The sequence below is a fragment of the Leuciscus leuciscus genome, assembly GCF_965113295.1.
Source record: "Leuciscus leuciscus genome assembly, chromosome: 1".
Lineage (NCBI taxonomy): Eukaryota > Metazoa > Chordata > Actinopteri > Cypriniformes > Leuciscidae > Leuciscus > Leuciscus leuciscus.
This window is the reverse complement of record NC_138725.1, coordinates 21,765,063-21,837,151: the sequence shown is the minus strand read 5'-3', so window position 1 is coordinate 21,837,151 and position 72,089 is coordinate 21,765,063. Positions and strand designations below refer to the sequence as shown.

Here is a 72,089-nt window from a genome sequence, read left to right as displayed (position 1 = left end):
CCTGGTTCCTGATGTGGGCATTCTTCTTTCAGAGTTTGTCCTTGTTTGCTACAGTTTTTAAATAGTTTATATAAAAAGCTAACTTTTTTCTGATGCTTTTCTTTGTCATATATGACAATAACTTGCATATCATTGTATAATACTGTTGGTAATTTGCAGATTAATAATTTTTTTTAAATAACAAACTTCTTTTACGCTTACCTTATATGGGAGTTCACTTTTATTTCCTTTAACAATTTAAATGTTTGTCATTAACTGTTGGAAATTAATTAGTTTAATTTCAGTAAGGCAACTGAGTTGAAAGAGTTGCATGTACAAAAACTGGGAAAACTATACGCATGCAAATAGTGTAGAGGTGGCTCATGGAGGCGGACAGGTGTTTCCAGTGAATACAATGGACCGCTGAGGGAGAAAAGGGAGGAGCTAAGGGGAAGAAAGGAGGAAAAGTGGAATCTCTTAGTAAAATGGATCCCTGTGAAAACCACATTCTCTCCGTGTTGGCGAGCCTATGTTCATTGCTCTCGGTCCCCTTGTCAACAAGTCAAAAGCCTTGGTGTCATTCTGGACAGTTCCCTCTCATTCGAATCCCAGATTAAAGCAATTACCCGGACCTCGTTCTTTCACTTCCGCAATATTTCCAGGCTTAGACCCTCATTGTCACAATCCAGCACTGAAACACTAGTTCATGCCCGTGTCACGTCACGTCTGGATTACTGCAACTCCCTTCTCACCGGTCTCTCTTCTAAGCTTGTTAGACTCCAATTTGTTCAGAACTCTGCTGCTCGAATCCTCACAGGTACCAGAACTTCTGAACACATCACACCTATCCTTATCATTCTACCCTATGCACTACCGTATTGAATTTAAGACCCTAGTCATCACCTACAAAGCACTCCATAATCTCGCACCCAGTTACATTTCTGACCTCTTATCAGGTTATGTCCCTGCACGCTCCCTCCGCTCTTGCTCGACTGGCCACCTTGTCACCCCCACATTCCGCCACTCCACCATGGGGGCCAGGGCCTTCAGTTGCACTGCACCAAGACTTTGGAATGCCCTCCCCTCCCGCATTCGACAGGCAGACACAGTCAATTAATTAAAAAAAATGTTAAAGACCTATCTTTTTAAGAAAGCTTTTAATCTTTAAAACCTCTTAGTACTACATCGCCAAAGTAACCCTCCAGACACACTTTTTTTACTGCTCTCTGACATCTTAGCACATTTTTCAGATTTGTCTCATTTGTAAAATGTATTTCTATGAAGTTAAATGTATTTTAAAGTATTTCCTTCTTTTATGTCCTCCGAAATATGTAAGATGTCCTTGTGTATCTAGAAAGGCGTCCGCCAAATAAAATGTAATATTATTATTACTATTACCGTGATCTCAGACTGTGTTTAAGTGGTTTCTCCACTGCATGGGTCTTCATGTGTCGCTTCAGGTGACTTTTAAAAGAAAAACTCGCACTGATCACGCGTGTGTGGCTTCTCTCTGCTGTGGATCCTCTTGTGTGTTTTCAGAGATGATGATCGACTGAATCTCTTGTCACAGTGTGAACAATTGTAAGGTTTCTCTCCAGTGTGGATCTTAATGTGTTGATCCAGGTTGCGTTTAATAGCAAAACTGATCCCGCATTGATCACACGTGTGCGGCTTCTCTCCAGTGTGGATTCTCCCGTGTGTTTTCAGAGATGATGAGTGACTGAATCTCTTGTCACAGTGTGAACACTTGTAAGGTTTTTCTCCAGTGTGGATCCTCTTGTGTCTTTTCATAGATGATGAGTGACTGAATCTCTTGTCACAGTGTGAACACATGTAAGGTTTTTCTCCAGTGTGGATCCTCATGTGTAGCTTTAGTTGAACTTTACCAGAGAAACTCTTTCCACACTGATCACACGTGTGCGGCTTCTCTCCGCTGTGGATCATCACATGTTTTTTCAGTGTTGATGACTGACTGAATCTCTTATCACAGAGTGAACACTTGTAAGGTTTTTCTCCAGTGTGAACTCTCTGGTGCAGTTTTAAAAAGGCCAATGAAATAAAAGACTTCCCACACCCAAAGCACACATGATCTCTTACACCAGAATGAATTTTTCTCATGTCTATGTAAATATGGCAGCTGTGAAAAACTCTTCCCACATACAGAACATGAATGTGGCTTCTCCTTCGTATGAACTATCAGGTGTCTCTTCAGGGCTAATGCCCAAATAAACGTTTTCCCGCACTGATCACATGTGAACAGCTTCTCTCCGGTGTGGATATTCCTGTGCCCTTTAAGTTGTGCCAATTGTCTGAAACTCTTCCCGCATTGATCACATGTGAACGGTCTTTCTCCAGTGTGGATCCTCATGTGAACTTTAAGATTTTCTCTGTGTGAGAAACTCTTCCCACACTGAGTGCATGAGAACAGTTTCTCTCCAGTACGAACTCTCAGGTGAACCTTTAGTTGTCGTTTGCTTGAGAATCTCTTTTCACAGCAATTACAAGTGAACGGCTTCTCTCCAGTGTGTCTCCTCATGTGAACATTAAGACTTTCTCTGTATGGAAACCTCTTCCCACACTGATCACATGTGAACGGCTTCTCTCCAGTATGAACTCTCATGTGTTTCTTAAGTAGAGATGATCGCAAGAAACTCTTCTCGCATTGATGGCATGCATGTGGCTTCTCTCCAGGATGAACACTCATGTGAAGCTCAAGACTTTGTTTGTATGGGAAACTCTTCCCACACTGATCGCATGAGAACGGCTTCTCTCCGGTGTGGATTCTCATGTGAATCACAAGACTTTGTTTATATACAAAGCTCTTTCCACACTGAGTGCAGGTTGTAGATTTCTTATCTCTTTTCTTTAAAAATGTCTTTTTAGTCTTGATTTTAGCATCAAGTTTAGCATTTTCCTCCTCCACTTCACTCAGTTCTTCACTCTCCTCCTTCACTTCCATCAGGTCTGAAATGAAAGGGGGAAAAAAGTAAATTTTCGGTAAATCTTTCAGTTATTGAACATTATAGGCACACTAGAACTACAATTTTATTTGAACAACGACACAATTACCTAATGTAATATTAACATTAAAGAATAGAGAATACTGCCATAATTATGGCACCAAATTTTAGATTGCCATTTAATTTATTTTACTAAACTTCTTAATTCATTAAAGGCTGGTCACACTTGACTTTTTCTACCATTGACTTCCATTTATGCCTCGTTTCCACTGAGCGGTACGGTACGGTAGGCTACGCAATTATTTGCGTTTCCACTGTCAAAAGTAGTGAATGGTACTAAAGGGTGGAGCTAGACTCACTGCAGAACGTTGACTGGTTGACAGAGAATCATCACTTGCTCGTGCTACAAGGGGAATGACAACATTAGCACCATTTTTAAATATACAGTTGAAATATAATACTACTGTTAGTTGAAATATAATACTACTGTTATTGTGACACGAAATGTAATTTTAAGAGTTTTTAATGGTGAGAATGTAGATGTTTAAAGCTCAAATTTGTGGTTTATCTATAAAGATTTATGAACATTTTATGGACTGCATTTATATAGAACAGCCTTTCCTCGGCTAGTCATTCTGACGTTTGCCGCTGACTCTGACATCTCTGTAGTGGTTAAACATATATACACATTGTCTTGTGTAGACCTAATGGGCAATCTTTGGTCTTGTGAATCTATAATTCGTTCCCTGGCCAATCGAATTGCAGTAATCCAGCCTTGAAAGAAATAAATGCATGGATTACTTTTCGAAATTTTTTAAAGAAAGAAATGTCTTTACTTTTGATAGCAAATAATAACTAATAAATGTATCTGCCTATCAAATTTAGATTCATCAAACACCACGCCCAAATTTCTCACCCAGGGCTTTACACAAGAGAACAAACCACAAAAATTTAGTTTAGGAGCGATAGAGGAATTGGAGGGTACAAATTAGGGGTGTCACGATTCTCCAAATCCTCGATTCGATTAAATTTTCGATTCTAAGGTCACGGTTCCTCGATTTTTACATTTATTTTTTTAACAAGAGGTTGCTATGCCATTTGTAGACCATACTTGCATAATATCTGACCTTTGTTCGCAATGTACCACACTACACTGTCAAACAAACAAACAGTTGTTGGTTTAACAGATAAATGATGTGTCGCGCAGCGCCATGTCTTTAAAATTCGAACACATTATTCTCTATGAGTGTACACACACCAGGCACGACTCAGGACCTTGTTCAAAATCCTGCCGTGCCACAGAGCGTCATTACATAGTTTTAAATTAAATTTACATTTATTTGTCTCAAATCGTCGTTATGACTTCACCCTGTGCTGCAATATAGGCTACATTTAGTTTTTTACAGAAATTTACACAATTTACAGAAATCAGCTGGTTGAATGAAAATTGCTGATGTTATCGGATTTTCAGGTGATATTCTCAATTCATTCAGTTAACGGACGCTCTAAGATAAAGTGAATTCAGACTACAGACTAAGCAACGCATTTAATTGTAGAGTAGCCTTCAATAATAACATAGTACAGACATGATCTTAATTCCATAATGTCCTTAAACATAACAATATTGCAGGCCATAAACTGAGAAAGTGCGCCTCCGGTGTGCGATACCTCGAGTTGTCATAGACGCGGTGCAGTGATGCGCTTCTCATCCGGTGTGCGGCCCCCTTTAGAGGAGGTTGACTCGCAACACTTCAACACGCGTGTTTTTTTCCGCTTGACAAGCCGACCAAACGTGACATGGGGGCGTGGCAGCATCGACGATTCCATTTGCAAGGTGGTGTTAGGTGCATGTATCAGGAAGAAAAACATAAAAGGCATTATCTGCTCCCACAGAGAATTTAGCTTATCCATTGCACAAGAACAAACTCTGTGTATTGCTAAGTTAAATTAACAGAACAAACAATTGCACACTCGAATGTCCTGTCTCACAGACAAGGTGGGCCATAACAAGGCCTCAACCAAATGTGACTCTGAAGACCAACAGTCAGATGAAAGCTATCCTGATTTACAAGCTTTCTTTGAAACAGATGTAGCCATCCAATCATTAACTGATTAGCCTGTAGATTCAGTAAAGGTATGTGGCGCTAGGAGAAGATCTCAGGGAATTGAGGGAACTGAAAGTGTTCCTCCCTACTCTTCTGTTGTCCAAATACAAACTGTTGCCAAAGCGCTAGGACCTAAAAATATAGAGAGACTATCCCAGAGCTTACCCTCAGCACGCACACATTTTTCTGAATTTAGAACAGCATTGATAAGCAAAATGCGTCTCTACGACATGTCGTTGACAGAAGTCACACAGCTGATGTCACAAATTCTAACTGAATCCGAATTCAACAGTTTTGAGTCTGCTGTTACTTCTGAACTACAACATGCCAGTAAAGGTGATTTGAGAGAAGGTGTTTTGAAAGTGTTAAAGAACATTGTTGGACCAAAAGTGGAGTGGTCAAAGATCACTAGTTGTGTACAGAAGGATGAAACTGTTAGAGAGTACACTGAAAGATTTTGTCAGTCAGCTGCAGCATACAGTAGGATAGCTGACACTTCAGAGAAGGTGCTAGATGATAATGGCCCCCTAGTTCGCACATGGTTTGATGGTCTTTTGTCAGAACATAGAAAGGCATTGCCTTTCTTTGACTTCACATGGTCCACTAGAACCCTACAAAACAACTTGGAGAGTTTAGCTACTTGGGAAAGAGACTCTGATGTCAAGGCAAGAGTAAAAATTGCAGCAGCATCCTTTAAGGTCAACACAGAGAATCAACAGAAACGCAAATGTCCTGAGAGAGTGCAGTTATTGTTACTATGGTAAGCATGGACATTGGAGAAAAGAGTGTAGGAAAAACAAAAATAACTTTAGAGAAGTTAACAATGTTACTCAGCTTCTACTCAGTCTGCTTGCTACTCTGAAGCAGCTCCTCCCCTCGTCATTATACTCGTGGGGCAGCTTGTTAAGGTGTTAACCATTTGGGCTGTGAGTGCTTAAAGCTCCAATATGTAATATTTTTTCACCACAAGAGGGCGCAGTTTCCAACAATAACAAAGGCGAAGCTTGATGACGTTATGAAGGAGGTGACGATGGGAGATGTCGTTTTTAATGCGTTTTCACCATCTAGTGATGTATCTAAACGGAATTAATGAATCATGATCACGGATGAGGTAATTTATTCATTTTTGTATTACCTGTATGTCTGATCGTATTATTTTATGTCATCATAATTAATGAACTGCAAGGAACGTGAAATGTTATGCTATATTATTACAGGCATGTGGTGTAGCCTAAATCATATCTATTAAAATCATCTTTACTGTAACTATTACGTTACTTGTACAATAAATTAAAAAAATATATTTGCTTACCTGTCTATCAATACACTCGCGAGAGCAGAGTCTCTGTCAAGTCCAAGATTGTCGCGCAGCTCTCTCCATCTCGAAAACGCCTGGCGGATATTTATCCGGGTTTTATCCCTCCGTTTGTCACACAGTCTGCGTGTATCCGAATATGGACGCTTTCGTTTTGTTGTTTCAAATTGTCAAAATTTGAATCGTATAATTTTAAAAAATCTCTCTCTCTCTCTATATATATATCTGGGGCGGCAGTGGCTCAGTGGTTCATGTAGATTGTCTACAAACCAAAAGGTTGGTGGTTCAATCCCCGGTTCCACCTGACCAAGTGTCGAGGTGTCCATGAGCAAGACACCTAACCCCAGCTGCTCCCGACGAGCTGGATGGCGCCTTGCATGGCTGACACCGCCGTCAGTGAGTGAATGGGTGAATGTGAGGCTATGTAAAGCGCTTTGGTGGCCATAGGTCTGTGAAAGCGCTATATAAATGCAGTCCATTTACCATATATATATATATATATATATATATATATATATAGATCATTTTTTGTCAGTTTTGTTACCTGACTCGATCATGTGGAAGGGAAGGCAGAGCTACTCGGTTACTTTAACCTCGGTTCCCTGAGAGATAAGGGAACGAGTATTGCGTTGCAAACGCTATGAGAAAACTCCTTTTCTCGAGAAAATAACGACCATGGTGTGTAAAGCAGAAGCAGCCTGGCCAGCGGCGGAGTATGCATGATCCGCGAGTGCTGAAGACGTTCTGCACGGCTTTGATGGGTGCGCAGGACACAAATGGGCGGCGACAGCTTCTTCCAGTGGCGGGAGCTTTTCCCTCAGCGCCGTCAACAGATCGAGCGTTAACTGTACGTACACACCGCCGCCGACTTGAGCTGCAAAGAAGCTCTGGCTGCCCTGTCAAGGACGCTTGTCAAAAAGTACGGGGAAGCTTGGCCGCTCTGAATAGTGAGTGAGTGCGAGCTCTCTCTCGCTCTCTCGCTCTGTGTGCTCGTTCTTAGAGGCAGAAGAGCGCGTGCGCGCTTAAAATTAAATTTTTGGTAAGAACATTCACCCGCCAGTGTGGTGGATAGCCTTTTGAGATTTACTCGCCAAACAGAAAATCTACCCGCATTTGGCGCTTGGTGTTAATTTCGGACCCATAACCACCACTTCCGCATTTGACCATGTGATATTCCGGTGTGGTGGAATATCACATGGTCCACACCGGAAAAAAGCGGACATTGCGTCACTGAGAGGCGACATTTCTTTTCTGGGACGCCCAGTTATTTAAAATCGGAATTTCTCTGAAATAAAAAATCTTTGGAGACTTTTGAGATATTGTAAGTACACAACTGGAGGAAATATATCACACTGTACAAGTTATTTTCTGAAATTTTATTACAAAATTGTTACATATTGGAGCTTTAATTTCCCCAGTAACTTACAACAAAGATGAAAGACTTATTTTTGTTTAATAGAACAAAAGGAAAGTGACTGTTTCAGCCTTCCTTTGGGAGACACTGGTTAAGTAGACTCATAGCCTTAAATGTCATGCTACAGCACAGGCTTCATCAGTAATGGTGTTAGGTCAGACTGTAAACGTAAAATGCCCTCATGCAGTGTCCGCACTAATGAATCAAGCAAAAGTCACTTCTGTCACCTCCTCCCGTTGGGGAAATTGGTAAACTACCATCACAGCCCCGAACATTGTTTTACAGCATGCACCAGTCACGAACCCATCCTCATGTATGATGTCAGCAATGACTGAAGTTGTGTTAGAGGATGAAAGAGAAATGACTCACGATTGTGTTATGCTTACATACACATCTACGAGTGAAGTAAAATAAACTCCCTCAAGCTCAAGTCATAGAAGGTAAGAGACGAGAAGGTTATGCAGTAACTTCCACCACTGAAGTGGTAGTTTCAGGCCGTCTTCCAGATCATTTTTCAGCTCAAGCTGCAGAACTAGTAGACTTAATTGTGAAAACCTCACAAAGGCAGTACAGAGTGCCAAAGAGAGAGTTGAGTCAGACTCCCACCAGAAGGTGGACACACAATCATCCCAGGTCAATGGGTCATGATAAAGTCATTCAGAAACAAGCCATTAGAGCCGAAGTGGCACGGACCACATCAAGTGATGTTGATTACAGCAGATGCAGTATTTTGTCAGGGAAGGAAAACCTGGACTCATGTGTCACACTCTAAAGTTGTTCCCCTACCTACAGGGATAGGATAGGACACGGACCAGTGAGGAGCCCAGGGAAGAACCGAATGCAACAGGCTACGGGGGCCAACCCTGCGGTGAAGACCCCCTCATAGGCCTTCCCCATCCACTAGTCCATCCTTACCTCACTGTTCTTTAGGTGTCACAGGAATTAAGAAATAGGGAAAGAAGGAACAACAATAGCAGACTCAGAAAAGGATATAACCCTAGTGTTTGAACAAATACTGCTCTATCCGTCTTTTGTTTTCTTTCTTACTCTGTGCAGATACCACTTGATGGCTGTCCCGAGGCCCATATGCACCAACCTCCTCACCTGCGTATGAAGCCACAACCTCAAGAAAACAACTAGACCCACTGCCAAGCCAACTATCACAAAAGAAAAAGAAAAAATACACAACGCAGAGACTCACATACGGGAACTTCAGTCATCCATCAACATGATCAAGATTGTCGTACTATTAACCATCATGGACATCGCACAAAGTGTAGACTCCAGAAACAACATATTCTTAGAGCTGATGAATATGTCGAAAAACGTCTTGTTTGCTGGAACGTTTGCATGCCACACCCGCATGCCACACCCGCCTTCAGTAGGAGCAGGAATCCCATGGGTGGCACACCCCATCTACATCAACAAAATTCAGCTTCTACCACGAACAAAGAAGATGGCTGCATTCTAGGACTCACTTGTGCACAAACATCATGGTCAAGAACTCTCTGATCATTAATCCCGTTGTAGGTTGTCATGCAGGCCCTTGATTAAGTCAGAAGCTTATCGAATTCTGTACAGAAATTGGCCAATGATACGGCTTTGGCCCTGGGTAACATCACGAACACTCTCGCTTCACACAAGATAATGATCTTACAGAACAGAGTGACCTTGGATTACATTTTTGCAACGCAAGGGGGAGCCTGCACCATTATCGGCCCTGAGTGTTGCACCGGGCTAATGGATCCAACAGAGGACTTGAACAAAATCCAAAAAGACATTCTTGATCTTTCAGCAAAATTACACCAGATGACTGAAGATAATTCTTCATGGTTCCGAAACTTGTTAGGTAAACCCTGGCTGTGGATCAAGGAAATGGCAATTCTGCTAATTTTCTTTCTCCTACTGGCGTACCATCTATGCATCCACAGTATCAAGCGTTTCATTCAACAAATGACTCGCGCCTCTCACGAGAAAATGACAGTTCCAACCAGACAAGACTATTACCCGTAAGAACTTCATGGACCCTAATTGCATGTTTGTTTCTGTGTCAGCATGCAATTACAGAAAATCAACACAGAGCATGTGCTATGTGCCTGTAACGATCACAAGTTACAAGGATGAACTTTTAAGTGTCTAAATTTGTATTTTGTGAGAGTTATTAGAACTCTCAAAGGGGGAAATTGTATTACACATTTATTAAATGTTTAATTTAGGTTCCAATACAATAGTATATAAACTGAGAAAGTTAAGTAGACTGAATTTAGCATTTGAGGCATAGATGATGATATTCAAAGAAGATTAAGTCAAGCAATCCAGGTGTCTGACACTAACCTTTTGTCTTTATGCACCTCCTGAACAGTGTCATTGTCCCAAGTTAAGCTATGATAATGTGAAGGTATGGGTGATACTGTCAGGCTGATTGGATCATTTGAATGACACTGTTATGCTGATGAGATCAGGAAATCTCTGTAAACAAGCTGACTCATGTGGGCTACTTCATGTACATGCCCCCTTTATGTAAATCCCTCCCCCTTGGAATGTATATAAACTACAATGTATACTGTTTGAGTTAGACTTGACTTGGATGACTACAGCTACGCACAGCGAGTTCTCAATAAAGAGTAACTTCTGCTTGAAAGATATCCCAACGTCTCCTGGTCTCTGCTTTGACGAAGGAAAAGTTTCCAAAACTGGCCATAAAGCCTCAGAATCTGAATTGAAAACAACGTTTACAAGCAAACACATTTACAAAAAATAATGCCCATAACAGGTTTGAATATTAAAGGCTGCCTAATATTCGTTTGAATATCTTTTTTTATTTTTTATATATATATATTCAAATTATATTAGAATAACGAAGTTCAGCGTCAAAGCCCTGATCTGAACTGACTAATTCGATATTTCTGCTGATTGAACATGAGTTAATAAATATCAATCAATCAACAAAATGTCCTGTGCTCACCACACACAGGTTATAGGTGGAGAGGAGAGATTTGGCTATAGAGTGATGTGTGGCTAACTTACACAGAAGAGACTTTAATGCTCAGCACATAAAGATGAACTACATACTGTGATCTCAGACTGTGTTGATGTGGTTTCTCCACTGTATGGATCTTCATGTGTAGCTTCAGGTGAGTATTAAAAGAGAAACTTGTCCCGCACTGATCACACGTGTGCGGCTTCTCTCTGCTGTGAATCAACTCATGTTTTTTCAAATCTGCTGACTGAGGCTGCGTTCGAAACCGCATACTTCCCTACTATTTAGTATGGGAAAAAGAGTAGGCGAGCGAAAAAGTATGTACGAATCCAAAAGAGTAGGCGAGAATTACCTGGGTGACGTATTAATTATCGCGAGATTCGGACTTAAGTGCGTTCGAATATGCCTACTTTCCTACTATATAGTAGGCGAAAACAGTACGTGAAGGAAGCAGTACGTTCGAAACATCAGTATTCATAAAAGAGTAGGCGAGAAGTTCCCGGATGGCTTACTGCTTCCACACAGATTTTTGAGTGCTGATCCGTGGATACTCTTCTATCCCAGGAGGCCACGCGAGAGGATACGTCATTATCAAACATCGCGGAGATCAGCGACGCGGGTGCTTTCAAATGTGAGTAAACACGGTTCCTTGTGTTAAAATTGCATGTGTTGAACTACTGTAGAGTAAACTGTTGAATTGTTGAAGGTGTAAAGACGTTACACAGTGTAGTATAGTTGTGATTTTGCTGTAAAAACACGTTTTATTATGTAACGTTAGCTAAAAGGGGAGCTCCAGTAAGGACACGTAAGTTACGTCTCTAAAGTGGATTTACATAAACCATATACATCTTAAAGACGCTTATTTTAAATGTCTATTTACATCTGACAGGAAAATCTTCAGTAAGTATTGCAGAAGAGCACATCACAACATGAAATAGACATCTGAGTGATGAATGTGTGCTAGAACAAATCTATAAAGTAACTAAACATAAGTTATTTATTTTATTTGTCCATTACTGTTGATAAATTGAGGAACATTTATGTTGGATAAAAAGTTAAAACAACCTCAACATGTAAATGTAGTGTTGCTCATAAATCACAGAGGTAATGTGAATCTTGTCTGAATGTTACAGGGTCAGATGAACAGGTGTGTGTTTATCCAGTGGAGAGTGGCTCATGAAGCAGAATGCTGCCATCAAAGGCCATCAAAGACATGAATAACAACAACTATTTAAATATTAAGTTGTAGTTTATTTTAATTATTGTAATTTGAAACAGAGCTATTACAGCACTTTTCTGATTCTTGATTTCTGTGCATTTGCTGCATAGCTTTTGTGGTGGAGCAGGACCTACAAGGGAAGATGATGGCGGCATTTGTGGAAAAAAAACACGTTTTTGTCTTCTAAATAATACTGAAATCAAATGACATTGTGCGGTTAAAATGACAGTTTTTTGTGTTATGTTTGTGCATTTTTGTAGGTTCTGCAATGTCAGCAGGCTGGTGTGAGCACTGAGGATGAAGAGCACAGAGCTGAATCCTGGAGATGGTGCCATGGATGAGTCCCTCCATCACTCCACCTGCTCTTATTGCCTCAGATTGTGAAGCACAACACAGCACGCAACAACCTCAGGCACGAACTAACAGCTCACCTCTGGTGGTCAGCTGATTCATCAGAATAAAGCTGCAGAATGGGAACCGCTGTGTTGAGACGGCAGAAGGATGTGGGGTTCAGCGCCTGTAGCCTACATACATGATTGTAGTTTGAATAAAGCTTTGTTTCATGTGTTGACTTGTATATGCATTTGTTTATTGTGTGATGGTGACTTTGATTCATTCTTTGACTAATTTATTAATATTTCTCATTGTTGTCAGTAAATAAAATATAAACATTTAATTAATGCTTTATTTATTGTTTGAATGAAAATGTAGACATGTTCACTATATACACATCTAGAGTGTATTCATGCATAGCTATGTCATATGACATACATTACATTTTGTTTGTTTTATAGAATTATTTTCAGTAAAAATTAATATAATTAAGTATTGGTCAGCATTTATCGTTGTTATTATTGTATGTTTTGGGGTGGGATAGCAATGCAATTCATTCTGGGGTAATATAAATTTTTAACATTAATGATACTTACATTTTTCGAGTATAAAATCAACAGTTTTCTCCAAAGGCGAATCTTCGCACAGCTGCCCTTTGTGCAGACATTACAAACGCTGGAGAAAACCGTTTTAGGTATAGGGCTGTTGAGTTACTGATGTTATGAGGTGTATATATATATATATATATATATATATATATATATAGGCCTATATATATATATACACACATATATCAATCATGGGTTTGCATACATAATATGAGATTTTATACACAGGAAAAAAGAACCTACAAGGTTGAATATCGTAATATATATTTTCTTAAATAATTAGTTATAATACACTTAAAAAATTAATTTTTTGTTATTTATAGGCCTGAGGGATGAAACGAGAGTTAAATTCATCAAGAAAAAGAGGAAAACATAAAGCAGTAAGCCATTTTTGCTTGTGGCTGAAAATGTTTGGATATAAAATAAAGAAATTAACAACATATTCAAGAGATGACAATTTTGGGATTTTGTAATAAAAATAAATAATATCGTTAAGGATAAAACGGTAGGTCACATTAGTAGGGTTAATAAGAACTTAAATCAACCCTAAATGTAGTCACAACATAAATGGGCAGCAGTTTCTTCAAAAAGACCACAAAATGAGCAAGTTTAATCAATATCAAGACATTTACAGATAGATGAATTAAACGTGTCGTTCAAATCTTTTAAGTTGTTACGCGTGTGATAACGCGTCATAGGTCACATGATAACGTCAACATGGCAGATGTCCGGTTCGCATTCATACTCAACGAGATCTGGCTATAAAGTACCTACTCTTTTAGCGCTCGTTAAGTAAGTACTTATTGAAATTAAGTACCTACTCATTGAGTATGCGGTTTCGAACGCAGCCAGAATGAATCTCTTGTCACAGTGTGAACATTTGTAAGGTTTTTCTCCAGTGTGAATCCTCTCATGAATTTTCAGATGTGCTAACTGACTGAATCTCTTGTCACAGTGTGAACACTTGTAAGGTTTTTCTCCAGAGTGAATTCCTTCATGTGCTTTAAGATTTGCAGACTGATTGAATCTCTTGTCGCAGTGTGAACACTTGTAAGGTTTTTCTCCAGTGTGAATTCTCTGGTGCAGTTTCAAACAGTTCGCTGTAGTAAAAGTCTTTTCACACTCAAAACACACATACTCTCTCACATCAGTGTGAATTTTCTGATGTGCATGTAAATACGGCAGACGTGAAAAACTCTTTCCACACACAGAACATGAATGTCGCTTCTCCTTCGTATGAACTGTCAGGTGGTTCTTCAGGACTGATGCACAGATAAATGTTTTGCCGCACTGATCACATGTGAACGGCTTCTCTCCGGTGTGGATCCTCATGTGAATCTTAAGACTTTGTTTGTATGGGAAACTCTTTTCACATTGATCACACATGAACGGCTTCTCTCCAGTGTGGATCCTCATGTGTACTTTAAGGTGGTCTGGTTGACTGAAACTCTTCCCACACTGACAGCATACATGCGGCTTCTCTCCAGTGTGAACTCTCATGTGAAGCTGTAAATGTTGCCGCAGTGAAAAACTCTTTCCACACACAGAACATGAATGTGGCTTCTCCTTTGTATGAACTGCCATGTGTGTCTTCAGCTCTGATGCCCTAAGAAAAGTGTTGCCGCACTGATCACATGAGAATGGCTTCTCTCCGGTGTGGATCCTCATGTGACGCTCAAGACTTTGTTTGTATGGGAAACTCTTTTCACACTGATCACATGAGAATGGCTTCTCTCCGTTGTGGATCCTCATGTGTAATTTAATTGTTTCTGATCGGGTGAAACTCTTCCCACATTGATGGCACACATGCGGCTTCTCTCCGGTGTGGATCATCATGTGTCGCTCAAGATTTAGTTTGTTTGTGAAACTCTTCCCACATTGATCACATGAGAACGGCTTCTCTCCGGTGTGGATTCTCATGTGACATTCTAGACTTTGTTTGGTTGTGAAACTCTTTCCACACTGAGTGCAGGTGAAAGATTTCTTGGCTCTTCTTTTCTTTAAAAATGTCTTTTTAGTCTTTGAGCGACTCAAAGGTTTTTCTCCAGGTTTGACATGATGTTCCTCCTCCACTTCACTCAGTTCTTCACTCTCCTCCTTCACTTCCATCAGCTCTGACATGAAAGAAATGTATTAAATTTAATTTTTGGTACATCGAAATAATTCAAAGAGAAATATAAAGTGAAAGGACATGAAAGTGAGCCCTGATGTAGTAGTAGAAAGTAGACAACTGTTATAAACTGTTATAAAATATTATGATAATTTGATGCCTTTTTATAAATTGATTATATGTCCTTGAAACTTTCCATGAATGAGATAAAAATAATAACTGGAAGATAAATTTAAAACATTAGACACAAATCCCATGTTTCTTTAGCAAGAAATATTAAATATATTTGATAAATGACTCAATTATCTAACATGATATTAACACTAAAATATACAATACTGCCAAATTTTGACACCAACTTTAAGATTTATATTTATTTTACTAAAAACTTTAATTATTAATAGCCGTTCTAACTAGACTTATCCTTGCACTGACTTCCATTAATGCGCATGTGAAAGTGGGACACCAGAAACACAAGCTCAAGTGAATAACCCTGTGAGAAATAACAAAAACGTTTAGCATTGAAGTGGAGTGGATTGTTTATTTTTAAAATGTTAATTATTATTATTATTTGTTATATATTAAATTTATGTTTGTAAAAAAGCTGCCACAGAATGTGACGTCATTTCACGGCCGTTGCAGTGTCTGTAGAAACACACATGCTCAAAGTGTAGAGTGTCCTCTGCGTTAACTTGGTTTAAAATAATATTTTTTAATAGCATTAACGGTGTCCTACATGTTTCACTCAACCCTGTTACTCCTGACATGATTTTCCTCCTTTTAAAAACAGAGCATTTCTTAAAACTGTGACACTCAGGAAGTGACATCATCTGGGCTCTTTCTCCAGCATTAAGTGGGGTTAAAACAGGGTGAAAAAAAAATGGGGTGAGTGCTGGAGCACATATTTTGTTGACCGTGCAAACCTATACAAAATAAAACATCATGCAAGCTTCAAGGATAAACGTGTCACATTAATTATTCCTGCACTAAGCTCCTTAGCGGTTTTTGGATTGTTTTTATGTGCCGCTACAAGTTAGTCAACAAAATTGTTTATTCGTGAACGCATCAACTTTGGAATCAAGGAAGAGGCCCTCATGATTTGACTGGACGGAAAGAAAGCGCAGCGCTGGCTGATGGAGATTCGCCCTGCTCTCGCTTGTTTAACTCTTCCGAGTCGCCGATCACGCCGGCGTGATCAAATCACATGACAGATTTAAGACGTCGAAGCATAAAAACAAAGTCACGTTGAGCGCTGCCGTCCACTTCTGTCGAAAGTGCTGGCTTGAAACTCTATTCTACTTTTTGTTTTGTGTTGATAGACCAAGTAAAAACGGAGATATGATCATTTAAACTTTATATAAAAAATAAAGTTTGTTCGTCGTTGACGCGTTCGTAAAAGAACGCAAGATGGGATGCGACAGGCGTTGCATTTATTCTAATAACTTCGTCGTTTTTTGTCATAAAACAAAACGGAGAAAAATGTGTGAATCTGCTGACTCTGCTCTTCATGCTGCACATTTTAGGGAGTGGAGGAGGAGCCAACTGTGTAAAGAAGCGAAATTGAAAGGCGCCGACGGGAGATTGACGGAATAGACAGAAAGACAGAGATATTATTGCTAGTTTTTGGTTTTGAGAGTAGTTTAGGAGTAGTGTAGATAGTTTAGGTATTTTTTGTGGAAGGAAAATGAAGCAAATGTTTTTGGTTGAACAAGCCCTCGACTTGTTCTACCAACTGGACGATGTTGTTTACAGTTCATCTGAATCAGAAAGTGGCGATGATGAGATTGACGACTCGGCTTTTGTGGTTCACAACGAGAGGTGAGACAAACTTTTAGCTTATTGTATATTATATTGTCTGTGTGTGTGTGTGTGTGTGTGTGTCTCTCTGTGTGTGTGTCTCTGTCTGTCTGTGTGTGTGTCTGTCTGTCTGTCTGTCTGTCTTTCTGTCTGTGTGTGTTTCTGTGTGTGTGTGTGTGTGTGTGTGTGTGTGTGTGTGTCTCTCTGTGTGTGTGTCTCTGTCTGTCTGTGTGTGTGTCTGTCTGTCTGTGTGTATGTTTCTGTGTGTGTGTGTCTGTCTGTCTGTCTGTCTGTCTGTCTGTGTGTGTTTCTGTGTGTGTGTCTCTGTCTGTCTGTGTATGTGTATGTGTGTGTGGTTGTGTGAACAAGAATTTCATTGCCAATCACTGCTTCACTGTAATTGTTGTGCATATGTGCCAATGAGCATCTTGAACTTTGATGTACAACCTTTAATCTTTTTACGTGTGTCTTGACATGTACAGAGATGATGAGCAGCCTGGGTCATCTACCACTTCGACAACAAGCAGACAGAGGCCTACAAAGAGATGGGGTGGAAGGAAGAGTCAAACCAGATCAAGATCTCCAGCAATGTCAGGACAGCCACACCACAGCTCTGAGCCCTGGAAAACCGAGAGTGATCCTGATAGTGATTTTGTGTTCATTTTACCTTTTGTATGGTATATTTGCACTCTTACTCAAGCTCATGAAAGCCCTGTAATGTAGCGGTCTGTGTAATTGTACATTAAGTGTTTTGTAGAGTTTCTAAGCAAAAAAAAAAAAAAAAAAAGAAAAAAAAAGCCTATTGCCACACCTGCTTTTTGCTGTATATAGTTTGATTTTATCTCAATTTTACCTTTTTTATGTTGTATTTGCACTATTTGGGAACCCTCATACTCTGGGAATGCAAGGCCTTAAATATAGCTCTCTGTATAATTGTGTGCATGAACTGTTTTAAAAAGTGGCAAAGCTAAAAAGAAAAAAAAGCCTATGGCTACACCTGCTTTTTTTTTGTAAATCATATTTTTTTTGTATATAGCTTGATTATATCTGAATTATACCTGTGTATGTTGACATTTACAACTTGTGTTAACATTTTAAACCTTTTAAAACAAATGTTGTGTTTTTTGTGTGATTTTGGGTCCAGTATGTTGATAAAGTACATCAAAGTGAAAAACTAATTGTCTGTTCATATAGGTGATGTTTTGCTGAAAACAATGATACCAAACATTGGTATGGTAAACATTTTTTTATGTCGCAAAATAAAAAAAATAAAAAGTACTCAAAAACGGCCAAAATAGCCCAAGACTCCGAAGAGTTAAATCAGAAGGATTATTGCACATTGGACTTTCAAAGCAACAAGGCTAACATCTTCGGATAGGTTTGATGCTGTTGAACCGTTAGGACATTGGTTTGTTACGTCTTCGCTTGTGTTCGCGGAATGATTTGAAATGGTTTTGCAGTTTGTTTACGATTGATGCAGCGCTGTTGGTGTGTTTAGTGAATCATTGTTTAGATTGCTGGGCTTGTGTGAATCTATTGGGAGTTGTGAGACATATCCGATGATATGCGTTGTTTTGGATTGTGTTTGCTTGTTGTGGGAAGCGTCTCCGTATTTAGACGCGATGAGGTGTGCGTGCTTCAATCATGAGTGAGATTGAAACGGGTGCGGATGTTGAACCTGAACAGGACAAATGTAGAAAAGTTCAACTCACAGCAAAGGCTTTGACTTATAAACTTGAGCAACTTCAGAAAGAACGAAAAAGAAATGTAAATGTGATTAAAAGTTCTATACCAGCCATCAAAGAACTCATGCTGAAAAATGCTGCTGTACAGTCTGAACTTGAAACTTTGGTGCAAACTTTTAAAGAGACAGTCAAGCTTCATGATTCAGTGATCCCATTATTGCCTAGTGATGAACAAATAAAACAAAATGAGTGGTTCTCAAGCATTTATAAACACAGTGATGCATTTATAAAAGAGACAAAGCAATGGATAAATGGAATTGAGATGTCAAGTGATAACCAGGATCAACAGTTCAAAACAGTTGAATGCCCTTCGAATGATTCAAAACAACAGAATATGTCTCAAATTTCCATGCATAATCAAGATGATATAAACCCAAGTGACAGTGTTTCTAATGTTGGAAGTAAAGGATCAAGTCAACGTAGCTCTGCCACAAGACGTTCAACTACATCAACAACTTCTTCGGCCCGCATGAAGGCAGAGGCTGATATTGCAGCTTTGTTGGTACATCAAAATTTAATGAAGGTAAAACATGCAATTGAAGAAAAGGAACAGAATTTAAGGAAACAGTAAGAGGATTTTGAGTTGCGAATGGAGATTGGCCAAAGTGAAAGTGCTTAAATGTTCTAGTGTGCATTGTGTTAAAAGTGATGTGACTCATCAGTCTGATGGAATAAATTCCAACTTTGAGGCAACAGAGACACTCAACGCTGATGCAAATTAATTTACTCCTAGAGCTGAGACGCAACAAATTGTTTCTTCTAAGGATGGTGGCAATGCAGGTGCCAAGGCAAACAAGAGGAATGTTTCTCAGACGATTTATTCCCAGAACATCTCAAAGTTAAGTAAAACAACTCCGAGTGGTTACGTGAATGCCGGTCCAGGAAATATCGATCAAGTTCTCCATATTATGGATTAAGGGTGTCACGATTCTCCAAATCCTTGATTCGATTACATTTTCGATTCTAAAGTCACGGTTTGATTCGATTCTCGATTAAAAAATTTTTTTTTTTGAAAGCACAAGCTATGCCATTTTTAGACTTTTATGCAATATAATAATATCTGACCTTTGTTCGCAATGTACCACACACAACATTGTCAAATTTAAAACGTTTGTTAACAACATAATGTAACAATAACTTATATCTTCAGTCAATTGGAAACTTAAACAATATAACCTATTACCTATTATAGTCCTGGGGCTCCCTGGACTCCTCAGAGCAGTCACAGGCGAATAGCACGGCGTTTTAAATTGGGTTCCCACAGCGTTTGCAACGCAGTACGAGAGAACATTCTCGTAAGGGAACGTACTTGGTTACTTGTAGGGGTCGACCGATTAATCGATTAATTGACCAATTTTTTGAATTTTTTAACATAATCGGCAAATATCCAGTATATCAAGCCGATTATTAGGCTGGCGCATCTGTGGGCAGCCTAGTGTTGTTGTTGTTGTGGAACACGTGATCGACGCACGCTGCACCTAGAGTCATTCTCCAGCAGAGTGAGCAGACCTCATCCAGTGCCTAAGGAAGGAGCTAAGTTCCTTGGAGAAAACTCCTTTATATTTAATTAAAACCTTTTGATATGTTACTGCCAACTTCGAGAAAAATATGAATAGGCGACATGACGTTCGGCTACTTTGAATATTGATAGCGTAGTTGAGGTTGCATTACCACAGCAGAAGGGTTGCTATCATGTCACAATAAGTAAGCAAGAATTTAGCAATTACAGACAGAGAATCTGAGACTTTTATTTGTTCTGTTTTGTGTGTCTTATATTTGAGAGGGTTGTCACTCAATGCAGAGAAATAAGTAATAAAAAAGTGACCAACGCACTAAAGGACAGGACTGGCTTTGCTTTGCTAGCACCGTCATTGCTAGGGTTGGGTAGCTACAGACAGACCCGGTGCTAATACGGCACTGGTGCCTTAACGACCGTTATTTACCGGACCGAATATCAATGCGTATTTCTGTGCTTCATTTCAGTGCTACTGTTATGCCTGTGCTTCTCTTGGATGCTCTGAAAACGGACGTTAGAAACGTGACGCTAGTCAGCAGTTAACTTTAGCATACCGTTAGCTAGTAGCTGGATTAAACACTGTTAAAATGCTGGCCAAACAGTGTAATGTGTGACTGTATTTCACTGTAGACTAGGGGTGGAACGGTAGATGTATTCGTATTGAACCGAAACGGTACGGGCGTCACGGTTCGGTGTATAAATGTACACAGAGAATACATAGTATAAAAATAAATACAACTCGAGTGCAAATTAATTAATGTAATGCGGAACTACTGTTAGATACGCGGGTTCTTTGGGGACACCTAATCTGTAGCTCCGCCTTAGCTCTGAAGCAGGCTGCGATGTAAAGATTGCAATGCTGGAATATGGTGTGTGGGAGAGAGAGAGGGAGAGGGAGACTCGGGAGAGGGAGAGAGGGGCGCGGGCGCGATCGAAAAGTCGCGTGTGTTTAAAGTCGCAAAGTGTTTACTTATATTTGTGTGTGTGTGAGGCGCAGATGCGATCGAACAGTGGAAACATAAAAACATACACCGTCATTTTGTTTACAAGACATCATTCAAACTGCAAAGTGTTTAAGTTATTGTTAATTAAAATTAAGGAAAACAAATATATTAACCTGAAATGTAGCAAATTAATTTTCAATTCATTCAGGTACAATTACCAAACATATCTCAAGGTCTTTTTGTCTTTTGTACAAGTGCAGATTGGTCAAGTGTTAAATGTTTTTGTTGAGAAATCTTGTCTATCTTAAGTAATTATTTGTGTTACATTTTATCTTTCAAATAGAGGCTAAAAACAAGCACATAATCGGCCAAATATCGGCCAAAATAAATCGGCAGCATTAATCGGCCATCGGCCGACCCGGATTTCAAAAGATCGGCATCGGCCTGAAAAAACCCATATCGGTCGACCTCTAGTTACTTGCGTAACCTCGGTTCCCTTAGAGATAAGGGAACGAGTACTGCATTGCCTTGCCGTGCTATTTCGCTCATATCAGGTACTTCACTTCAGTCGATTTAAACCTAAAGTCCTTTGGCGAGTTTTCTCTAAATTTATACACTTCAGCCACGTCCAAATTGGCGCGCTCGAGGTTGGCAGGGCGCCAATCGCTCCTACTCGCCATAGGTTCGTGCAGTTGCCGCAACACAGCCAATCAGCTCGCTCAGACGAGCTATGATGCTCTCGCTGTGCAGCTGCAATGCGTTTTAAAATAAAGGCTTCAATATTTTCGAGAAAAGGAGTTTTACCTATTACAGGCAAGCCGAGCTGACGTGACATATGGGGCGTGGCAGCATCGACGATTCCATTTTTTGATTCGATAATCGAGATTGAGCATTCATTTCGATCGATTTCGATTTAAAATCAAAATCGTGACACCCTTATTATGGATTCAGATTCGGATTATTTTATTTAATGCCATGTCAGCATTCAAAGCTATTTTCATGGGAAAAATTCAATTACAAAAATACAAATATCATATAAATACAATAAAAAAAAAAACACTAAAAAAAAAAACACAGCAAGTCATATTATATAAGATTTTAAAAATTAACATATGATAAAAAATTCAAAATCTTTTCAGGCATAATCTCATTAAATATGTCCTTAAGTGAAATAACTTCATAAAAGAGCATTCTGCTTGTAATAAGTCCAGGACAATCCAATAAAATATGTTTAACAGATAAGGGAATTTTACAAAACATGCAGAGAGTTGGGTCTTCACCCTTAAGCAAAAAAGCATGGGTCAAACTTGTGTGACCCATACGACATCCAGTGTAGACAACTTGATCAAGTCTCGTTTTAAAATTGATAAAAAGTCTGTTTGTAATTTTCGGATTAGTTCCATACAATTAATTATTCTTGTACATATTCCACTCTTCTTGCCACTTATTTAAAATATATCGATTAATAATCGGTCTCATATCTGAAGGAGGAATTTGACATTCATGAACTTCCTGATTAAGAGCATCCTTAGCAGCTGCATCAGCTCGTTCATTTCCTGAAAGACCAACATGTCCTGGAACGAACCCAGCAAAAGATAATACTGAAGAACTGATTGAGCAGATAATCCACTTTTGTTAAGATGCAGTCCACTAAAGGATGAAATGTCCAATGCTTGAAGACAAGATTTCGAGTCTGTAAAAATTATAGATTTTTTTTGTTGTGCATTTTCAATATGCTCCAAAGCTAAAAGTAAAGCACGTGCTTCAGCAGAAAAAATGTAGCACTGTTTTGGAATACGGATTCCATAGCGTTGATGTCCAGTCACCATTGCTGCTGTTACACTATTTTCCACCTTCTAACCATCTGTGAATATAGGTATGTGAAAAGGGAATTGGTTTCTTATGTCCAAATATTGCTGTCTATATACATTTGGATGAGTCACTCCTTTCCTCTGATGAGCCAAATCCAAATTGATATTAGGCTTCTTTAATTTCCAGGGAGATATAGAATTGAATTGTATTTGATTTAAAATGTTCAAATTTGTATTTAAGTTCTCCAAATGTGGTTTAATATGAATAGCAAAGGATCTGATGCTTTTAGGTTTGCTCTCATACAAAGGAGTAAATTGTGGGTTGAAGACTGTAGAATATGCAGGATTGGTTTTATTTGCCTTTATTTTGACAGCATATTGGAGTGAGAGCTTCAATCGCCTATTTTGAAGGGAAGGTTCATTGGCTTCAATGTACAAACTTTGCACTGGCGAAGTTCTAAATGCTCCCAAGGCAAGTCGTAAGCCCTGATGATGTACTGAGACAAGCATCTGCTTATAAGATTTTCTGGCAGAGTCATATATTATGCTTCCATAGTCAAGACGGGAATGAATTAGTGTTCTATAGAGTCTCAAAAGAACAATGTAATCTGCTCCCCATTTTGTTTTTGCCAATACTTTCATTATATTCATAGCTTTAAGACACTTGTTTTTTAGTGATTTCAAATGAGGAATGAAAGTCATTTTGTTGTCAAATAGAAAACCCAAGTACTTGATTTCCTTAACAACATTAATCGGTTCTCTATTAATGAAGAGTTTTTTGGATCATGATGAAGGGATTGCTGGATACAAACTGTTTTTGATTTAGAGAACTTGAATCCATTTTCAACTGACCACTGATATATTTTGTGAATACATAACTGCAGTTGCCTTTCAATTGTACTCATGTTCTTCCCTCTATAACAGATACAGAGATCATCCACATATAGGCTGCAGAATATATTAGATCCGATGATATTCTCAATGCTGTTTATTTTAATGCTGAAAAGAGTGACAGAGAGAATACTTCCCTGAGGAACTCCGAGTTCTTGTTTGTGAATATCCGACAAGGTGTTTCCTACTTGGACTTTAAAATATCTGCTAGCCAAAAAATTTGAAATCAAGATGGGTAATCGTCCTCTAAAACCCATGTGGTAAAGATCTTTTAAGATTCCATATCTCCATGTTGTATCATATGCTTTTTCCAAATCAAAAAAGACAGCGATAACATGTTCTTTTCTAATGAAACCATCTCTGATATAAGTTTCCAGTCGGATTAATTGATCCAAAGTGCACTTTCCACGTCTAAAGCCACATTGATAATCACTTATTTGTTTCTTCGATTCCAGTGTCCAAACAAGTCGATTATTTACCATTCTCTCCATTGTTTTACAGAGGCAACTGGTAAGAGCGATTGGTCGATAGTTATTTGGATCTGTATGGTCTTTTCCTGGTTTAGGTATTGGGATTACAGTTGCTTCTTTCCAAGAGGGTGGTATTTGTCCAGAAGACCAGACAAGATTGAAGTTATCCAAAAGAATAGATAATATACTTTGGGGTAAGTGCTTTAAGAATTGATAATGAATTTTGTCTGGACCAACAGCAGTGTCATGTGAACATTTTAAAGAGTGTATTAATTCTTCTATCTTAAAAGGTTGATTATATACTTCTTTGTTATCTGAATAGAAGTTCAATTTTTTCCTTTCCTGCTGTGTTCGTATTAACTGGAATTCAGGGAGGCAATTTTCTATTGACGAATTCTTTTCAAAAGATTTTGCTAATGTATTTGCTATATCCATTTCCTTTGTCTGAAGAATATCCCGTTTTTTTATATGTTGTATATGAGATCCATTTCCACTGCCCTTGATTTTGCGAATAATGTTCCAGATCCTCTTCATGGGAGTATAACATGTTAAACTTGATACAAATTGTCTCCAGCTTTGTTTCTTTGCTTCATTTATAGTTCTGCGAGCTTGAGCTAGGGCTGGGCGATAAAACGATAACGATATGTATCGCGATAGACACGTAATCAATATCAATAAAAAATGCGTTCGATAATTATTTATTTATTTTTTTCGTTGGAAGAAACCAGCAAAGCAAGTTTGATTGCATGAACAAAGGCACTCACTCTCTAGTAACTAGATAAAACAGAAAAAGTCAGCTCGCCTGACTTAAAGTCTGACCGTAGTCAGACCAATGTCGTCTGCAGATTATGCAAGACCGTCGTCAGTTTTTCTGTTATTCGCGTGCTTATGCGCTGTTCTAGCTAGTTTCTCAGCGCATACATGTGAAGCTCACATGCACTAAAAGCCTGTCTACCAGCGCCTGAATACTAAGTTATCTTTCGAGTCTTATTTTGCTAATACTGTTATACACACAAGGTTTACATAAACTAGTCGGATATGTCTAAAGTGAAAGCAAACTTGAGAAAATTGAGAGAAAATCTGCTTGTCAAATGCGTGTATAATAGACGCGTCGCGCGCAGCTCTTAAAGAGACAGTAGTAATAGTAAACACGCTGCCGCTTGTCCTTAAAGGGATAGTTCACCCAAAAATAAAAATTATCTCATTATTTACGCACTCTAATGTTGTTCCAAACCTGTATTAATTGCCTTCTAATATTTTCTAATATTAATATTTTGAAGAATGTGGGTATCCAAACAGTAGCTGGTCCCCATTGACTTCCATAGGAGGAAAAATATACTATGGAAGTCACTGGGGTACATCAACTGTTTGGTTACCCACATTCTTCCAAATAACTTTTATTTTCAACAGAAGAAAGAAACTTATTCGAGTTTAAAACAACGTGAGAGAGTAAATTATGAAAATTAGAATTTTTAGGAGAACTATCCCTTTAATGTTAATAAAACAACAAAATGTAAAGAGAAAATCACTCACTGCTCTTGACTAATAACTTTATTAATAGCTTTAATAAGTATCAATGTATAATTTATAGAAAATAGAAAGAAATAGATTTATATAATTTATAGAAAGAAATCGTAATATTATATTTTTGCCATATCGCCCACCCCTTTATAAAGCATTTCTTACATATTCTTTAATTTTGCACCTTAATGTTAAGAGATAATTGTTAAGTGTTCATTGTGATTTTAGACTTTTGAGTTTTCCATGGTCGTGTTGACATTTCTGCCTTTTTAACTGATGGGATTATAATCAGAGGTAGGTTAAGTTTAAAATAAAAAATCTTTAAATGTAATATATTTGTCTCCTGGACTGGTCCTTATTTTAAATATGTTATAAAAAAATTCAATAATTATCGATATCGACCGATATGAAACACTTATATCGTGATACAGTTTTCAGCCATATCGCCCAGCCCTAGCTTGAGCTCTACAAATTTAAAAAAGTGTAAAATTAGTTGTTGATGGCTGTCTATTAAAAAGTCTTTCCGCCTTTTTCCATGCCCCGATAGCTTTTTTACACTGCTCATTAAACCAAGGGTTAGTCTTACAGTGTGATTTAGAGGACGTCTTTGAAATTGTTTCATTTGCAATATCAATTAACTGTTCAGTAAAAGTTTCTACAGAGTTCTGATTATCTTGAGTTGCTGAAATAAATTTGTCATAACACATGATTTCGAAAGAAGGCCAATCTGCTTTCTTAAGTAGCCATCTTGAAGGTCTTTGTTGGACATCCGATTTTGTAAATGAGGTGATAAGTGGAAAGTGGTCACTCCCACATAAATCATCCCAGACCCGCCATGTACAATCTAAAAACATTTCAGCACTGCATATAGTCAAATCAATTGCAGAGTAAGTGCCATGACCTGGATGAAGGTAGGTTTTTGTTCCATCATTTAATAAACACAAGTCATTATTATGTATAAAATCTTCCATTCTCTTTCCTTTAACATCACATCGATCTTCTCCCCATAAAGGATTATGACTGTTAAAATCACCCATAAGTATAAATGGAGTCGGCAATTGTGCTACAAGTTTATCCAATTCTTGCGTTGTAATAACTTCACTGGGAGGCATGTAGATAGAGCATAGTGTAATGACTCTATGAAGGGTGATTCGTACTGCTATTGCTTGTATTTGGGTATCCAGTACAATAAGACTGTGGATTATATCCTTTTTTACCAAGACGGCTGATCCACCAGAAGGTCTTTGTACATTTGGTCCATATACACTAAACATTTTAAAAATTTTAACAGTCAAGGGATCATTTGGAGATAAATGGGTCTCTTGAATACAATAAGCAAGGGGATTTAAAACAGCAGTTAAAAGTTGTAACTCTGCAAAGTTAGCTTTTAAACCCCGACAATTCCATTGAATTATATGGTTACTTATCTTCAAGTGGGGAAGATAGGTACAGGTCCTTTATTCTTGCACTTTGGAGAAAGGCTACAACTTCGACTAGTCATGGGTTCTGACATTTCAACATCTTTTGGATTGTCATGTTTTTGAGTTCTATTTTTGTCTTGATTTGATTGTCGAGTTACTGTGCTTTGAGATTTCTTTTTCTCTCTGGATTCTCTTTGTTCCAACTGGGTGTCTTGAGTCGGATTAGTTTGGATATATACATTCTTGCTTTTTTGTGAAGACAAATTCTTATTACTGCTTACAGCTTGAGGTTTGTCTGTAGATATCCAAGTCAGTTCTGTCTGAGTACTGATTTCCCGTATGTTTGGTTTGACCACAGCAGAATAGGATTTATTCAGCGTGAAGGCAGGGAGATCTTCAACAAGTTTGCGGGCTTCAGGATAGCTCACCTTCTTTGTGTGTTTAATTTTTTTGTATTTCCTTCTCTTTAATCCAGGCAGGGCATTTCTTTGATGAAGCTGCATGATCACCAAGACAGTTTTTACATTTAGCGACATTATTACAGTTTGTTTCATGGTCATCCTTACCACAATTGTGGCAAACAGCCTTATTTTTGCATCCAGCAGAACCATGACCAAATTTCTGACATTTAAAACATCTCAACGGGTTCGGTATGTAGATATCCACAGTGACACTTAGATATCCTATTTGAATTCTCTCTGGCGGGTGAGGTCTGTTAAAAGTCAGAATGTATGTTCCTGTTGGAATTATTTGTCCATCTTTTTTGATACTTATTCTTTTGACATCAATCACACCCAGATGATTTAGTTCTGAGGCTATATCAGCTTCGTCCATGTCTTGCAATTCTCTGGTGCGGATCACTCCTTTGCTGTTATTCAAAGAAGGGTGACAAAATGCTTTCATAGTGACTCCAGCCAGATTTGTTGCTCGCAATAAGTTCTCCGAGTTTGCTTTGCGAGCACATTCAACCAATATTTGATACGATCGCAGCTTTTTGATATATTTGACTGTTCCTGCTATTCCTGTGATTCCTTTCTGAATAGCAAAAGGAGACAGTTTGGTGAGAGGGCTATCAATTGATAGAGACTCAAGTAATATAAATCTTTGCCAGTTTTCATTTTTAGAAGAAAAAATTAGATTAGTGGTTAGTTCAACTTCCAGTCTTGATCCAGTATCCGTTTTTTGGTGTTTTGTTTATTTGCCATGTTAGAAAGAATTGGTTCATCATCTCTGCTCCTCACCCACCTCGGAGTCCTACAAGGGGATGTACAGTGCCGCGGGAATCCACCGGATGTACACCAAGGATACAGTAATGATATACTTGAGCATATAAACACAAGATTCGGGCATCCTTTTCGGACATGTTGGTTTCATATTATTATTATTAATTTTTTGGTTTGTTTGTCTTTTATTTTCAGTCTACTTTCTTTTGTTACTTGTTTTATGTTTATGTTCGAAATAAAGCATTCAAAATCAAAATCAAGATTTATACTACTCAATTGACCCTACGCCAGTGCCTTCTGGAAGTGGTGAAAACTATATAATTGACTGTGATTCAAATCCAAATCCAGGGCAAGTCCTGACAAGCCGATTGGTTGGAATGGGCCAGTCCAACCTCTCGTCTAAATGAAGTAGGAGCCAAAGTGATGTGTTGGAAATGTGGGGGCCGCAGCAGGCCAAAATCCTCAAGCACCAGGATTTCTTCCTCCACTGACACGAGTCGCAACCCACGGCATACAAGCTGCCCCATTTGTCGCCTCTTACGATCAGCAAGGGGGTCCCTTATTATGGATAAACATCTTTACTGATTCAACAACAGTGTTTGTCATCTTTGCCTAAAAGGGAAATTCAAGTGTTTGATGGAAACCCTCTGCAATATCATACCTTTATGAAATCCTTTGAAAGCGGTGTGGAGCGTAAAACTGAAAGCCCCAGCGATCGCTTATACTTTCTTGAACAGTATACCAGGGGACATCCGAGAGATTATAAAAAGTTGCCAGCATATGCTTGCCGACCGTGGGTATTTAAGGGCCAAAGGTTTACTACAAGAGCATTTTGGTGACCAGTATATAATTGCATCTACCTATATGGAAAAGGCTCCTTCATGGGCAAATATCAAAAGTGAAGATGTAAGTGCTTTACGGGATTATAGTCTGTTCCTAAGAAGCTGTTGTAACTCCATGGAAGATATTCAGTATTTTCATGAGTTGGATACGCCCTCTAATATGTTTACTGAAAAATGGAGATCTGAAGTCTGTGAATTGCAGGAAGCCTTCAATCAAAGAGCTACCTTTAGCAACATTGTTAACTTTGTTGAAAGACAAGTGAAAATAATGACTGATCCAGTTTTCGGAGACATACAGGATGGTCCAGCATTAACAGGAGGTAAATTATTGAACAAAGGCAAGTCTCAGTATTATCTTAAATCTAAAAGAAGCAGTTTTGCTACTACCGTCACAGCAATGGAAAATAAATCAGAAATTGGAACCAACAAAAAGGAAATTGTTTCACCCACCAACAAGAGTTGTTTGTTTTGTAGATGTGGACATGTTCTAGAATTGTGCCCTCTATTGGAAAAGAGGAGTCATGGTGAGAAGATTGCATTCTTAAAAGAAAATGGCGTATAAATCGCCTTTCATGTAAAGTGTGTAATCTTAAGCACCCAAGTATACTTCACATCTACCCAAGAGAAAAGGAGACAGATTTAAAACCTGTCAGGAGACAAACAGACGCTGTAATGGGCAGTGCTCTGCAATCTGTTGAGTCCAGTGGATTTATTGGGGCTGGTGAATTTGAATGTAAACTTTCCATTGTTCCTGTGCAAGTGAAATCTAAAAAAGGAAATAAGTCTGTGATTACTTACGCTTTTCTGGATCAAGGTAGCACTGCAGTATTTTGTACACCTACATTGATGAACAGACTTGGTCTTTCAGGTAAAAAGACTAATATTCTCTTGCATACTATGGGACAGGAGAAAGTCACAACTACCCATGTCGTTTCTGGATTAGAGGTGGCTAGTTTGAATAAAGATGAATTTTGGGAGTTGCCTGATGCCTATACACAAAATACTATGCTGTGCATAGTGGAAACATCCCAAGACAAAGGATGTGCAGGGATGGCCACATCTGAAGCATGTGACTTTACCTGAAATTGACTCTGAGGTTGAACTGCTTATAAGAATCAATGCCCCAAGGGTTATGGAGCCAATTCAAGTGATCTGCAGTGTCAATAATGGACCATATGCAATTCAAACCAGTTTGGGATGGACAGTAAATGTTCCACTAAGAGGAGACGGTGGTGACCAGTCTACGTATGGCTAACCTGATGTTACAGTTAACAGGATGTCAGTTTCAAACTTGGGAGAGCTTTGGCAACAACAATTCAAGGTTGATTTTCCTGAGTGTAACAAAAACAAACAATTTGGGTTTTCAAGAGAAGATCACAAATTCATTGAGATGGTAACAGACTCATTAAAGCTTGTAGATGGTCATTATTCTATTGGTTTACCTTTGAGGAAGAAAGATGTTTGTATGCCAGGCAACAGGACAATTGCTGAACAGCGTGCTCTGAACCCAAAGAAAAGGATGAAAAAGGACGTTTTACCTCATTCTGAATAATCTGTTTTCATGAAAGACATTATTTCTAAAGGGTATGCAGAGAGAGTGCCAACTGAGGACTAAGGATGTAGTGACGGTAAGGTATGTTACATCACCCACAAAAAGGAAAGCTTCGGGTTGTATTTGACTGTGGTGCTACATTTCAAGGGATATCTTTGAATACCGAACTGTTACAGGGTCCAGACCTCACCAGTTCACTGATTGGAGTAATAACCAGATTCAGGAAGGAAAGAGTTGTGATCACAGCAGATATCGAAGCTATGTTTCATCAGGTGAGGGTACCAAAAGATGATGCAGATATGCTGAGATTTCTTTGGTGGCCTGATGGTGACCTTACTCGAAATATGGTTAAGCATCGTATGGTTTTGCATCTCTTTGGAGCTACTTCATCACCCAGTTGTGCAAATTTTGCCCTCAGAAGGTGTGCTGAAGATAGCAAAGACTTCAGCAAGGAAGTAATTGATGCAATTTTGCATTGTTTTTATGTGGATGACTGTCTGTTGTCAGTAATTTCAGAGAAAAAGGCTCTTTCTCTGTATCATGATCTTGTTGCATGGACGAAAACCAACAAAGACAACATTTAAAAGAGGAAATTGAGAAAATCAAGGCACAATGTGGCAGAAGTAAGCTTTCTGTGGTAGAGCTAAAGAAAGCTGAATTAGAGGTAATTCGTTACTGCCAAAGAAAAAGATACTCTTATGAACTCTCAAGCTTACAAAAGGGAAAAAATGTTAAAAAGAACAGTCACATTTATAAGTTCAATCCTATCCTTGAAGACAGTGTTTTAAGAGTTGGCGGACGTTTGAGTAGGGCGGTTATGCCTGAAGAGACAAAACATCCCGCTATACTTGCTAAGGATTTTCACATCTCAGACATCATTCTTAAACATATACATCCAGAGGTGGGTCATGGTGGTCGAAACTATATGCTATCAAGGTTGCATCAGAGGTACTGGATACTTGGTGCCAGTGTAGCCATAAGGAAGATATTGTCCAAGTGTGTGATCTGCAAGCGTTTGCAAGCAGCTATTCAAACCTACCTCTGAATTGAGATCTTGTATTTATAAATGTCTCCTATGTGTATTTAATATAATTATTGATTTATTATAATTAGGGGCTGGTATGTATGAGCCATATAATTGGAAAGTCATGTGACCAACTGATAATGGGAGTGTCATTAATTAAGTGGGGTTAAAACACCTGTTGTGTGTGTGTGTGTGTGTGTGTGTGTGTGTGTGTGTGTGTGTGTGTGTGTGTGTGTGTGTGTGTGTGTGTGTGTGTGTGTGTGTGTGTGTGTGTGTGTGTGTGTGTGTGTGTGTGTGTGTGTTCACATGGAAGAACGGGGTGAGTGCTGGAGCACATATTTTGTTGACCGTGCAAACCTATACAAAATAAAACAACATGCAAGCTTCAAGGATAAACGTGTCACATTAGTTATTCCTGCACTAAGCTCCTTAGCGTTTTTTGGATTGTTTTTATGTGCCGCTACATTTGGGTCATTCTACAGAAACGTCCACTTTTGGTATGGCAAGATGTCTTAAAATTGATTTCTTTTTCTAACATTTAAACTTACACCACATTATTAGACTACCCTTTGACTTTATGAATACGCATAAATGACAGCTTAATGATTTTTTATATTTTTTGTACATTTATTTAAAGACCGCATGTACCATTTTTTTGTCACTGGTGTTACCTTACTTATTTGGCAATATTAAAGGTTTTTATGAAATATTATTTATAATTTTTTTTCAGCACATGTAGACAGAGTTACCGAAAAAGAATAATAATGCAACAAATAAGGAGATTATGTTTTATTTATTTTAATCAGGTTTGCTAAAAGTGTGCTTGAATGATGTTAGTTCATCTGCGCTACCATCGATTTGCTATAACAATGAAAATATTTGAAAACCGGTTAAAATCAAGTAATGATGCAATCCTTTAAATCTTAACTTTTGAGTGTAGCAGAATTAAATGGATGTAATATTATTATTATGTCACATGTGACATTGTATTTAATGTGACAGAAAAAAAAGACAGTAACACCAGTGACACAATGAATCACCAATGGCATGCATAAGACCAAAGATCATTATTCTTCAACTATAATTAAGTAGATGAGACTAAATTATTACATTTGGCATATAATCTAAATGAATAGCTTTGAATAAAGTTTATCTATAAATGGGAGTCACTGGTGTTACCGGTGTTACCCATAAGAAAGGTGACACCAGTGACAGTAACACCAGTGACAATTTTCATAAAAAATTCATTTTACAAAATGGCTGCTGCAAGGTAACAAACCACATGTTGTCAATCATGGTATACTAAGTAAATTAAGTAGTTTATTCCATTTGTATTCTAGTTTTTTACAATTACCTAACAGTAATGTAGGTCATACCAGTGACTTCAACTAAAAGCTTCATATGAAATCATGAGATAAATGAGAAGATTTCTGATAACTGAAAAGAGACAGTGGATCTACCATGGGCTTTTCTTCATAGATATTCAGGAAATTGGAAGAAGGAAGTCAAGTGATGTCATCAGTGTGATTTTTATTTCAAAATAAGAGATATTTGTTTGACGGTAACACCAGTGACACAACTCCAGGGGACCACTACTTTCATTATAAATGTTATAATATTTATTCTGCTTTTTTTTTTAAATATATTATTTACATAATATATTTGATAGTTATGTATACATTATTGTATTTTAAATGATGTGAAAATCTGTTATTGACCTCAAAATAAAGCATTTTCCCTCTGTACATGACTGTGGGGACGAGCACTTCTGTGGTGCTTGGAATTCGATATAATGAATAAAAATCAAATATTGCCACATTGATGGCTCAAGAAGGTGTAATTGTTCAAATAACATATTGTTTTATTTTAAAATGTAAAGAAATTGTAACACTAAAGGTTTTTTTAAGTGTAATATTTCTGTAAAGGCTAGGGACAGAAAAGTGGACATTTTCATAGAATGACCCATTTACGGTTTACTGATTATTCCTAAATGTTGAATATTGAAAATGACTAGAATTCTGGTAACGTTGTTGCAAATTGGGAACCAGATATAAAATAAATGTAAAATAAAACAGTTAAAATAGTATCTAGCTTGATCTGATGTTGACAATCAATAAACATTTCTCGAACCTCCCTTTACTGACCATTTGTTGAAAACAAACAAAAAACATTCTGTACCATTTCATAGTTTAACTGTTTATCTAAATGTGATGAAGTGCTTGAATGTTTCTAACATGAATGTTCTTCAGCATCATGAATGAATGAAGAATAAACACCAACCTCTTTGTTCTTCAGGATCTTCAGTGTGTTTCATTCTGCAGGGTTCTGGATCACTCATGTTCTCACTGTCCTCTTTAATAAACTCAGTCTTTGCAGATTTCAGCTCTTCCTGATGCTCTGATGCTCGTCTTCACTTGAAGCTGATGGGAATTTACAGCATTTATTGGAGAATTGAGGTGGGAGGAGCTTCACTTATGATGTGACTGATGTGGGAGGAGCTTCACTGATGATGTGACTGTCAATGGAGGAGCTTCACTGATGATGTGATTACAGTGGGAGGAGCTGATCTGCCTAAATGAAAAAAATAAATTACTGAATTTGTTTTTATAATAAATGACACTTCTAAGCCTTTATGTCTGTCTATCTATTTATTCATCGTACAGTAACTGATGCCAATCATTAATTATTTGCATTACTAATCCTAACATTATTCTGCTTCTTCATTAAAATACAGTTATCTATGAAATAAAAACAAATATAAATAATTTAAATTCTTCCAAGTATAAATAATGGTAAGAAAAACAGTTAAACACAGAAATAAACGCACAGAGTAACCAACAAATACCCTCAGTCAGTTGACAATGAAATACATTTTAAATGTCAATTTACAGGAGATCTGAAGACATCAGCATAATAAATGAGGAGAAAACAGAAACTATTGTCATGAAATAAAGAGTGTTTTCAGCAGATCTGTTAATATTGATGAGCCTCAGACTATCAACACTCATTCAACAAGCCATTCAGAATCATCAGCTGAGGGCTGTTCCATAAAACAAGATTAGAAAACAAGCCAGGCTTATTTTGGTTTGTCAGACTTATTGTCGGTGGATTCCGTTTCATAAAGCAAACTTAAAATAGTTCAAACTCAGTTACCCTGGCAACTTATGCTGGGAAACTAGCCTGGTCCAGGGCAGGCTAACTGTCAGGCTAAGCCTCAGCTGTTACACAGATCCTCTAACACTGACCAATAGGAACACAATGATATTACTACTGACACTCTCTCATACCATTATTGGACTTTATTAACCACTATTAGTCCAAAAATAAATACACAGTATACAGAAAATCAACTTAAATAAGGCTACAATGATAAATTAGACAATATAGACCTATATATATATATATATATATATATATATATATATATATATATATATATATATAGATATAGATATATATATATAGATAGATATATAGATATATAGATAGATAGGTCTAAATACAATATATATACATGTTTTCTTTTTTTACTGGCTGAATGTTTTGTGGCCAAGATTTAATTAGATTGTTTTAAAGATTTATGAATACATTTCTCTCTGGTTTTGTTTGGCAGCTGTAGTACATGTTTACGATTAGAAGAACATTAGATCACAATTAAAAAAAAAAAAGCTTTGTAAAGCAGAAGTTAAAATCACAAAGTTAAAAAATAAATAATTACAAAAGCACAGTATAAATTTTAACTGGTAAGATGAATCTGAGCTTAGTAATTGACAGTATATTAGCCTACATTTGATTTACCCCATTACAATAGTCCCTTTACAGTTATTGCTATCATAAAAATACACTTGTACACATCTAATGACCAAATAACAAATAACAAATATTATATATATATATATATTATGTACTTTATTATGTCTTTCAATTCAAACACATTCAACAGAATTATACAAATGGACAGTTCCTTTAAAGACATCATATTTTCCCCCAATAAATATTCCTTATTTTTCCTTCTACTTTTTTTCTTTTGTGATAATACCCACCAACACATAGCCTAAAAAACACACGATTAGAACAATAACCAAAAAGTACATAGTTAGACACTTTTACATATGATTTAAGGGGGAAAAGACAAAAAACAATAAATAAATATTAATAAAAATTTAACATTCACATATTTATATCAAACTCTTATAATGACACATAATTCCTAATAGTTATTCAAGTAATATTATTTGAATATCAAATATTCAATATTAAATAAATAAAATAACAAATAACTAGAAATAAAAGGGAGGGAGGGTTATATAAAAATGTAGTTAATGTAGGCTAATATATATTCCTTTATTTTATGGAATATTCTTTGATTTTAGAGCTGCACATATCTTTTCAAAATGTATACATTTGCTCTTAATTTCATGTTATCCTCTCCATAGTGTACTTTAGAAACTAAATCTACTCATTTAAAACTGGGGATTCTTGCTTTCTCCAAAAAATTATTGCATTAAAAGCTGTAATTCTCAGAATTCTAAATAAGTATACATCATCTTTATTAAGTAGCATAGGTCCTATACCCAAAACTATATTTTGTATCTTTATATATTTAGTTTCTTAAAAAAAGTTCTGTTTACTGAAGTACTTCTGTTCGCTAGAAGTTCATTGCAACTTATCCAACATCCTAAAGATAAATTATTATAATTAGAAGATATTTCTAGTGTTATAAAATATCGCATATTAATTTTCCAAGCAAAATTATTGCGCTCCTATTTGGCGCGCATGCGCGCAGTAGCGCTCGTTCAATATGAAGATTAGCAGCAAAATGGATACATTTGCACGACTTTCTAACATTTACAGATGGAGAATATAACTGTAAAATGTAAGTTTTGCACTGAGGGGGGAAAAAAACAATGTCACAAACGCATAAAACAGCACAAAATATAGGCTGTTTGATGGTGGATCGATTTGATCCACGATCGACCTCTAGGGCTGCTTCAGAAACGCGTGAACACGCAATTATCCAGACTAGCTAAACCTGGATCAAATTAGTGAGATTGCGTGAACTTCAATTACCTTTAATGGAACCACTTTAGCCCCAACTTATTTGTTAGGCTCATTCAAGTCCGGTTTTGGAGTTTAATCCCCGCTTTTCTAAGCGTCTTTTATGGAACAACCCTCAGATCATCTCACTTTATTCTGAGTGTTTGCTGTTAGAAACACATTATTTGAGTCAGGATACATGATAAAAGCCTGTGAAACTGCTCTATTGGAAGAAAATACTGTTGTTTCTCACAACATGACATGGATAAAACATAAAAACAAACACTAATGGCATTCATCTTAATAAACCACCTCATCTTAATAACTACAGCAGCATAATGTCAATATCTAAACTATATTTAGATTTTCTAGTAACTAGATTCATTGCACTAATGTTATTCAAAACTGACAATGATCCTAAATAAGTAATCATAAATGTGAAGTATTTAGCAGTATCTGTTCCAGTATTTTAACAACGTCACATTTGATCTGGCAAAAATGTCAACAAGTAGAAATAAAACGGCAGCAGCAAAACTTTGTCCTGACATTCGGTAACAGTTCTCACTCCAAACATCGAGACAATCACACAGACGAACACAAACTCGCTCAGGTCTGAATGAACTCCACATATTCTCCTCATGCTCGCTGCTGCTGCACTAAATGTTTATTTCAGTAGGAAGACGCCAGAAAAGACGCACAAGTATCGCTGTGATCGATGAAAACAATACAGAAATGAGTCTGTCGCTTAATCAAACTGTATAAAGTGTGTGTGATGGTTGTGTAAATATGAGAAATACCGTGAGTTGCTCTCCTCTCCTCAGAAGACTCGACGCTGAAACTCTTCTTCTTCTTCTTCTTCTTTATTGGCGGCTCGAATTAGCGCCATCTATTGTGGGTTTTGGATCAGAAACTCATTTTACTTGAGATGGGTCTGTCTGCGGGAGATGGGTCTGTCTGCGGACCTGCGGACTGCAAGAGAGGGGCGTAACTTGAAGTTGTCCAAATCACACAGAACCACACGATATATGTCAAATATATGGCATATCGTGATATATAGCAAGATGCCAGCTCGTATAGAGACATTTAGTAATGTCGTAAGTTTAACATTTAAACCACATTATTAGATTACCCTTTGACTTTATGAATACACATAAATGACAGCTTAATGATTTTTGAATATTTTTTGTGCATTTATTTAAAGACCGCATAAACCATTATTTATTTTTTATTTATTTTTTTTGTGTTACTGGTGTTACCTTACTACTTTGGCAATATATTAAAGGTTTTTATGAATTTTTTTTTCAGCACATGTAGTCAGAGTTACAGAAAAATAATAATAATGCAACAAATAAGGAGATTGTTTTATTTATTTTAATCAGGTTTGTTAAAAGTATGTTGAATGATGTTAGTTCATTTGTGCATTATTTGCTATAATGATGAAACTATTTGAAAACCGGTTAAGTAATGATGCAATCCTTTAAATCTTAACTTTTGAGTGTATGCAGAATTAAATGGATGTAAAATTATTATCATGTCACATGTGATATTTTATTTAATGTGACAGAAAAAAAGACAGTAACACCAGTGACACACAATGAATCACCAATGACATACATAAGACCAAAGATCATTATTCTTCAATAATAATAATAATAATCATTATTTTTCAACTATAATTAAGTTGATGATACTTAATTGTTACATTTGGCATTCAATCTAAATGAATAGCTTTAATAAAGTTAATCTATAAATGGGAGTCAGTATGACAGTAACACCAGTACAAATTTTCATGAAAAATTCATTTTAAAAAATGGCTGCTGCAACAAAACCACATGTTGTCCATCATGGTATACTAACTACATTAAGTAGTTTAATCCATTTGTATTTTAGATTTTTACAATTCCCTAACAGTAAAGTAGGTCATACCAGTGAGTTCAACTAAAAGCTTCATTTGAAATCATGAGATAAATGAGAAAATGACTGCTAACTGAAAAGAGACAGTGGATCAACCATGGGCTTTTCTTCATAGATATTCAGGAAATTGGAAGAAGGAAATCAAGTGATGTCATCAGTGTGATTTTTATTTAACGGTAACACCGGTGACACAACTCCAGGGGACCACTATACTTTCATTATAAATTTTCTAATATTTATTCTGCATTTTTTTTAATGTCATTTACATAATAGTTTTGATAGTTGTGTATATTGTATTTTAAATGGTGGAAAACTCTGTTATTGACATAAAAATAAAGCATTTTCCATCTGGACATGACTGTGGGGACTGTGGGGAATTCTATATAATTAATAAAAATCAAATATTGCCACATTGATGGCTTAACATTGATATAAAATAAAACATTGATATAAATGATCACTGGAAATTAGACTTATATTGTATTTAAATAAAGTAAAAGTAAAATAAAATAAAAAATAAGCGTTTACATGCAAATTTGCTTCATGTATTTCCCCGGCGTCGACATCAGGCTCATAAATGTCAGCAAACGTGATTCCCGCTGCATGTCAATATCCATGATCACTGGATCTTTGGTAAGTTTTAAGGAATAATTTTAATAAAGTCTGTGCGTTTAAAGCTGCATGTGTAAATCAAATGCTATGATGACATTTTCAGTCAGATTAAAATAGTTCATCTTTTGTTTTGCCTTTTATTTCAGACATACCAGAGGTTTAATATTTACATTTCATATTTGACTGTTGTTTCGGATGATCTCGTGACTTCAGCTCAGAAATATTTGACTTGCTTTTGTTATAAATGTAATTGAACTTTTTGCCAAATAAATTTAAGTTTACCATTAACAAACCATTTTTTCAGTGTTTTTGAAATAATTTTAATTACATCTTACTACAATTATGCCAACATCTTCAGTATCCTACGAAAGCAAGTATTTGTAAGAATTGTAATGTACAATGTAATGTAGGCCTATATTTTATTTTCTTACCCTTGTGTTCTTTCTCTCTATCTTCTTTTTTGTCTTTTATTTTTCAGTTTTCAGCTAATCACCGTTAACTCTTATTTTTCTATACAAATTTGTATATCATAAACATGTTATCTCTGTACTTTTTGAAATTAAAAAAGTGCTTGCTTCCTCATTATCATCCATCACATGAAAAAAAGGAGTAAAATGAGTCTCTGTTCCAAAAACCACAATAGATGGCGCTAATTCGATCCGCCAATAAAGAAGAAGAAGAAAGAGAAAAAGAAGAAAAGTCTTCTGAGGAGAGGAGAGCAGCTCACGGTATTTCTCATATTACACAACCATAACACACACTTTATACAGTTTGATTAAGCGACAGGCTCATTTCTGTATTGTTTTCATCGATCACAGCGATACTTGTGCGTCTTTTCTGGCGTCTTCCTTCTGAAATAAACATTTAGTGCAGCAGCAGCGAGCATGAGGAGAATATGTGGAGTTCATTCAGACCTGAGCGATTTTGTGTTCGTTTGTGTGATTGTCTCGATGTTTGTGTGAGAACTGTTACTGAATGTCAGGACAAAGTTTTGCTGCTGCCGTTTTATTTCTACTTGTTGACATTTTTGGCAGATCAAATGTGATTTACATTGTTAAAATACTGGAACAGATACGGCTAAATACTTCACATTGAGCTTATGATTACTTATTTATCATTGTCAGTTTTGAATAACATTAGTGCAATGAATCTAGTTACTAGAAAATCCAAATATATTTTATTTTAGATATTGACATTATGCTGCTGTAGTTATTTAGATGAGGTGGTTTATTAAGATGAATGCCATTAGTGTTTGTTTTAATTTTTTATGTTTTATCCATGTCATGTTGTGAGAAGCAACAGTATTTTCTTCCAGTCTGAGGCTCATCAATATTAACAGATCTGCTGAAAACACTCTTTATTTCATGACAATAGTTCCTGTTTTCACCTCATTTATTATGCTGATGTCTTCAGATCTGCTGTAAATTTACATTTAAAACGTATTTCATTGTCAACTGACTGAGGGTATTTGTTGGTTACTCTGTGCGTTTATTTTTGTGTTTATGATTTTTATCTGTTTTTCTTACCATTATTTATACTTGGAAGAATTTAAATTATTTATATGTGTTTCTTTATTTCTAGATAACTGTATTTTTATGAAGAAGCAGAATAATGTTAGGATTAGTAATGCAAATAATTAATTGGCATCAGTTACTGTACGATGAATAGATAGATAGATAGATAGATAGATAGATATACAGACATACATGTTTAGAAGTGTCATTTATTATAAAAACAAATGCAGTAATTTATATTTTTCATTTAGGCAGATCAGCTCCTCCCACTGTAATCACATCATCAGTGAAGCTCCTCCCACATCAGTCACATCATCAGCGAAGCTCCTCCCACATCAGTCACATGGTCAGTGAAGCTCCTCCCACTGCAATTCACCAATAAATGCTGTAAATTCCCATCATCTACAAGTGAAGACGAGCATCAGGAAGAGCTGAAATCTGCAAAGACTGAGTTTATTAAAGAGGACAGTGAGAACATGAGTGATCCAGAACCCTGCAGAATGAAACACACTGAAGATACTGAAGAACAAAGAGGTTGGTACAGAATGTTCTGGGGTTTTTTTTTTCAACAAATGTTCAGTAAAGGGAGGTTTGAGACATTTTAATATTAAATGTCAACATCAGATCAAGCTAAATACTATTTTAACTGTTTTATTTGACATTTATTTTATATCTGGTTCCCAATTTGCAACAACGTTACCAGAATTCTAGTCATTTTCAACATGTTTAGGAATAATCAGTAAAGTTTCTGATAAAGTTGTATTTGTCAAATATCAAAGTTATTCATAGTTATAGAGATTCTTCTTACAGTGACTTTGGTAACAGGGTTGATGAGGCCATCCTTAAAAATATTCTTGCTTGCCGTAACCGACCCTGTAAATTTAGGTCCGACCCAATTAATTATTTTTTTCCCTTTTTTTTTACTCTTCAAACAATTAAAGTCCCTGTAAAGGCAATTCTACAAAAAAATTCTAAACACATTATAAGTGCTAGAAATGTATTGCTAAAACATATTACAAAGACTGAGAACTGTGAAGTACTAAATTGTGGAGTTAGACCCAGGGGCGTAGCCATCATTTCAAAAGTGAGGGGGACAGAATGTCAAGTGTAATACCAGTTTTTTTCAGACTTTTGTTGACAGGTTTTTGCTTAATTGGCTTAATATGCTATTTATTTTTAAAGCAATAAAACAGAAAGAAAGAAAGATGTTCATTACTTTATATTGCACATGCAGGGTTTTTCCTGGCTCAAAACTAGGCGGAAGTGGTAAAATCCTGATCATGCATTTTAATAATAAGATAATTAAATTTGTATTTTTCATAGACCATCATATAGCCTACTGTGTTTGTGGGTGGAGCTCGGTACCCCTAGGGGGGTCCGGGGGCATGCCCCCCTGGAAGAAAATTTGTACATTTTAAAGATAAATGCATTAATCTGGTGCACTTTGAGTCACCCGAATCTGCTGTTAAAAATAAATAATCCACCTGCCAACCGCCCAAACCTATGATGGTATCTGATCATCACATTACAATTATTCAAACTACAATTATTACATCACTGTTGGACATAGGCGTAATTTGCGGGTGGGACGGGTGGGACATGTCCCCACCACTTTTTGCCAGGGTCGATATTGTCCCCATCACTTTTTAAAACATCTCGCGGCACGAATGTACCAATTCTACAAATAAATAAAACATCTCCAGTTAACTGGCAGAGCATTCATTTCGTTCGTTTTTTAAATAAAAGACGATCTAGCGCTCAAATGTGTTTTTTAAATCAAGTGATCAAAGTGCTCGTTGGCGCTGCGATCAGTGGCGCGGATACAGTGTTTTCGGTGGACCGCACTGTCTTCACTCGGACGCGCGCTTCAGTCCGTTGCGGATACTCTCTATTCGTTCTGGTGAAATCACAAAACATAATGCACACAAACGTGCCCCTGCTTGATATACAACCACTGATGAACATAAACGGTTTTGATGAGAAAAAAAAAAATTATATGAGAAAAAAAAAAAAAAACTATGCAAGAGCAGATTAGAACCCAGAACCTCTGACACGGTTGGCGAAAGTTCTACCACTGGACCATTAAGATACACGTTAGTCAAGCAGCGGATACATATATCAGGTTACATCTCATTAAACGACAAATTAAACCCCATGTAGCCTACTATTTAAATCGATTGAAGGTCATCGTAATGTTATTGTTCATATATCTGATTTAGCATTTTATTAGCAACCCCCCCACCCCACCCCACCCCACCCCACCCCACCCCACCTGTCCCACCCACTTTTTAAAACAAAGTTACGCCACTGCTGTTGGAAAACACTCTTATCAGAATACGTTTTTTACCTTTATAAAGGGCATTTTTTCCTTCATTTTATTAAATGTAACCTATGCTCCATCTTTCATTCCAAATTGAAACTTTGTTACCGTCAGTGTAATAGGCTATCAATCGCCACTTAACATTAAATTAAATTAAATCAGAATCATCCTTGCATTATCTGTGATTCCCTATTTATTATGACCGCCGCTAGCGTAGCTAGCCGGTCATATAGGGATTGTCAAAGTTTTTTTTTTTTTTTTTTCCCGTCACCTTACTGAATTTTTCGTCAACGATACCAGGGACACCGAAGCACCGGGGAACATGAAATTTGGTGGGCATGTAGCCCCACTAGACTTCTAAGGAAAAATTTCGTTTGGTCCCCGGGGGCCACTCCCCCCCCGCGCTGGGCCCCCCCAAACCCCCAAAAATGCAGTTTTTCCTAAATAACTACCTGAACCGTGGCACCGAGGATGAATAAATTTTTATGGTATGTTGGTCTACTAGACTTTTACGGAAAAATTTCGTTTGGTCCCCGGGGGCCACTTCCCCCCCCTGCGCTGGGGCCCCCTTAAATTTTTCGTCAACGATACCAGGGACACCGAAACACCGGGGAACATGAAATTTGGTGGGCATGTAGCCCCACTAGACTTCTAAGGAAAAATTTCGTTTGGTCCCCGGGGGCCACTCCCCCCCCCGCGCTGGGCCCCCCCAAACCCCAAAAAATGCAGTTTTTCCTAAATAACTACCTGAACCGTGGCACCGAGGATGAAGAAATTTTTATCGTATGTTGGTCTACTAGACTTTTACGGAAAAATTTCGTTTGGTCCCCGGGGGCCACTTCCCCCCCCGCGCTGGGGCCCCCTTAAATTTTTCGTCAACGATACCAGGGACACCGAAACACCGGGGAACATGAAATTTGGTGGGCATGTAGCCCCACTAGACTTCTAAGGAAAAATTTCGTTTGGTCCCCGGGGGCCACTCCCCCCCCCGCGCTGGGCCCCCCCAAACCCCAAAAAATGCAGTTTTTCCTAAATAACTACCTGAACCGTGGCACCGAGGATGAAGAAATTTTTATGGTATGTTGGTCTACTAGACTTTTACGGAAAAATTTCGTTTGGTCCGCGGGGGCCACTTCCCCCCCCGCGCTGGGGCCCCCGTAAATTTTTCGTCAACGATACCAGGGACACCGAAACACCGGGGAACATGAAATTTGGTGGGCATGTAGCCCCACTAGACTTCTAAGGAAAAATTTCGTTTGGTCCCCGGGGGCCACTCCACCCCCGCGCTGGGCCCCCCCAAACCCAAAAAAATTCAGTTTTTCCTAAATAACTACCTGAACCGTGGCACCGAGGATGAAGAAATTTTTGTGGTATGTTGGTCTACTAGACTTTTACGGAAAAATTTCATTTGGTCCCCGGGGGCCACTTCCCCCCCCCCCCGCGCTGGGGCCCCCGTAAATTTTTCGTCAACCATACCAGGGACACCGAAACACCGGGGAACATGAAATTTGGTGGGCATGTAGCCCCACTAGACTTCTAAGGAAAAATTTCGTTTGGTCCCCGGGGGCCACTCCCCCCCCCGCGCTGGGCCCCCCCAAACCCCCAAAAATGCAGTTTTTCCTAAATAACTACCTGAACCGTGGCACCGAGGATGAAGAAATTTTTATGGCACATCAACCTAGCCCATAATCACTCATTTGTGATTTGCGCCCCTCCCATAAAAAATGAAAATGCAATATTATTCTGCTTTAATCGCCCCTATCTTCAGTGGAGATGTTCAGAACTGCACCATATTTCATGTGTATGATTAACTTGACAACCTCTGGGGGTATCCTCTGCTAAGTTTTGTAGAATTTCATCCATGGGGGGGTATAAAATAAATTCATTTATGTGCACATTTAGTGACTGTACACTCATCGGCCTGTAGATGGTGCTCTTGAGCGAAGGGTTGCTGGTTTAGGATGATACTGTCACACACACACATGCAGGAATACAAACAAACGCAAGCATGCACACACACTGACATCCACACGCACAGACACACACCCATACACACACATACAAATCCACATGCACAGACACACACACACACAAACACACACGCGCACACATGTACGCACACATACATACACGCACAGACACACACACACACACACACACACACACACACACACACACAGACACACACATACACAAATACACACACATACACACACACACACACACCAGTGATGCGCGGGTCAATGTATAAACAACCCGCACCCGACCGACGTTTTCAACTAACCCGCCCGCAACTCGGACCGCAAAAAAAAAAAGAAGAAAATATTGTACCCGACCCGCATTTTTTAAAAGTAGTAAATGCATAGCAAGAAGTACACATGACAAAGCCAGCACTTTGGTCATCATCTTTCATTATTTCGGCAAATGTCTCCCACACTTTGCTCTTTCTGTTTGTGTATTTGCGGAGCTTCCACTCCCCAGTCTTCACATTTTCTCTTGCCGCCTCCATCTCTACCTGAGCTCGACTGAGCTTGTGCGTCATCTTCGCGCCAGTTATTCAGCCAATAAAGTGTAGCAGGCCTATGTATTTCATAGAAAATTGCATGTGAGCGGAGTGGAGCGGGAGCGAGCGGGCGGATCTTGGATAGAGCGCAGAGCGGCATTTTTAAAAGGATGGAGGGTCGCCCTATTTCCCGCTCCAATTTCGCTCCACGCACACCACGATTCTGAAGCATGCTCAGTCAAGCCTTTCAGTCAGTAAAGATTCATTTTGGAATCTAAAAAGACACATCTCTCGAAAACATGCAGTGTGCTATGTGAACACGCTGGGAAGAAAGCAAAAGGTTAGCAAACTGAATACGGTAACTTGTAACAAAGTTTAAATTAAATATAGCGTAGCATAATATTCAAACAATTGATACAAGCCCATTTAAATTTTAATCCTGCGCGCTGCGCAAAAGTTCAGTTATAAGAATGTTGGCCTAATAGTTAATTTAGCCTACTTTTAAAACGTTTAAGTATATATTTTAATTTTTTTGTTTATATAAATTTTATTTATATTATTAGGCCCATTTATTCGTTTTATTTTACAGCAGTTTGTGTGTACAATGGATATAAGCCCATTTAAATTTTAATCGTGCGCGTTGCGCAAAAGTTAACTTAAATTCTGGCCTAATAGTAAATTTAGCCTACTTTTAAAATTATGTAGGCTATATTTTTGTTTATATAATTGTTATTTATATTATTAGGCCCATTTATTCGTTTAATTTTACTTCTTTTACATTTCTTCTTACATAGGCCTAATTTGTACTTTGAAATAAAACATTTCTATTTTAAAATTTTTGTTGTTGCTCATTAGTTCTTTAGGAGAAAAGGCTGTGGTCTAAGCTAACAGTGATATACATGTAGATGTTTTTTCCTTTTTTGGAGCGAGCGGGGGGCGATTTGAGTGGAGCGCGGAGCAAACTGCGTTGAGTGCTGAGCGATAATGAGCGGAGCGGCCTGATGTAGCTTTGAGCAGGGGAGATTCTCACCGCTCCACTCCGCTCATATGCTCTCTAGTACTATATAAATAACAAAGGTTTAATTGGCATCTTTATTTCAAACGACCCGACCGACCGCGACCCGAATATCATTAAAAATATTTTTGGATGACTCGTAACCGCGGGTAACCGCGGGTGACCGCAGGCACCCGCTCATTTCGGATCAACCCGCGCATCACTGACACACACACACACACAGACAGACATGCACATACTATTACTTTTTTTAGGTATATACATAAACACGCAATACAGCCAAATTACTCCACGTCATTTATTTTTGTGGAAAGCCAGTGCAGGCCTGAGCGGCGGTCATATTTTGTACCGCGATGCGGTACATCTAGTTATTAATATAATACTATTTATTATTATCTATCTATCTATCTATCTATCTTACTAAACTAAAACTTTCCAATTGAAAACCTTCAAGCTTTTAAAACTACTTCAAACTTTCTGGTTAGGCTTTTTCAAGAGAACTTAAAGTTTGTCATCATGTACACATGTTACAACGCTGCCTGATTCAAGCAGGCTGTTAATGCATGAAAATACAAATTCAGCATTAGGCTAACAATCACCATGTTTATTCTAATTTGAAGGGCTTTGATAACATCTGTGAAAATAAAAGACATTACGAATAAAAAAAGATTGAAAATAAACGCACGTTTGTGCGGGTAGTGAATATTTTCAATTTACAACAAAACTTGTTAATTATTCAACAAGAGAAATAGGCAGAGTTATTCATCATTGTGCAACACAATTCGGATACCACATGACAACTTACTTACAGCGCTTGACTTTTTCGTGAAAAAGGATCGAGTGAAGACTGAAGAGTTTTTTGCCGTTTTGAACTCATTGCGACCTCTATGAAAAAAAATGGATTGGGCGCGGGTGCGAGCATGGGCGTGTCGTGATGCACGAGTGACTGATTACCATGGAAACGTGAAAGTCACGTATGTAGATAGACTTGACTCTTTGGATTTTAAATCTCGATGTAGGCTATACACACCCGCGAAAACCTCAGCTTGTCTTGGACACACTTGCCCTATGAAAAAGTGCGGGGGGACGAATTTACATTTTATAAAAAGTGGGGGGGACACGTCCCCCGCGTCCCCCGCGTAATCTACGCCCATGGTTAGACCGTTAAACAGTTTTTCACCATTGCTGTGAGCCGGATTTTTTGGGCGGGGCTAAAACGGGGGATTGATGACGCACTGCAGCCCCCCTGAGCTTGATTGGGCCCCTACTTGATGACGCACGGCGTCACTAAGCCTATCGCCGCTCAATCGGGAGTTACTATCAGACAGCCTACAGTTTGCTAGCTACTATGCCCACGGCTCAGGCTATGCCTTCGTCATGTAAATGCGTATTTCCTGGATGCAATCACTTAGAAAACAGATCGGTGTCCTTATTTAAATTTCCGAAAAATGATCATATCAAGAAGAGGTGGATTAATCTTGTGAAGAGCTAACGTTACCTTGATGGAGAGCTGATGATCACCACCACACCCGCCTCTGTAGAGATCAGGATAGTTTACTTTCGTTGGAGACAACTGGAATTCACTGATAATCCACTGTTACTGGTGAATGGGGCCGAAACCGACTATCTCCCGCTGTCCGCCTCGGCCTTCATCCTCCCGTCACCGCGACATGCGCGAGTCATATTTCCCGCGAGTGGGCGTGGTTTCAGCGCAGCCAGCGGACACGCCCCCAGCGTTTGAGAGCTGAGACTGCTGCTCATTTTTTCGAGATTTTGATAGCTTATTTTATTTACTTGGCGGCTTTTTTAATCATTAAAATTGGGCTGGGTGGCTAATAACACATTTTTCGGTGGTATGACAAACTCAGAACACATACTTAATTTTGACTTTACAGGGACTTTAATACAAATGCATTCAAATTATATTTTAGTAAGTATTGTGAATATAAATTGCCCATAGGCCTACATACAAACGTAGGCTACGCTCTTTCTTTTAAATAAAAATCCGCGGCGTCATCTAGGATTATAAGGGCTGTAGGCTATATGCGAAATAAAAACGAAATTGCGATCCCATGCTACATCTTTTCATTACTATTGGGCAGTTTCAGCGTTATGGACGTGACATTTGCAGTCAAAACTTGAAATGTAAATTATCAGAAATAAAGAGAGTTTATTTTTTTTTTTGTTTTTTTTTTTTGTTTTTTTTTTATTAGTTTATTAGTTTATTTTCCTTAATAAAGGAGTTCAGACTTTAGAAACATATCAGTATACACATGCTTTTTATATTTAATATGAGGGAAATACACTTGCGTTACTGTCCGGACGTGACACAAAAAAATCTTTAACTTTTCGGTGGTAAAATATGTTTTAGTAATTCTGTGAATTACACTGCGCAAACCAAAAGTAATAAAGAATAAAGATAAAGAAGGGTCGGCTCTCCACAGAACATAATATATTCATTTTATTTTATTTTTCGTGTTCGCATTTATGAGGAAGAAACAATGTTACGAACGTGACCGCTCTGAAAGCGGCACTATAAGACTGCTTTAAAACTTTCACTGAGATCTCAAACAGGCATTTAAAACACCAAATATTAAGGATTGGCATATCAAGCAAAATAATATTCGATGATTGATCGAAAATCATATCTCCCCCCCCCCCCCCCCCCCCCCCCCCCAAATGCTCACTGACAAGACGCTCCTACATTAAATTTCTCTGTACTGTAGGCTAATAGTAGCCTGGCAAGCCAGACCTAAATCAAGATATTGGGTCTGGCACTCACCATAGACACGGCTCAATCCGAGGGGCGGGATAAACGGCTGTCTTTCAAATTCCCTCTGCACGCAATAGGACAGCGCTTCAACCAACCAGAGCGTTTTCCCAACAGCAGAGCTAGTTGATAGATTCAACTTTTGCCATATCTGGCCGGCAAAACTACGAACACATCTTCCTTTTTTTAAGAATGACTTAAGTGCCGTTCTTTGATCTTTTCTCAAAGAAAAACCTAACTCCAAGTCCTCCAGAGTCGCGGCCAAAGCCGATTCGAAAGACTGTTTGCCAGCAGCTGCCATTCTTTGTTTTCAAGTAGCAGGAAACCGTCGCAACTCTGTCGTCATTATGTTAAGCTCGCCCCGCCTACTCTATACACGATGTGATTGGCCTGACCCAATTTAGGTTTTTGCAGCTCGAAAGTCAATGGAGAGTTGCTAGACTACCCTGGGTGCAAAATTCATTTTGCTGCCGCTAGGGTGCGTCTAGATTTCTAGGCTAGGCTAATAGGCCTATGTGTTGTAGCCCAGTCATTAAAAAACTATTTAGTTTCATAAAAGATATAAAAGATTGGATGACCCGTAATTTTCTTTTATTAAATCCAGACAAGACAGAGGTAATACTTATCGGTTCAAAAAACCGCCCACAAAACCTCGCACAATACAACTTTAACATCATAGGATGTCCTGTTACTTTATCCTCTACAGTAAAAGACCTGGGTGTCATACTCGATTGTAACCTGTCTTTTGAAAATCATATTTCATATGTTACAAAAACAGCATTTTTCCACCTTAGAAACATTGCTAAGCTACGTAATATGCTAGCAGTTTCTGATGCAGAAAAGTTAGTTCATGCATTCATGACCTCGAGACTGGATTACTGTAATGCTTTACTAGCTGGTTGTCCTGCATCCTCAATAAACAAGCTACAGTTAGTCCAAAATGCCGCCGCTAGAGTTCTTACTAGATCAAGAAAATATGATCATATAACACCGATTTTATCATCACTGCATTGGTTACCTATAAAGTTCCGTATTAATTACAAGGTATTGCTACTGACCTATAAAGCCCTAAACGGCTTAGCTCCAGTCTATTTAACGGATCTTTTATCACCCTATAATCCATCGCGCTCTTTAAGATCACTAAATTCAAGGCTTTTGGTCATACCTAGGATATCCAGAACCACCAAAGGAGGGAGAGCATTCTCACATTTGGCTCCAAAACTCTGGAATAGTCTTCCTGATACTGTTCGTTGCTCAGACTCGCTCTCCCAGTTTAAAACTAGATTAAAGTCGCATCTCTTCAGCCAGGCATTCATATAATCCTACAGTTCAAACTACAATCCGGCCTCTAGCTCATAAATGCCAGAGGAGAACTGGCCCCCGACTGAGCCTGGGTTCTCCCAAGGTTTTTTTTTTTCTCCATTAGGTCACCTGATGGAGTTTTAGGACACCATTAGGTCACTTGATGAAGTTTTTCGGTTCCTTGCCACTGTTGCCTTTGGCTTGCTCAGTTGGGGATATTTTGGGGATATTTAATTTAATTTTATCAATCAATAAATTCCTCTTGAAACAAACTTTGTTGTATTATTTTAATTTAATACTGTGAAGCTGCTTTGATACAATCTGTATTGTGAAAAGCGCTATACAAATAAACTTGACTTGACTTGACTTGACTTAATCATGTTTAAATAAAATAATATATTTTTTAAAAATTTCATGTTGATTATGTGAAAAGTGAAAAGCATGAATAAGATAAGATGATCCCGAAAATATCGGGAGACAAATGGAGTGGGCAGACATGATTTTAACCACTTCATTAAGTTTGTTTTTGTAAAAAGCCTTTCTTAAAAGTGAATTTCATTTTGTATTAATTGTATCTTAATTTGAATCAATGTTTCATCAACCAATTTCCTGGATTTAACAGCGGGCAAATATAATGCTAAATATAGCAGGCAATATAATCAGGACTCTGTAGTGATTCTGACATGTCAATTTAGCTCAAAAGGAATTATTAATTCATTTATAGGAAATTCGAAAGAATCACTTATTACGGCCATACAAATGACCATTTGGTTCATTTGAACCGGCCGCAACTATCAGCTCTGCAGCGGATATTAATATCCAAATTATAGTGAAACACTGTTTATTAGCAAGGTAACTTAGATCAGCAGTTTAAGACATTAAATTCGTAAGCACATAACACAAGTAACACTTCTCTTTAAAATACAAACAAGACTTTGATTATTCTAACACATAAAAGTAATATCTAACACAAACACACGCATTCATACGAGTTGCAGTAAGAAAGAGTGAGGAAAGAATGAGTTTTAAGAGTGAGATGATGAAATCCCAAGTTTCTATATACACGACATGACCTGAACGAACCATCAATCATTAATTTAACCCTTCTATCGTTTCTTAGGCGGGTTATTAAATCTATATCAATGCACCAGTTCAGCTCAAGAGTCTGGAGGCTACTTGCTTGTCTTTGCTCCTTTGGGAATTCCCTTTTGTCAGTGAAAGGGGGTTTCCTGAGTTCATTGGCGGGCGTCTCCTCGTGCCTGGATAGATGTCTTGGGCGGCCAATCACGTGGTGTGCTGGCGGATGGATGGAAAGTCTTTGAAGTTGGAAGCGGCTTTGCAGCCGAATCGTGGACCGAAACTTTGCAGCAAAACTTAACTTAGAACCGAGACTCACAATGGAAAAGAAAAGAAAGAAAATTGAGACGAGAGTAGTTAGATGGCTTGAATGAAGCTGTTTAACCCATGTTCTTCTGATCTTGATTTGGGTTCTTTCGTCTGCTCGTCTACATGGTACTCGTCTGTCTGGTTACTCCGTCATGGCTTCTCCATGAATGCTATTTCATGCATACTGGGGTGAAATGCTATTTCATGCATACTGAGTTTTTTACACTGTTAAAGAGTTGGATTCCCATGCTAAACATGGACAAAGTTTCAAAAATTAAGTTGTACGTTTGATGGAGTATTTCTGTGCCAAAAATACTCCTCCCGGTTTGTCACAAGTTTCGGAAAGTTTTTTTTCCGAGTATGGGCATGTGTGACGTCAGATGGGGTGGAATTTCATTATATGGGTCATAAGGGCACTTCTCCCGGAAGGGCGCGCGCGCACCCGTAGACCAGAGCGAGAGAGCGAAAGCAGTACGCCCATCAAAACGCTGTGCTCGGCTTTAGGGAAGTCATCGGCTGCGCTGCCCAGTTCGACGCCGGATTTGCAGATCGTCTAATGCTTAAGGATGGAGCAGTCCCAACGATAAAGGTTCACGGTCGTGCGTTGGAACCGCAGGCGGTGAGTAAATCTGCTTCAAATGTCTGTATGTTGTTAGCTATGGCATAAGCACAGCAAGTAAACAACATTCGTGATTCTTTCGCTCCGCCCACAAGGCACGCCTCCAGCCACTCGTTTTTTTCCGGAAAGACTCGGTACAGCCTATTTTTCTTTTATAAATATAATAAAGCTAAAGACTTTTTGGAGATATGAAGGATGCAATACTACTCTATAGGTACTCAAGTTTAACATGAGATTGACTGAAACTGAGTGTTTCACCCCCCCTTTAAGAAGAAGGAGGTCTGTTCTGTATATCTGTTGTGGGATCAAGCAACCTCTGCCGTTATCTTGGTCGGGCCCTGAGCTTTGCCATTTCTGAACCAATCAGTCTTTTCCAAGCTATCTAACATTGACAATGTTCTTCTTTTAGTTGGACTCATCTCTTTGAAGCTTGCATGGCTATAAAGTTCTTAGCTGGGGGTTTTCGTTGGTTTGGATTGGTGATTTGGGGTCTGGAGTGTTGAGTTCTGTGTGGAAGATTCATTTGTGTTTGGTTCGCCCTCAAACCCTACAACACGGAGGCGCCGGCGCGTTATCTGGAGCTTGTCTCTTAAATGAACCGAAACTCAGCGTATAAGCTACTTGCCTCACAGACCTGAGAAATATATATTTAGAAAGCATGAAATGTGTACTTTTAAACAAAACAATTGAAATCTAAAGAAAGCAGACTGCTCTCTGCTTATGTAATCCGTATGAAATGTGCATTTCTCTCTGGCACGTTCACCACTGCGAAGATCGCGAGTCAGCATCGTCAACTTCATCTTTGACACAGAAAACACTTGTTTATTAATGGACACAACTTGGACACAATTGAAATGTCTCCTTGATATATTTGACATATTAATAATCATTACTTTTCCCAGCTCTTTGTGACAGCTTTTAGGTGCGTTATTGGCAGCGCACCCTTACATGTTACATTTACACGACACCACCACTCAATTGTTAATAGTATTCTTTGGTGTTTAGTTTATACAGGTTTTCTAATTATTTAATATATATATATATATATTGGCACGAAGTTCTGGAAAACTGTCAGTGAAGTCCCGAAATGCAAATTTGTTTAAATTCATACCTATGTAATCACCATGACCAAAATTGTACTTTTTTTTACATTGAATCTTGAAAAAAAAAAATATAGTCGACCTACCGACCCTTTTTTTTTTTTTTTTTTGTTACGGCAAACCAAAATATTTTTAAGGATGGCCTGAATACAGTGACGTTGGTAACAGGGTTGAAGAATACAGTCAATGCTACAGTTTGTGTAAAACTGAGACAATGGATTGAGATTATTTTCTTGTCCTCCCATCATGCAGTAGAAAGAGCCCAGATGATGTCATAATTTTAAGAAATGCTCTGTTTTTAAAAGGAGGAAAATCATGTCAGGAGTAACAGGGTTGAGTGAAACATGTAGGACACAGATAATGCTAATACAAATTATTAATTTAAAACTAGTTAAAGCAAAGGCCGCTCTACACTTTGATCATGTGAAATTTCTACACACACTGCTACGGTCGTGAAATGACATCACATTCTGCGGCAGCTTTTTTACAAACATGAATTTAACATATAACAAATTATAATAATTCAAAATTTAAAAATAAACAATCCACTCCACTTGAATGCTAAACGCTTGTTATTTCTCACAGGGTTATTCACTTGAGCTTGTGTTTCTGGTGTCCCACTTTCACATTTGTATGAATGGAAGTCAGTGGAAGGAAAAGTCTAGTGTGAACGGCCATTAATAATTCAAACGTTTTAGTAAAATAAATATCAATCTCAAAGTTGGTGTCAAAACATGGCAGTATTGTATATTTTAGTGTTAATATGTTAGATAATTGTCATTGAGCAAATATATGTAATAGTTCTTGCTAAAAAAAAAACATGGGATTCGTGCCTATAATGTTTTAAAAATAATAATTGGAAGATAAATTTACCTCATTCATGGAAAGTTTCAAGGACATATAATCAATTTATAAAAAGGCTTCAAATTATCATAGTATTTTATAACAGTTGTCTACTATTACATCAGGGCTCACTTTCATGTCCTTTCACTTTATATTTCTCTCTTTGAATTATTTTGATGTTCTGAACATTATATTTAATATTTCTTTCTTTGATTTCAGACCTGATGGAAGTGAAGGAGGAGAGTGAAGACCTGAGTGAAGTGAAGGAGTGTGAAGAACTGAGTGAAGTGAAGGAGGAGTGTGAAGAAATGAGAGAAGTGAAGGAGGAGAGTGAAGAAATGAGAGAAGTGAAGGAGGAGAGTGAAGGACTGAGTGAAGTGAAGGAGGAGAGTGAAGAACTGAGTGAAGTGAAGGAGGAGAGTGAAGACCTGAGTGAAGTGAAGGAGGAGAGTGAAGAACTGAGTGAATTGAAGGAGGAGAGTGAAGACCTGAGTGAAGTGAAGGAGGAGAGTGAAGAAATGAGAGAAGTGAAGGAGGAGAGTGAAGGACTGAGAGAAGTGAAGGAGGAGAGTGAAGAAATGAGAGAAGTGAAGGAGGAGAGTGAAGAAATGAGAGAAGTGAAGGAGGAGAGTGAAGAACTGAGTGAAGTGAAGGAGGAACATCATGTCAAACCTGGGGAAAAACCTTACAAATGTTCACACTGTGACAAGAGATTCAGTCGATCATCCTATCTGGAAACACATGAGATGATCCACACCGGAGAGAAGCCGTTCTCATGTTATCAATGCGGCAAAACTTTTCGTCATGCATCAGCCCTGAAGAGACACCTGAGAGTTCATACAAAGGAGAAGCCGCATTCATGTTCTGTATGTGGAAAGAGTTTTTCACGGCTGCAAACTTTACAGATACATCAGAAAATTCACACTGGTGTGAGAGAGTACATGTGCTTTGAGTGTGAGAAGACTTTTACTACAGCTGAACATTTAAAACTGCACCAGAGAATTCACACTGGAGAAAAACCTTACAAGTGTTCACACTGTGACAAGAGATTCAATCAGTCAACAAATCTGAAAAGACATGAGAGGATCCACAGCAGAGAGAAGCCGCACACGTGTGATCAGTGTGGAAAAAGTTTCTCTTTTAAAACTCACCTGAAGCGACACATGAAGATCCATGCAGAGGAGAAACCACATCAACACAGTCTGAGATCACATCAATTAGTTAATCTTTATGTACTGAGCATCTCTACGGAGCAAGTCTCCTCTGTGTAAGTTAGACACACATCACTCTATAGCCAAATCTCCCATCTCCACCTATAGCGTGTGTGTGGTGAGCACAGGACACTTTGTTGATTGATTGGTATTTATTAACTCATGTTCAACCAGCAGGAATATCTAATTAGTCAGTTCAGATTAGGCCTTTGACTCCAAACTTCGTTATTCAAATATAATTTGACTATTTAAAAAATAATGATATTTGAACGAATATTAGGCAGCCTTTAATATTCGAACCTGTTATGGGCATTATTTTTTGTGTTTGCTGAATCCTCAGATTCTGAGGCTTTTTCACGCCTGAAGTTGTGAATCGCGAGTTCATTAGCAAGGCTATTAGCGTCCTGGTTAGCGCCTATTTTGTATATCTAAACAATGGCTGCGCCAACGCCTACAACACCCACACCTGATGAGGAGTTCGAAATCTACACTCCTGACAATTTGAAAAGCAACGTGTGGCGCTACTTTGGGTTCCCAAAGAAACAGGGAAAAAACACGAGTAAGGACAAAGTATTTTTTCTAGGGATGCACCGATAAATTTTTTTGCACCGATACCGATCTGATACCGATACCAGCACAGGTTTTTTTTTGTTTTTTTTAATCAAGTAGAATTTCTATAACTCTGTGTTGAACTGATAATCACTATTTTGTGTGTTAAACACAATCTACTTAATACAGACAACTTAATTATAAAGAAAAACAACAACAACAACAAATATATGATCATAATCTGACATAAATGCTATTACAAACTAGATTAGTGGATCATTCAGCAGTAAAATTGAGTCTAGAAAAATCACGAGTGCACAATAATTGTATAAAATCTGAACGTTTTGTGAAAAAAAAAAAACGTTTAGTGGGGAACAAATTAGAGACAATAAGTGTAACACTAAATCTGGTAAAACATTACACATTGCTCTTTGTATTGTTGTAAAATACATTCATGAAAAACAAGAAAACAAAAATAAAAAATATCAATTATTTTATATATAGCCTACTTTAAAATTGAGAAATTTTTTCAATGTATAGCACAGCTGTTTAATGAGGTAGCAACATATGATAGATAGGACAGAACAAGAACGGCTATTAATTAGGGTTGGGTATCGTTTGAATTTGAACGATTCCGATTCCGATTCCTTGTTTCGATTCCGGTTCCTAACGATTCTCGATTCCGATTCTTTTAAGAGGCAGAGTCAAAAAAGTTTAGATCAATTTTAATTCTATGAACTTTTTACTTTTTATGAAATTTACTATGAATTTCTCACAGGGCTGTTTTCAACTACAATATAAATATCAAATCTATTTTAAACAACTTTTTTATGACATTTTAAATGAGCTAGCTAACCAACGGTCTTTCTGAAGGAAATAGTCTGACCTTCTCCATCAATTGAAATATAAAAAAATGTGCATCACAATAAGTGTATTGTATTGTATGTGATTGTCACTAACATTTTAGTAACTAAACTGAATTTTATTAGGTTTAGTGACAACATGTTACAATGTTTACATGGTACAATTTCTGGTAAGCTACGCTTTTTTATTATTTCATTTCAATTCAGTTATTGTGATTTGATTTAATATTGACTCATTTGGATAAATATTAGGTACTCAAGATAGGCGTTAATTTTTCTCAAGAAAAAAACAACTCACCTAATGCTGTAAACATACAGTGAGCCCTATCAGCTGGCAGTATTATTTAAGGTTAAAAATAACTCAAATTAAATATAATGTGTTTTTTTTATTATAATAACAACTTTATTTAATGATATAAGTACAAATATAATAAATATGTAATATAGTACACATATTTAGCAAAATACTCTCTATAGCTCTTTTTTTCTTGCCAACTATGTGCTATAGCCTGTTCATTAAATGGCTTTCCTGAGGTAAATATGACATAATTGTTCTCCAGCTATGTTATTGACCTCTTCACGCTGATAAAAAACACTGATTGATCGATATTATATATGAGGAATATACAGTTAGGTAAGTTGTAGCCTACTGTATCTTTCAACAGTGTTAGTGTTTTTTTTACTATTAGCTGCTAGTCGAGATGATCGGTTCACGTGCGCTAGGGATCTGTCACGTCACATTTACAAGCGCCAAAACGGTATTTATTTTTTGAATTTCGTAATAAAATTGACAGAATCTGAGAGCTGAGATTTTTTTGTATATCATAAAGTAACTGCTCTGTCTAGTCTGTCGGTCTCTGTGTCCTCTTTGCTTCACGATTTTATTGTGCGTGAGAAAATGGATGTGTGGTGTGAGAACGTGGTGTGAGAAGTGTTAATTGCGTGTGTCTCACGGTAAATGCGTGAAAGTTGGCAGCTCGTAAATGTGTTTTCATGAATATATATTTTTTTACGTTCGCCGGCATCGCGCGCAGTTTAAACGGACGAGCAGAGGACGAGAGAATATGGTTGCAACTTGCAAGATACCGAAGAATAAGAAAACATCATATGTACGTTTTTAAGGTTTAACGTCAGGGTTGTTTGCTCTGAATACATTTTATGAGACTCTGTGTGAGTTAATAAGGCAACTCACACAGCGTCTCATAAAATGTGTCGTTTCGCAGTTTAGCATAACAATCCATACTACACCTTTGCTAGTACACGCATTTGCCATGCCGTGTGTACGTTACAAATGTTTAACTAAAGTGTCAGCGAGTTAACATTTGGCAGTTTGAAATCGATTATGTAGTTACTTCAGTTCAGAATAGGGCTAGAAATGACTTAGACAGCGGTTTCTTCCGCGGCGGACTGTGAATCGAAACTAGGAATCGAAATTTAAACTTTTGAACGATTCCGGGAAAATCGCAAAGCTAGTCCCGGTTCCAATCGATACTCGATACTCGATACTCGATACCCAAGCCTACTATTAATAATCTTTCACTGCATCACTGTATTATGATATGAAAGGCTACAATTCGCTCCGTGCACCGTGGCGACCGTTGACGTTCGAACTTGAGTGTGTGGGCCAGTACTTCCAGTGAAAACTTCCGGTGATCTGACAGCGAGAGCAAGAGACAACAGCGACCGAGTTCCATTACCAGAGATATTTTTCACAATGAGTGTTTTTAGGATTCAAGAGAGGCGACTTGCCTTTCAGAGGGTGATAGCCTCAGCACTTCATTGTTGTGTGCCGTTATGTACCATTTCGTCACGTTATTACAATAAAGAAGTCAGCGTTCATGCATTCCCCGTTGACGCTGTGGTACGGGCATGAGTGGATACAGAATATCCGGAGGTTTGACTTCAACCCGACCAGAATTTTAAATCCATATAATTTTCAGTGTATTTCTCCTGTGCGTTTCTATGCTTTCTATTACTGCATTTATTTTGTGCAACTGAGATGAGTAAAGATCTGTTTCATAAATCATTATCTGTCTGGTGTTTATAAGCAACACATACGGTATTGTACTATGTGTAAAATATACACAAACTTACGTATATTAAATTGTTTGTGGTACCTACAGCTAAAAATAAATATAAATGTAAAATATGTGATAATATTGATCGAGCAATTGATGCAAGTAAGTAAAAATATATGCGCAGAATTAGGGCTGGGCATCGTTCAGAATTTTTCGATCCGGTGCCAATTTCGATACCTCAGTTTCGATACCGATTCCTAACGATACTTTTTTCGATACCATATGTTTTAAAATTAATTTCAACATCAACAAAAATACATTAAACACAAAGCTTTTATTTTCCACCTTAATTGTGAATCAAAACAGTTATCAAAATAAAATAAAAAATCTGGTAAAACTACTCACTTAGCATGTCCACAAAACGTATATTTTTCTCTCCGTTTTGGCCTTCCGTCCACACGGAGACGGCGTTTTTATTAATGAAAATGAAGCTTTTTTGAAAACGCACTCCATAGTGGATACATTTGAAAACGCGGCAATACATGAGAGCAGTTGCGTTTTAGACCAAACATACGGTGACTGCGTGCGACCTGGACCGCATCAGTGAATGGTGAGATATTTTACTAAATAAAATTATCCTGTCAGACGAATTGCGCGATAACTTCATTATTTATTTTTCCATCTGAATCATATCAGTGATCTTTGGTGGGGATTAACACATGCGCAGTAAGGTGAATTAAGCGTTTTCAGGCGTTTCTCAAAAGTTTCTCATCCACACTGAAACGTCCGAAAACGCCTGAAAACGCTAGTGTGGACGGAGAGCGTTTATAAACGAAAACGCCGTTTTCAAATGTATCCGGATTAATGTAGACATAGCCTAACATTAATAAAATGACTGCCTGTCAGTCAGTCATCAGGGGAGAGAAAACACCATTGTGGCTGCTTGTTTAGTAAGAGGAAGTGTAACGTCAACAGCACCGCGACCGCTTTCTGCTCGCCATTAAATTAATATCATATCGCAGCAAACGCTGTCTGCGTGAAGTTTTAAAAAACTGTTACCACACTTGAGACCAACCGTGACTCTCTGTGACTTCAGCAAAACTGCAAACAGTTTAATCCGTCCGCACCTCTCCGTGTGTGTGTGGGTCGGAGCTCCGCTCTTTGTCAATATGCAGAGAGGACAGATAAGCTTGCGCTTACGCGCTCAGATGGAACCGAAATTTGGCACCGAAAGATAAAGAATTTTTCGATACTCATAGAATTGGAGTATATTTTTCGATACCATAAAAGTATCGAAGTTCGGTACCCAGCCCTACGCAGAATTGAGAAAATAGTAAACATGTGAATGTTCACGGTGCATTTTATGCAAACAACTCTAATCGTAGTTGTAACTCTATTTACACTAGGCATAATTGTCATTGCGTATGTGTATGCAGCATGAGTCAAATCTTCTGTTCGTGAACAGTTGTATTTCATTCATTAATCTGACTATGCATCCGTGCTTTTAATTGCCATTGGCTCGTGTGATAGTAATATGGATCTTGGTAATATTTTAAGTGATAATTGATTCTATAAACAATTATAAAAGATAATTTTCGTCTTTCTCCGGCTCCCTGCACCGGGCTTAATGCGAAACCGGAAGTTCCTACCCGCACACTCGCTGATCCGAAATCCAAAATGGCGGCCACGTGCAACTAGCCTATATTGTGACGTTGTGCACTTTCCCAGAGAAGCAGACAGGAGACGAGGATCCAGTTTACAAGCACCAAACAGCTGTGGTTTATTTCCTGAATGTGTACAACCTAAACACGGGTACCAGGAGGTGTCTTAAATGTCCCCACAAACAACAAAAAGGCCCAAGAAGCGATGTAACTTTCAACTAACTTTTCTCCGCACCCCTCACCGTCCTCCCCTCTTTTCCCCTTTTTCGTCTTTAGGCTCTCCCTCTCAACTATTTCCCTCCCGGACACCCAGTGGTGTAGTCTAGTTTTTTGTAGTGAGTATACTCTAATATAACACCCTATATAACAGGTTGTAGACATTTGAGTTTCTGTGTGTTTTAATAAACTATTATTATTATTATTATTATTATTATTAGGCCTGAAGTATACTCTGTGCAATAGTAATATATTTCTGTTATAATTTCTTCAAGTTATACAGAACTTTTATTTTGACAGGTTGTCGTAAAGACATAACAGTTTCTGTGTGTATATGAAACGAATGAATGACGATAGTTTTATCAAATGAAATGGTGAAATTCTCATCAAGTGACTCTCATAGCAGCTCTGCGATGAAATGCACATGTGTAGCCTACATCATGTCTCAATACAGTGAAACGCTGAAAACACCACGAGCGTGAGTCACGCGTGCTTCTCTGTGTGTGTGTGTGTGTGTAGTGGAGCACACTGAGCGCTCATTCCCAGAGACGCGTAGAACAATTGCAGTCTCTTTTAGCTTTAATATTCATAGACACTAGTCCATATCGAGATTTGATTCATTGTACAGCAGCTACTTTTGATTTATTCATTCAAAAATAGCATAATTCCGTGACGTTCTGCTTTATATAGCAAGTTCCATTTGTGACTGGATTCCGCGATTCGATCCGTCGCTTCGCAAACACAGACGGGGTGAATTTATGAATGAAAGTGTGAAAGTTCTGACACAAAACGAAGTTGATGCGTATCCTCACGCTTTTTTTAAGTGGGTATACGCAAATCCTTGGCCTTTTCTAGTGGGTATACAGCGTATACCTGCGTATCACGTAGGCTACACCACTGCGGACACCTCCCCCCAACAGCAGGTTGTAGAATACATCTGCGATGCTACCATACACCCATTTCTAATGGATGAAGCCTTGGCCTGGGAGAGAGGTCATCAGGTGGTCTCCAACCTTCAATGGCTGTTTCGACCCTTAACCACAACACCCTCCAGTTGGCGGGTCATCAAGTGACTGGCCAGGTCACTGCCCCTCTCCTCCAGGCTTCCAGCTTGTGCCCTCTCTCTTGTGCCAGAGCCAACAGGAGGCTCTCTCTGACGCTTCTCACAGCCTACGAACGGCTGCTTTCCTCAAGAGGCCTCTCAATCCAACCTTTGTCAATAGATTCCACACAGATTGAGCTGGGAATCCTCGACATCCGACTTCCACCGTCATGAGCCATGCTGTCCACCCCTTGTCCCAGCAATCTTGGACGAGTTGCTGGTATTTGGCTTTTTTCCTCTCTGCAGCTTCCACACAGCCCTCCTCCCACGGCACCGTCAACTCCACCAGAATGATCTTCTTTCCCTCTGGAGACCACATGATAATGTCGTTGTGGACAAAACCGCCTCGGGGAAGTGGAATTTATTCCCGAGATCAACCTCCATTTCCCATCCCTGGGCTGACTGCAGGAGATTCTGCCTGGCTTGGCTGTGGACGACAGGTCTTTGGCCCTCTTTCAAAGGCGATGGTGCTCAGCAGTGGTCTTGCTTTGGCTGGTTGTTTCTTCCTCCTTTCTTGCTCCAGGATGTCTGCGAGCACTGCCAACACCTTGTCATGGCAACACCTGTATCTCCCCTGTGTCAATGCAATCTTACACCCTGACAGAATGTGCACCATTGTTCCTTTCCCACCACACAACCTGCACAGTGGGTCCTCCCTCATCCCCCACCTGTGCAAGTTCACTGGGGTTGGTAAGGTGTCATACACTGCTCGGAGTAGAAAGGATATACGGAAGGGCTCCAGCCACCACAGTTCACTCCATGTGATCGTTCTCTTGGGGAGGTTCCACCTCGTCCAGGCACCTTGGGTTGCGAGCCCGATAGATTTTGCTCTTCTCCCTTCTTCCTCAAGGTTTCAGACTTCATCCTGGATCATGGTTCTCTTCTCCCTAAGGGTGGACTTTGACCACTGCTGGAAATGTGCTGTTCCTAGACCCTGTCTTCCAGTGCAAGGGTTTCTGATGATATCTTTGGTTATGAGAGAACATTCTGCCTGGTTAATTGCCGTGCTTACGCTGTGATCCCACTTACGGCCAGATCTTATTCTGACTCCTGCTTCCCTGGTGAGTTGGTCTTGAGAGTCCCTATATGTCAGGGACAGTCTGCATTTGGCGACTTTAAACTCCTCCACCACTGAAGACAGGAAGCTGGAGCTGGCCCGACCTTATGTAGAGCCCCAAGGATGTAAAGCTTGGGGGTATTCCCAACCATCTTCTAAGGTGCCGGTTGAACTTCCTCTCTATTTCTTCAACAGTTGATAGAAGCACCTCATATACCGTGAAAAGCCACATGAGTCTCGGGAGCAGGCCATGCTGGTAGATCCAGCACGTGTATTTCCCAGGCAGACCAGACTTGTCAATCTTTTTCAGCCATTCTTCAACTTGTTTTCCGGTGCTGGAGATGCTGTTCCTGTCTGACAGGGAATCATCATACCACTTTCCAAGGCATCTAATTGGGTTCCCCTGGATGTTCGGGATCACTTCCCCTTGAACAAGTAGCTTGAACCTTCCAGTTGTTTTGCCCTTTTGGATCACCAAATCATCTTGAGGTGAATCAAGTAAGCATATTTACAACAGAGAATAAACAGTGTCAGGGCCACAATATGAATACTGTTTTACTCTTGGAACAATAGTGCTTTGTGGTGCTCTTATTTTTACAAGTTTTATGATCATTTTTAGTTTCTGCACATATAAAATTTTATTATTTTAATGATCTAACTTTTTATAGTGATTAATGTAGTTATCATAAGATCAAACTTAATTTGGACAAATTATGCTGCTGTCATTATTTATCTGTTGATGAAGTGAGTGTCATTAGTGATTGTTTTTGTATAATTGATGTTTTATCCATGTCATGTTGTGAGAATTAACAGTATTGTCTTTCAATGGAGCAGTTTAATAGTCTTTTATCATGTATCCTGACTCAAATAATGTGTTTTTAACAGCAAACACTCAGAATAAAGTGAGATGATCTGCTGATGATTCTGAATGACTTGTTGAATGAGTGTTGATAGTCTGAGGCTCATCAATATTAACAGATCTGCTGAAAACACTTTTTATTTCATGACAATAGTTCCTGTTTTCACCTCATTTATTATGCTGATGTCTTCAGATCTCCTGTAAATTGACACTTAAAGCTCATTTCATTGGTGTCAGCAGACTGAGGGGATTTGTTGGTTACTATATGTTTATTTCTGTGTTTATGATTTTAACTGTTTTTCTTACCATTATTTATATTTGGAAGAATTTAAATTATTTATATTTTTTTTCTATATTTCTAGATACCTATAAATAATGTTAGAATTAACAATTTTTTTTTTAAATAATCAGTTACTGTACGATGAATAGATGGACAGACATACAAGTTTAGAAGTGTCATTTATTATAAAAACAAACTCAGTAATTTATATTTTAGATTTTAGCAGATCAGCTCCTCCCACTGCAATCACATCATCAGTGAAGCTCCTCCCACTGCAATCACATCATCAGTGAAGCTCCTCCCACAGTACCCACTATCAGTTTCTGATGCAGAAAAGTTAGTTCATGCATTCATGACCTCGAGACTGGATTACTGTAATGCTTTATTAGCTGGTTGTCCTGCATCCTCAATAAACAAGCTACAGTTAGTCCAAAATGCCGCCGCTAGAGTTCTTACGAGATCAAGAAAATATGATCATATAACACCGATTTTATCATCACTGCATTGGTTACCTATAAAGTTCCGTATTAATTACAAGGTATTGCTACTGACTTATAAAGCCCTAAACGGCTTAGCTCCAGTCTATTTAACGGATCTTCTATCGCCCTATAATCCATCGCGCTCTTTGAGATCACTAAATTCAAGGCTTTTGGTCATACCTAGGATATCCAGAACCACCAAAGGAGGGAGAGCATTTTCACATTTGGCTCCAAAACTCTGGAATAGTCTTCCTGATACTGTTCGTTGCTCAGACTCGCTCTCCCAGTTTAAAACTAGATTAAAGTCGCATCTCTTCAGCCAGGCATTCATATAATCCTACAGTTCAAACTACAATCCGGCCTCTATCCAATGCCAGAGGAGAACTGGCCCCCGACTGAGCCTGGGTTCTCCCAAGGTTTTTTTTCTCCATTAAGGCACCTGATGGAGTTTTAGGACACCATTAGGTCACTTGATGGAGTTTTTCGGTTCCTTGCCACTGTTGCCTTTGGCTTGCTCAGTTGGGGATATTTTGGGGATATTTAATTTAATTTTATCAATCAATAAATTCCTCTTGAAACAAACTTTGTTGTATTATTTTAATTTAATACTGTGAAGCTGCTTTGATGCAATCTGTATTGTGAAAAGCGCTATACAAATAAACTTGACTTGACTTGACTTGACAGTAGTTTACCAATAAATTATTAAAGAGGGCAGTGAGAACATGAGTGATCCTGAACCCTGCAGAATTAAACACACTGAAGATGCTGAAGAACAAAGAGGTTGGTGTTTATTCTTGTTCAACATCAGATCAAGCTAAATACTATTTTAACTGTTTTATTTTACACTTATTTGATATCTGGTTCCCAATTTGCAACAACTTTACCAGAATTTTCAACATAGTTTACAAAATTTTTTTTTAGGAATAATCAGTAAACACTGTTACTGATAAAGTTGTATTTGTCAAATATCATACAAGTTATTCATAGTTATAGAGATTGTAGAGTAACTTTGGTAACAGGGTTGATGAATGTGATCAACATGTAGGACACAGATGATGCTAATAAAAATAGTTCATTTAAAACTAGTTAAAGCTGCGGCCACTCTACACTATCATGTGAAATTTCTACACGCACTGCAACGGTCGTGAAATGACGTCACACTCTGGCAGCTTTTTTGCAAACATAAATTTAACATATAACAATAATTATTAAAAATTTAAAAATAAACAATCCACTCCACATTAAAGGGTTAGTTCATCCAAAAATGAAAATGATGTCATTAATGACTGACTCTCATGTCGTTCTAAGCCCGTAAGACCTTCTGCGGAACACAGTTTAAGATATTTTAGATTTAGTCCGAGAGCTTTCTGTTCCTCCATTGAAAGTCAATGGATGGGATACTGTTCACGGCCAGAAAGGCAATAAAGACATCATCAAAGTAGTCCATGTGACATCAGTGGCTCAATGTTAAGTTTATCAAGCGACGAGAATACTTTTTGTGCGCAAAAAGTAAACAAAAATAACGACTTTATTCCACTATTCATTTCCTTCTCTCTGGGCCTCGAGCTATTTCACGTAGTATAATAGCGTAGCACGTCTGTGTTGTACATCACACCCATCACACATGACCAGCGTCGGCCAATAGTTAGCCTACATGTGACGTACAACACAGACGCGCTACGCTATTATACTACGTGAAATAGCTCGAGGCCCAAAAAGTATTCTCGTCGCTTGATAAACTTAACATTGAGCCACTGATGTCACATGGACTACTTTGATGATGTCTTTATTGCCTTTCTGGACGTGAACAGTATCCCGTCCATTGACTTTCAATGGAGGAACAGAAAGCTCTCAGACTAAATCTAAAATATCTTAAACTGTGTTCCGAAGATGAATGGAGGTCTTACGGCTTGGAACGACATGAGGGTGAGTCATTAATGACATAATTTTCATTTTTGGGTGAACTAACCCTTTAATGCTAAACGTTTGTGTTATTTCTCACAGGGTTATTCACTTGAGCTTGTGTTTCTGGTGTCTCACTTTCACACGCGCATGAATGGAAGGCAGTGCAAGGAAAAGTCTAGTGTGAACGGCCATTAATAATTAAAACGTGTTTAGTAAAATAAATATCAATCTCAAAGTTGGTGTTAAAACATGGCAGTATTGTATATTTTAATGTTAATATCATGTTAAATAATTGTGTTGAGCAAATTAATAGTTCTTGCTAAAGAAACATGGGATTCGTGCCTATAATGTTTTTAAAATAATAATTGGAAGATACATTTAACTCATTCATGGAAAGTTTCAAGGACATAATACATTTTTTAAAAAGGCATCAGATTATCATAATATTTTAACAGTTGTCTACTTTCTACCATTACATCAGGGCTCACTTTCATGTCCTTTTACTTTATATTTCTCTCTTTGAATTATTTTGATGTTCTGAAAATTAAATGTAATATTTTTTTCTTTCATGTCAGATCTGATGGAACTGAAGGAGGAGAGTGAAGAACTGAGTGAAGTGAAAGAGGAGAGTGAAGAACTGAGTGAAGTGAAGGAGAAACATTATGTCAAACCTGGAGAAAAACCTTTGAGTCGCTCAAAGACTAAAAATACATTTTTAAAGAAAAGAAGAGCCAAGAAATCTTTCACCTGCACTCAGTGTGGAAAGAGTTACACAAGCAAACAAAGTCTTGAGATTCACATGAGAGTTCACACCGGAGAGTTGCCGTTCTCATGTGATCAATGTGGGAAAGATTTCAATCATTCTTCATCCCTTAATGTTCACATGAGGATCCACACCGGAGAGAAGACGTTCACATGTGACCAGTGCGGCAAAACATTTCTTAGTGCATCAAACCTGAAGAAACACCTGAGAGTTCATACAAAGGAGAAGCCACATTCATGTTCTGTGTGTGGAAAGAGTTTTTCACTGCTTCCATATTTACATAAACATCAGAAAAGACACACTGGTGTGAGAGAGTACGTGTGCTTTGAGTGTGGAAATATTTTTTCTTCATCAAGCCATTTAAAACGGCACCAGATTATTCACACTGGAGAAAAACCTTACAAGTGTTCACACTGTGACAAGAGATTCAGTCAGTCAGGACATCTGAAAATACATGAGAGGATCCACACTGGAGAACAACCTTACAAGTGTTCACACTGTGACAAGAGATTCAATCTGTCATCAAATCTGAAAATACATGAGAGGATCCACAGCAGAGAGAAGTCGCACACGTGTGATCAGTGCGGGACAAGTTTCTCTTTTAAAAGTCACCTGAAGCTACACATGAAGATCCATGCAGTGAAGAAACCACTTAATCAAAGTCTGATATCAAAGTAGTTTATTTTCATCTGCTGAGCAACAAAGTCTCTTCTGTGTAACTGTGGGATTACAAATTTAAGAATCTGATCTGCTGATCTTATGTCCTTACATAACATAACATGAAAAAACCAAGGTAGAGTAAATTGAATTTAGCATTTAAGGTTATGCCAGTCCTGTTCTCTCTATTGTAAGGTAAATTAGTCAGATTACTGAAACTCTCACCCTTTGTCTTTAATGGCTCTTGGAACCCCTGGCCCAGTCTTTGAATTGTCAGGCTGATTGGATTAGATACTGATCTATGCATCTGAATGACACTGTTATGCTGATGAGATCAGGGCGGGGTAAATTCCGGTGACGGGCTGACTCCTGTACTTCATTTGCATGCTTTGTTCAGAGTGTCTACACCTCCATGTAATCCCTCCCCCTTTGAGAGGTATAAACTCTACAATGTACACTGCCTAAGTTTGACTTGGATGACTACAGCGACGCACCGCAAGTTCTCAATAAAGAGTAACTTCTGCTTGAAAGATATCCCAACGTCTCCTGGGGCCTGTTTCAATAAGGAGGTTCAACCAACTCTGAGTTAAAACTTGAACTCTTGAGTTGATTTACCCTGAGATGGGAAACTGAGTCTTCAGTGTCATAAGAGCTGAATTGAGTTAGTTTAATCAACTCTGAGTAGGCTGACTCTTGAGTTAAAGCCCATGTTGCAGGTTTTTTATTTTTATTTTTTATTAATATAACCTTGTATGAAAATACCATATGAAAAGTAAATGCAGGATTAAAAATTGTTTTGCAAGACATAAGGGCACAAATTTGATAGAAAACGTGACAGTTTCCTTGACCGTGTTGAAAAACCGCTTTTTTTTCACCATCGCGTCATATGACGCCACATGAGGGAGTCGTTCGCCGGCTCTGCGTTCGCTCAGTGTGGAGTAGGTTGGTATTCAGTTGGAGCGGTCATGATTCAGTGTGTTTTCGGTGCTTATTGTATTTCAATTAATCATCGTCGTGGTAAATGATTGTGAATTATGGCCTGTCAGGGCATCGAGTCCACAGGTTTCCGAATAAGAAAAAGGACGGTGCGATCTTCCGTGCGTTTTGTGCCGGGTAAGAGACGGGACTTCACTTCTGCTTCTGCTTTTGTTTTGAATAACGCGGTAGTGTGTAGCGTTCACTATAGACCGAATGATTATAATCCCGGCGATATGTGCACACTGTTCCGTCTCCTTCATTGGGTCGCCCGTGGTGACGGTCCGCCATCAGCATGTGGTTCGGCCGCCGGTGGGAAACATGACGCTCACGGATCCGTCAGACATCACTTATTGTACATCTGTTTTACAAAATGTGCCTGTCTTAATTTAATTAATTAACATATTCTACATAAACTTGTAATGCATTTATGTGTTTGTTATTAGTCTGCAGCCAACACTTATTATTATTATTATTATAAATATAATATATTATGTTCTATAATTTATTTTCAATCTGTACAAACCGACTTTAATGTTTGTGTTGGCTGTTTCTACATATAAAGTTTTTATACAGTAAGACAGTTGTGATTGTGATCATTTTTTGTTTTCATCGTCACCAAATGGGTCAATTCAAAGCCTTTATAAAGTCCCTCTTCCTCTGGAAACTATCTCCTAATGGCTGACACACATAACACATGCAGGTAAGGGTCTAAATACTAGCTTTGCTATTGCCTGATACATGATGATAATAATCTGTACAGTATTGTGATCTGAGCATAGTGTTATACATATCGTCGGCTAACGTGAATACATCTATAAGCTAACACTGTTCTCTTGCCCTGTTCTCCTCACACCACAACTCACCGTTGTTCTGTCTAACCCTGGCCTGTCCTGTGTGTTTGGGACATATTCCATTAGGATTTAATGCCCCCACCAATAGAACCCAACACATATCAGTAGAGACTCACAGAGACCACTATAATTCCCATTACAACCAATACAAGTCTCATGAAAACCATTAAATCCAATAGAATTTCGGTAATGGTTTCTATAGTTTTCAGCAGGGCAGTATCATGTGTGAAAGCTTTATCTTGTTTAGCTGTGGGAAGCAGAACTCTTAACTTGTTAACTGGTGGGACTGATATTTTTGTATGTTGAAAAGGATGTGCTTGTGTAACTGGTTGTACTGGTATAATGTAGCCAGAGGGTTTTTGAAGTTTCTGTCTTTGATGCATATTTTTATGCAACAATGTTCATATGTTCTCTAATTAATAATAAAAAAATGTGGCAGAGGGTGTGCTTTGGGTACATGCAGAAGGCTTAGACAAAGTGTTCATTAAATGGTATGGTTTTTATTCAGAAATATTATTTTCTTTGTCTTTGGTGAAAGGTGATATCTTTTTTTTTTTTTTTTTTACAATTTCACCAGCTTTAGAGACACCGACTACTGCAACCCACAGTGTACAGGAGTGAACCAGTGTGTTTGCTTCAGAAGTCATTTTCACGTGACTAGTGACGTAATGATACAAGCTCCGAAGCAGTGGTTCATTGCAAGGACCGTTCGAGTTTGAGGCAAGCTTCGGAGCGTCGGTGTCATACGTAACATCACTAGATATCTCCTTGTCTGCTGGCTGCCTACGTTACCTCTGCTTTGTTCATTCAGGCTGATGGCGTGGGCTTTAAACACCAGCTGGCTTCGAACAATGGGGTGGGTACTGTTGGGATTGGCAGGGACACAATTTATGTTGAGGAAATAACCACCATCCACAAAGGCCTAGAGTAAGAGTGTGGCAGGCTGCAGCCAGGTGTAACTGGATTGTTCCTTGAATAGATTCAAAGCTTCAAGAGTGTCGAAAACAGCACAATCTGGTGTTAAGCAAAAAATAAAGCAGCCAAAACTCTGTGAAAAGCTTCATCGGACGAAGCCGCCACCACACATTCCCTAGATCAGTGTTTCCCAACCATGTTCCTGGAGGCACACCAACACTACACTTTTTCCAACTCTTCCTAATCAATCACACCTGAATCAACTCTTTAGCTCATTATTAGAGAGCCCAAGACCAGAAATATATGGGTTGCACTATGCATACAGAAATTATGAAAATTAAAAAGTATATATTTTTTTATTATTATGTTTGGGATGTTTTACATATGTGCATTGTTGTGCACAGATGATGGACTCCTTATATAATTTTATAACTTAATTTTGGGTATGTCATCTACGGCTTGTGGGGTGCTGGTAAAATAGACAGATCACAATTTAATTTATAAATTTGTTTTCATTTTTTACTGAATTGCTAAAACACATTTCTTGAAAACCATCATTCACTTTCTCAAAACCTTAAACACAAAAACTATTTTATCTGTGCTCAAAATCAAACAATACTTTCAGATCATACACACGACGAGTCAATATTATAAACACTACAGATCATTTGTTAGACATTACATAAAAAAAATTTTTGAATGTCCAAAGCATGTAGTTACAGAATTTTTTTTTTTTTTTTTTTGTAACAAAGTAAATTATTTTGTAAGTATGTAAAAAAGTTTAGTAATGACAGCTTACAGTAGTCAGGTGAATAAATACTGTATGCACTGCAAGTATAGTATTGTATTGAATATTATATAGTAAGCCTATTGAATGTATGTATATTCAGCACTTGCATACTGTAAAAATACAGTGATCCAACTGCAAAAGCCAAAAAGGTTACAGTACAAAACTCTAAATGAAAGCATGTTATAGTCACTCAGAAGAGTTCAGAATCAAGGTCAGTGAG

The 72,089-nt window shown here is 38.1% G+C and overlaps 2 protein-coding genes and 1 long non-coding RNA gene across 11 annotated transcripts in view; 2 read left to right on the top strand and 1 right to left on the bottom strand.

Annotated features, from left to right (window-relative positions):
- Window positions 1–37,679, bottom strand: part of LOC309500680 (uncharacterized protein) — a 41,413-nt gene extending 3,734 nt beyond the window's left edge. Inside the window, exons 1-4 of one of the 7 annotated variants that reach the window (XM_082172370.1) lie at window positions 37,615–37,679; window positions 34,061–34,351; window positions 2,339–2,943; window positions 1–2,234 (exon numbers count right to left, since the gene is read on the bottom strand). The exon at window positions 1–2,234 is cut by the window's left edge and continues 3,734 nt beyond it. In XM_082172370.1, coding sequence (XP_082028496.1) covers window positions 2,226–2,234; window positions 2,339–2,943; window positions 34,061–34,118 — 672 coding nt within the window. In that variant the 5' untranslated portion in view covers window positions 34,119–34,351; window positions 37,615–37,679 and the 3' untranslated portion in view covers window positions 1–2,225. Of the gene's footprint in view, window positions 2,944–3,298; window positions 6,847–10,845; window positions 10,999–13,526; window positions 15,028–34,060; window positions 34,352–37,614 lie in introns of those variants that run through there. The other 6 variants (XR_014206660.1, XM_082172366.1, XM_082172365.1 and 3 more) reach the window with 6 other exon arrangements.
- Window positions 15,023–18,797, top strand: LOC309503714. The gene is made up of 2 exons (XR_014207830.1): window positions 15,023–16,181; window positions 18,134–18,797. It is a non-coding gene; the product is annotated as an uncharacterized lncRNA (long non-coding RNA).
- A 2,332-nt stretch (window positions 37,680–40,011) lies between the features above and the next one.
- Window positions 40,012–69,057, top strand: LOC309501480 (uncharacterized protein). Of its 3 annotated transcripts, none has more exons than XM_082173611.1 (4): window positions 40,012–40,071; window positions 41,109–41,391; window positions 54,935–55,982; window positions 67,491–69,057. In XM_082173611.1, the coding sequence occupies exons 2-4, from the start codon at window positions 41,334–41,336 to the stop codon at window positions 67,516–67,518; spliced, it is 1,134 nt and encodes a 377-aa protein (XP_082029737.1). In that variant the 5' UTR covers window positions 40,012–40,071; window positions 41,109–41,333; the 3' UTR covers window positions 67,519–69,057. The 3 variants fall into 3 exon arrangements, with proteins under 3 accessions (XP_082029737.1, XP_082029738.1, XP_082029739.1); XM_082173612.1 differs by lacking the exon at window positions 67,491–69,057 and adding an exon at window positions 64,748–64,833; XM_082173613.1 differs by lacking the exons at window positions 40,012–40,071; window positions 41,109–41,391; window positions 54,935–55,982 and adding an exon at window positions 65,691–65,790.
- The last annotated feature ends 3,032 nt before the right edge of the window (window positions 69,058–72,089 follow it).

Bases quoted from the DNA above. Each gene is read 5' to 3' on its own strand.
- LOC309501480 (XM_082173611.1), top strand. From the start codon at position 41,334: ATGAGTGATCCAGAACCCTGCAGAATGAAACACACTGAAGATACTGAA. The intron at 41,392-54,934 runs GTTGGTACAGAA...CTTTGATTTCAG, and splicing joins AGATACTGAAGAACAAAGAG to ACCTGATGGAAGTGAAGGAG. The intron at 55,983-67,490 runs GTAAGTTAGACA...CTTTCATGTCAG, and splicing joins ACGGAGCAAGTCTCCTCTGT to ATCTGATGGAACTGAAGGAG.